Source organism: Lithobates pipiens, unplaced genomic scaffold (genome assembly GCF_037356315.1).
Source record: "Lithobates pipiens isolate NorthernLeopardFrog02 unplaced genomic scaffold, aLitPip1_a1.2 Scaffold_17, whole genome shotgun sequence".
Taxonomy (NCBI): domain Eukaryota; kingdom Metazoa; phylum Chordata; class Amphibia; order Anura; family Ranidae; genus Lithobates; species Lithobates pipiens.
Window position 1 is genome coordinate 9,407,794 of NW_027507755.1, and position 72,089 is coordinate 9,479,882.

At 42.3% G+C, this 72,089-nt stretch overlaps 2 long non-coding RNA genes across 2 annotated transcripts; one reads left to right on the forward strand and one right to left on the reverse strand.

Moving 5' to 3' along the window:
* Positions 1 to 36,573: 36,573 nt before the first annotated feature.
* On the reverse strand, positions 36,574 to 37,950 carry LOC143986615 (uncharacterized). The gene is made up of 4 exons (XR_013276553.1): positions 37,485 to 37,950; positions 37,235 to 37,391; positions 36,803 to 36,936; positions 36,574 to 36,663 (listed from the first exon to the last, which is right to left on the reverse strand). It is a non-coding gene; the product is annotated as an uncharacterized LOC143986615 (long non-coding RNA).
* Positions 37,951 to 38,827: 877 nt separating this feature from the next.
* On the forward strand, positions 38,828 to 40,204 carry LOC143986616 (uncharacterized). The gene is made up of 4 exons (XR_013276554.1): positions 38,828 to 39,293; positions 39,387 to 39,543; positions 39,842 to 39,975; positions 40,115 to 40,204. It is a non-coding gene; the product is annotated as an uncharacterized LOC143986616 (long non-coding RNA).
* The last annotated feature ends 31,885 nt before the right edge of the window (positions 40,205 to 72,089 follow it).

Consider the following 72,089-nt stretch of genomic DNA (forward strand, 5'->3'; position numbering starts at 1 on the left):
AATAGCTGGAACACCAAAACAGTAACAAGGCAACAGCCATGGTAGGAGAACATGAAAGACAAAGAGTTTCTGTGTTGTGACCAACTTGTTTCGGTTGACACTCATATGTTCTGTGGGCATCTGCTCACAGCAGAGACATACAGGTCAGGTGGCCAAAGTGCCAGGACAGGGTTATCTAGAACCCAGGGCAAACATGCCAAACTGCGTCCCCAAAGGTGTAGGAGTATTATGTGTCAGCAAAAATCTCCCCACAAAAACATTGAACACTAATCTGCATGCTTACGCCCAAGCATAAATTCCCCCCATATACAGCCAACAATAACCAATGGTGGGTGTCAGTCCCAATTTGTGTACAACATGGTCCACAAAGGACCAAAATAATTTCTACTACCATTTGCTGAGTCATGTTATTACCACCCCACGTTTCCATGAAGATATACTGTGTATAGATAGCCTTCGCGCTACTAAATAAATGAGAAAGTTCTACGTGTAATAAATAATAAAAGTATAAGAAAAAATGATAAATATTAAATAAATAAGGCCTGATAGCTCTTAATAATGTTATCAGTGCTAATAATATATAAAGCGGTACACTAAAAATAAATCAGTATCATAAGTAATAAAGTGCTAACATCAGTAATAAAGTGCTCAAAGTGATATAAAATATACACATATAAATACACCTAAAAGTGCTATATATATATATATATGCAGCAGGATCTAATAGTATTCACATAATACTACATAAATAAATAAAGTACATAATGATCCTGCACAAACAAACAATAATGTGTATATAGGAAATGAAACTCAAATATATAAATGATTATAGGCAACACGGAAAAAGTCACTAGTAGCGGTGCTGAGTGAAAACAAAAAAAAGGAAAATGGCAATACTAAATACTATAAAATCATCTCATCAATTCGGATATGGAAAGTCTCTAAAATAATAAATAAAAAGATGTCTCAGTAGATATATATGGAAGAAGCTGGTTCCCACACATAGAAGAGAACAAAACAATCAGGGAGATCCAAATCTGGGTGAGGTGAGTCGGGATGAAGTAGAGAGGAGACGTTGCTGGAAGAAGTAGCAGAGGAGGTGACCTGGCATCCAGTATATTTACTGCAGGGATGGATGGCCCCCTGGTGGCTTGATATCTGTGTTCACACCATTGTGCCAGAGAAGTAAAAGAGTGGAAGATCCCCTGGTGGTGGAGAACAAGATAGACAGCAGAATTCCCGTAGTTTGATGCGATTTAACAAAGGAGTGGAGGTGAGAGTTCTGACAGCCCAAATTTGTACAGTATCTTCCTGATTGTTTTGTTCTCTTCTATGTGTGGGAACCAGCTTCTTCCATATATATCTACTGAGACATCTTTTTATTTATTATTTGAGAGACTTTCCATATCTGAATTGATGAGATGATGCATGCGTTTTATAGTATTTAGTATTGCCATATGCCTTTCTCTTTTTTTTCTTTTCACTCAGCACCGTTACTAGTGACTTATTCCGTGTTGCCTATAATCATTTATATATTCGAGTTTAATTTCCTATATACACATTATTGTTAGCGCAGGATCATTATGTACTTTATTCATGAAGATATACTGCTTTTACATTCTGGCTTGTGTCTGGGAAACATGGGCTGCTAATGTTTTCCTGCCATCTTGCGCTTCTCTACCATCTTGCGATCTTCCTATGCTCCACCTCCACTCTGGAAGGTCTTCGGCATCATCAATTAATCTGTAGTGTGTACATTTTATCAGCTATAGAATCCTCCATTGTGCTACTAAAAGGCAATCCCCTGAAGAAGACCACACTGGTCAAAACGTGTCGGAGCCGCTTGGCAAAAAGGCATAATAGAGGACCTATTTGGATTCACTGTATTGTATTACCTTGTACATGTTTAATTCTAATTGTATTTTTAATGTTCAGTGATGCCCTCTACTCTGATAGAGGTGATATTTTAGCTTTTTCAATAAATGTTTGTTTTATATTTTCATTACTGTGTATGACTATTTAAAAAATATCTGGGTGTCACAAAGCCCCGGTGCTCCTCACCATTTCCCCTTTCCTTTTTGGACCATGATGTCTCCTCCTAGTACACATCCCCTCCCCCTTCCCCTACTGAAAATCCTCCCCTCCAGGCACAAATTCCCCTCAAATCCTCAAATTCCCCACCTAGCATAAATCACCACTCTTAGCACCCTCCAAATTTTCCCCTCCTAGAACAATACATACGCCCTGCAGCCCCCATATTCCCCCTGCCAACTCAAACCCCCCCCCCCCATTCCCTTATGACACCCCCCACACCTCAGATGATACCACAGTGCCCAGGGCAACTACCCCTTTTTCCCACTCCTTGTCCTGGCCCTGGATGGCAACATCATTAGGGAGGTGACTAAATTCTCTGGCAGTGAAACCCAGTTTTTCCTTCTATCTTTATGCTACACAGGAGAGAAGAATTGGGAGCGACATCCGGGCAATGATTCACTTGTCCTGTGAGCGAAGAATTCACATGATGACAGCATCTTAAGAGATATTAATCTCTAGAGGTTTTTATTTCTTTTATTCTTGTGTAAAAAATAAAAAATATATTTTTTGATCATTTATTTTTTACTCTGGAAAAATGATATATTAATGGTGAACATACCATATTAAACTGGTGGTGAGGCATTAAAGCAGTGGCAAAGTGACTAATACAACTATGCAGACTGGAGAATTTTATCAAAGCTTATTGCGTCGTACAGTATATGGCCCACTCATATTTAACTAGTTGGGATACACTGAAGCAGTGCTACTGGCTGGAGTAAATCCATCTATTGCGTGGGCATGCTATAATGTAATTCACCCTTTTATGCTTTCTTGGTCAGCGGATCCTCCTACTCCATTTAGAAGTAAACTGTCAGAGAGAAAGAGCTTCTTTTGTCAAGCACGTACTTTTAATATATCATTCCTGCTCACCAATCCCTGCTGTGGCAGAATGAGTATAATACTATATTACAACATTGTATATGTGCATACCAGAACATAGATTACACTAAGCAGTGACTACACTGACTATCTGCCAGTTAGAGTCAGTGTTCGGAGAAAATGGCTAACGCCGGGTTCACATATGGGCGAATTAGATGTGGATTTCCCCGCATCCAATTTGCATGACATGCGAGTGTGACTGGCTCTCAATGCAGCCAGTTCACATATGTCCAAGGCACATTCCAAAAGGGTCCTCTGCTTGTTTAGATTTATTTGGGTACAGCGTTGTATGACTGCACAATTACCAGTTAAAGTAGCACAGTGCTAAATAGCAAAGAGGGTAAAACCTTCTGGAGCTCAAGTGGTTAAATTCTGTCTTCCAGGATGTAATTTATAAATGACAAAAGTCCAATGGGTAAATAAAAGCGGCTAAAAGTGAATAATATTTGGAACCAAGACCCCAAGATATAGAAGAACCAATATAAACATTTAATAAGTGTTGACCAATGTTATATTTCCCTAACTGCAAAATTTATTCTCTGATTTCTTATATTTCTTAATTGGGAAGTCATTAGTATGCAGAAGAAAGGTTCAGAGGGTAAGATCACGTCTATGAATTTTCATAAGATCTCTTTGACTTTAACCCAAAATTCCTGGACCCTAGGGCAGTCCCTGGATATATGCAATATTGTTACGTCTACTCTGTTGCATCTCTAGAAAGTATTGGGGGGGCCCGAGGGGAGAATTTTTTAATATTATTTTGTCAAAATTTTGTAACCTGTTCTCTGGAGTCTACTACTAATGGAGGATCTCTGTAACAAAGGTATGATTTTGTTCTTTGCCCAGGGTAAGTTGGAGCTCAGGGTCAGTTTGAGTTATTCTTTCCATGCTTGCCAGTTGCCAGCAAGACAATACAAAGTCCTCTAGTCCTCTGAATTTTTTATTACAATTGTACTACCATCCTACATTTATCCCTCGGATATTATGAGTGGAACAGAAAATGAGGGGAAAAAAGGATAAGAGAACAATTCCCCATGGGGTTTTTTAGCAGCTAATTGAGAGACACAAAATTTTATAAAAAATTCAAAAGTTTTTTATTGACTCTGAATGATGAAATACATCACAAAAAGATGAACATGGTTAAAATTTGAGCTCTGGTGTGTACAAAAGATCTGCAAGCATTCATACGATAATATATATGCAATCTCTCATAGCAAATATCTCAGTTTTGATCAATGATTTCAACCTGATGGTTCCCATATATATATTTCAAAGAACCATTTGATGTATTGAAATACCCCAATGCATTTCAACCTGGAACTGGTAACAGTCTTGATAACAAGAAAATGAGAGGAAATCTCCCTGTAGGACCAAAGACATCTAATCACATCATCATTACATCATAACATCCTATGATATCCAAAACTGAAAATATTTTTTGGCTGCATTAGGCTTTAATCATCGTCCCCCAGATCAAATTATAATTAATAATGTTGGATTACAGATTTAATTATTGATGTCTTTTCTATCTTCTTAGGAAATTGCTCTGCTGGTTTCTTGATGACAGCAAGTCTTGCTTGGAATAATATATCCCTTGAAAAATTCACTTGTTTCCTGTATTGGCTATCTATATTATAATATTCTAAAAGCCATGCTTTCCCTTAAAGGGTTAGTTCATCTTTACCCAAAAAAATGCCTAATATTAAGCCCTGGAGCTCTGGGTGAAAAGCAGCACTTTAGGCCAATTAATAGTTATGCCTGAAGAAGTACAAAAGGCATAAATTAAATCTAGGGCAGCCTGGATAGAATAACCCTCATCTAGTAGATAGAGGGTGTCATTAGCATAAAGCCTCTCACTCAAAGTTCCTGTAACCAGGGGCATACCTAGAGCATTTGGCACCCAGGGTGGATCCTATATATGGCACTCCCCCCCCCCACTTTAAAATGTAAAAACACCCACAAAGATTTGTAGTGCTTTCAATAATATTTATTGCACAAATTCATCAGTTCAAAATGAGTGCAGCCTCACCAGTTTCCATCAGTGCCGGCTTTCCAGTGCCAATCAGTGCCGGATCACAAGTGCAGGCTCACCAGTGCCAATCAGTACAGGCTCACCAGTACCAATCAGTACAGGCTTACCAGTGCAGGCTCACCAGTGCCAATCAGTGCAGGCTCACCAGTGCAGCCACCAGTGGCAATCACAGCCCATCAGTGTAGGCTCACCAGTGCCAATCAGTGCTCACCAGTGCAGGCTCACCAGTGCAAATCAGTGCCCATCAGCGCAGGCTCACCAGTGCTAATTAGTGCAGGCTCACCAGTGCCAATCAGTGCAGGTTCACCAGTAACAAGCCATGAAGGCTTCAAAACTGCGCCCGGTCGTGGAATGGCGACAAACTTTTTACCCTTAAAAATGTCCATAGGCAACGTTTAAACAATTCTACAGGTTGCATGTTTTGAGTTACAGAGGAGGTCCAGGATTATCGCTCTTGCTCTACCGATCGCGGGTAGACCCTCACATGTGTGGTTTGAACACTATTTTCATATGTGGGTACTATTCATGTATGCGTTCGCTTCTGCACACGATCTCAGAGGGATGGGCGCATTTAAAAAAACATTTTCCTTTCTTTTTTTTTTTCCTTATTTATTTTACCTTTTATATTTTATTTTTACACTGCTCTTTAAAAAAAAATGGTGTCACTTTTATTCCTTATTCCTGTTTCAAGGAATGTAAACATCCCTTGTAATAGTGTAAGGATTGGTAGCCTGATCCCCAATCAGGTTACCAGAAATGGAGGCAGTTTGGACTATTGCGGTACAATAAGAACAATACAATGAATAATATAACAAGGTGATAATAATAAAAGATACAGATGATTTTATTGATGCCAGAAAACAAATCATCATTTACATATTAAAAACATGAACGCAGTACACATGTATATCATCAGTAAGTAGTCACAATACAACTGTTGATCACAGATATCAGTTTCCTCGACTAGTTTCGTGGACTTATACCGCTTCATCGGGAGGTTATCTGTGATTAGATCAAAAAAGCGAAAAAGTAATCAAAAAAAGAAAAAAAAAATAATAATAATGAAATTTTATGCAGCATCCCAATTAAGAAATTTGATTCAAAAAGGTTAAAAACGGGGAAAGAGCGACACAGCTTACCCATGCTCCAAACAGGCGTCAAACTCACAGTGCTACCACCTGATAAATAGTCCCCTGCGGCAACTCGGGGAAGATATATAGTGTGATGATTGGGGTCTAGGTAATGGAATAAAATAAATAAATAAAATAAAATAAATAGTATACTGTCAGCTTATCGGGGTAAGACAAGTGAAGTGAATAGATAATGGATGATAGTGCAAGTAATTGTGAAACCATATAGGTGAAACAAATGGAGGAAGGAACAATTGTGCTTGTGTATTGGAATGTGTGAAAAAAAGAAACCCAACAAGTCAAAAGTGGTGGTGAAACGGTGAGAATTAGTGAAATTGGTGAAAGGTTGGTGAAAGGCTGCGTCCCCTTGCGGCAGCCCGGTGAGCCCCCGGGTGGGAGAGCCGATCCCGTTTGCGGGGCGGTCTCCTCCCCTTGCATTGGCACTGGCAGGGACTATGTCCCTTTGGCCTTAGTGGCCGATGCGCGTGCGTGTGCGCGACTATTTCGCGCATGCGCTATGTGGGAGCTCTGACCTTGTGGCGTTGTGCGCGGGGCTTCGCGGGGCTGGTGCGCATGCGTGCGCGCTATTATGTTGCGCGCGCACTGTGCGTTAGCCTGGCTCTGTGGCGTCATGCACCGGCGCCTCATGGCGCTGTTGAAACGTCACAGGGTTGGGAGCTATATAGAACAGGTGTCTGCCTGTGATGTGCGGATCTAGATTTGAGTTCCCGGGATGGTATGCTCCAGCTAACCCTTAGTAAGTGTTTCTTTCAAACCTTATACATCTCTTTCAAATCCCCAGATAGTACCCTGTATTTTCAGGTATTACTACTGGCGTTGTGAATCGAATTTAAGAGTGTTACCATTTATTTCCTCTACAGGAGACTTAGGCATGGGTGGAAAGGCTTTACTATGCCTCCACTCTGAGCCTGTGGTCCTTATAACTACCTACTGGGGTCATACACCGGCATCATTTCCCCTATTGGGTGTGCCCCTCCCGGGATCCTTCTACCTTTATTAACAACAATTTCAGGTATACCCTGCTTCTCCTTATTCACTTTATTCCATACTTATCCACACTTGCTTTACTCATTTTCTTTTATGCACTTTTATCTTTACCCACGTCCTCACTGTCCCCATTTTCCCTCCCCTCCCTTCCCTTCCCCTCTTTTACTTTCTCTTTTTCTTTTTCTTTTTTCCCACACGTCGCTTTCCCAACCTTTCACCAATTTCACTAATTCTCACCGTTTCACCACCACTTTTGACTTGTTGGGTTTCTTTTTTTCACACATTCCAATACACAAGCGCAATTGTTCCTTCCTCCATTTGTTTCACCTATATGGTTTCACAATTACTTGCACTATCATCCATTATCTATTCACTTCACTTGTCTTACCCCGATAAGCTGACAGTATACTATTTATTTTATTTTATTTATTTATTTTATTCCATTACCTAGACCCCAATCATCACACTATATAGCTTCCCCGAGTTGCCGCAGGGGACTATTTATCAGGTGGTAGCACTGTGAGCTTGACGCCTGTTTGGAGCATGGGTAAGCTGTGACGCTCTTTCCCCGTTTTTTAACCTTTTTGAATCAAATTTCTTAATTGGGATGCTGCATAAAATTTCATTATTATTATTATTTTTTTCTTTTTTTGATTACTTTTTCGCTTTTTTGATCTAATCACAGATAACCTCCCAATGAAGCGGTATAAGTCTGCGAAACTAGTCGAGGAAACTGATATCTGTGATCAACAGTTGTATTGTGACTACTTACTGATGATATACATGTGTACTGCGTTCATGTTTTTAATATGTAAATGATGATTTGTTTTCTGGCATCAATAAAATCATCTGTATCTTTTATTATTATCACCTTGTTATATTATTCATTGTATTGTTCTTATTGTACCGCAATAGTCCAAACTGCCTCCATTTCTGGCAACCTGATTGGGGATCAGGCTACCAATCCTTACACTATTTGATTTCTGGATGATGGTACAAATTCTATACTTTTATTTTTATTTTCTATTATTAGAGGTCACATTTAATGTTTCTCATAATTATTGGGTGGATAACACACCTGGCACGTTGCTAGGCTTGGATTCGTTGGTGAATGATCTAGGTGGGATGGGCCGCCCCTTTGCCCACCACTTTGACGTCATCATCTAACCCCTTCCCTAGCATTACAAAGACCTCTCTCTATATTTAACTACTCTTATCTTATCATCTAATTTATTATTACTGTAAGCCTTCATGCAACTATTCATTCTAGACGTCCATTAGGTCGGGCTTGATACATTTTATGATCCAACCATAGGCTACCCGCCACCCTTGACCATGATGTACCCTATCATGGCCTCTAATCGTTTGCCCTTTTGATACCTTGGACCTCTTTCGAATCTGTAGTTTGCATTGGCTTCATAGGGTGTTTCATCCTAATTATGTATATTATTCATATGTACCTTTTGTTATATAATTAACTACTGTGCTAAACATATTTCTATCAATCCTTATGGCTAATACACCCCTTTCATGTATTATTACAAATGAGCCTCCTGCTTTCCCTCCCCCCCCCCTTGACAGGCGTTCGCTCGGATTGTTCCATCTGCGTCCCCTTGCGGCAGCCCGGTGAGCCCCCGGGTGGGGGAGCCGATCCCGTTTGCGGGGCGGAGCTCTGACCTTGTGGCGTTGTGCGCGGGGCTTCGCGGGGCTGGTGCGCATACGTGCGCGCTATTATCTTGCGTGCGCACTGTGCGTTAGCCTGGCTCTGTGGCGTCATGCACCGGCGCCTCATGGCGCTGTTGAAACGTCACAGGGTTGGGAGCTATATAGAACAGGTGTCTGCCTGTGATGTGCGGATCTAGATTTGAGTTCCCGGAATGGTATGCTCCAGCTAACCCTTAGTAAGTGTTTCTTTCAAACCTTATACATCTCTTTCAAATCCCCAGATAGTACCCTGTATTTTCAGGTATTACTACTGGTGTTGTGAATCGAATTTAAGAGTGTTACCATTTATTTCCTCTACAGGAGACTTAGGCATGGGTGGATAGGCTTTACTATGCCTCCACTCTGAGCCTGTGGTCCTTATAACTACCTACTGGGGTCATACACCGGCATCATTTCCCCTATTGGGTGTGCCCCTCCTGGGATCCTTCTACCTTTATTAACAACAATTTCAGGTATACCCTGCTTCTCCTTATTCACTTTATTCCATACTTATCCACACTTGATTTACTCATTTTCTTTTATGCACTTTTATCTTTACTCACGTCCTCACTGTCCCCATTTTCCCTCCCCTCCCTTCCCTTCCCCTCTTTTACTTTCTCTTTTTCTTTTTTCCCACACGTCGCTTTCCCAACCTTTCACCAATTTCACTAATTCTCACCGTTTCACCACCACTTTTGACTTGTTGGGTTTCTTTTTTTCACACATTCCAATACACAAGCGCAATTGTTCCTTCCTCCATCCAGGGGACTATTTATCAGGTGGTAGCACTGTGAGCTTGACGCCTGTTTGGAGCATGGGTAAGCTGTGTCGCTCTTTCCCCGTTTTTAACCTTTTTGAATAAAATTTCTTAATTGGGATGCTGCATAAAATTTCATTATTATTATTATTTTTTTCTTTTTTTGATAACTTTTTCGCTTTTTTGATCTAATCATAGATAACCTCCCGATGAAGCGGTATAAATCCGCGAAACTAGTCGAGGAAACTGATATCTGTGATCAACAGTTGTATTGTGACTACTTACTGATGATATACATGTGTACTGCGTTCATGTTTTTAATATGTAAATGATGATTTGTTTTCTGGCATCAATAAAATCATCTGTATCTTTTATTATTATCACCTTGTTATATTATTCATTGTATTGTTCTTATTGTACCGCAATAGTCCAAACTGCCTCCATTTCTGGTAACCTGATTGGGGATCAGGCTACCAATCCTTACACTATTTGATTTCTGGATGATGGTACAAATTCTATACTTTTATTCTTATTTTCTATTATTAGAGGTCATATTTAATGTATCCCTTGTAATAGAAAAAAAGCATGGCAGAAACTCTAAATTATGAGATCTAGGGTCAAAAAGACCTCAGATCTCATATTTACACAAAAATGCAATAAAGAAAAAATTGCAATTTAAAAAAAAGAAAGCCCTTTAAGAGCTATGGGCAGACGTATTTTGACGCATCCGTGAGAGTGACGTCATCACAGCTCCGACCAATCACAGCTCTGGAGCCCGCGATACCCGGAAGTAACTCCGGGAACGATGTTGACGGCTGGAGCGGTGAACAAAGACCGTTGCGTGGGCTTCGATCTATTCCTTTGTCTTGCAGAGTTTTTTTTCTAGCTTGGATTTACAACCATTTTAATTCTTGTGATAAAGCCCCAGTCTCTGCTGTTTGTCTCTAGTACATTTGGGCCTTCCCTTGCTATTAAAAATTGTCCAGCTGTTGACCTATTTTACACTGTGGTGTCATTTGTTGTTTGCTAATTCATGTAGTAAAATACCTGCCTGAACGCTAGTACATTTTAGGCAATTCTAATTCTTTAATGAGAGCTTGATAGAAATTGGCCTATGGAAGATCAGCAAGAAGGATGGCCACAGCAAATTACTGGTCAATTTCTATCTGCCAGTAAAAACTGGTCTGGTAAGCTAAAACAAATCTGATTGGGATGCTCTACTGTACGGTATGTAAGCCAAGCTACTCTTAAAGAAAAAATTTAATCCCAGAGCCAAATATTTGCTGACACTGAGACTGTCCATGGAAATCATACTTTTCTGTAACATCACATACAGTCTTAAAGTATAGCTAAAGGAAAACATTTTTTTTTTAAGTTTTGGATAGAGTAGAGAGGGATTAGAACACCTGCCAGTTCTTATTGCCATCTGTGCCCCCGTTAAGGAGATTCACCCTTTCTATTTGTCCTGTTTACCATTAGCATTGAAAGTGAAAGTAAAAGAAAATCACAAATTTGGGGTTTTCCCCAGAAAAATAATAGAGGGGAAATCTTTTAATGGGTACATAAGTTCTGTTGGACTGGGAGTCCCCAAGGATTTACCTTTATTTGCAGAGATTTCCTGTCACTTCCTGTGTGGCTATGGGACAGGAAGTGAAGGGAAATCTCCACAATGGGGCACAGATGGCAAAGGAAAATATTATAGGGGTTATAACCCTCCCTTGCTTTATCCAAAATGAAAAAAAAGTTGTGCCTATACTTCTACTTTAAGGCAAAATCCAAGCATGTTATTTATCTGGTTTGTGTATTTTCAATTTTCTCCTCAAAGCGACATGAAAAGACCTTTTCCCTGCTGTAAGGTTTTTTCTTTTTGCATATGGTGTATGTTTCTCATGGCAATGTCCAACTTCTAATGCTTGGTGTATGTTTCTCATGGCAATGTCCAACTTCTAATGCTTTTTTATTTTATAGGAGTTTACCTATGAGCCCTAACAATGGGCAGAATTTAACAAGATTTGCTCCTGTAGACTTCAATTGGAGTCAGTTTTAAGTTCAGGTTTGCCAAATTATAAAGAAGATTCACTGAACCCTTGAACAATCTAACCTAAGTAGATTCCCTAACACCAGTTAGGAATCACACAGAGATCTAAAAAGCATTCAGCCTAAATTAACCCATTAACAAACGGGTTCTCATTGGCTTGTAATATATTAAGAATAAAGCCTACAAGAGTCCATAAAAAAGTTAAAAAATATAAATTGTTAATTTATAATTCTGTCACTGTGACTTGCCTATAATAAATCTAGCATATATTTTTGCAGTTTGTTAAATAACTATCTCCTCTTCATTAAAAACTTAGCATGAAACATCTGTAGGCTGAAAATAATTGTAACTTTGACCTTTTTTTTCCATTAGAGCTTAAATTAAATCTGCACAGTATTTAAGAATCACAATAGATGTTTTTCTTATGTAGTTGAACAGACATTCCTAGAATAAGATAACAGAAGTGTACCCTATTGGAAAGCCTTAAGCACATTTATACAGTCTGGTAATGTGTTCTGTGCATAATACCAACTTACCAAGCAAGGAGCCTGCAATATTATATCTTGAATCCTGCAATTGTCTCAGATTTTAACCACCTGCAGAGAAACTTATAGGAATAATTTTTAGAACAGCTAGAAATTAAATCAATACCTATTATGTGAATTGACTCACAGCCTGATGCCAATGGGTTCTAAAGGAACAAGTCAATTCTTACCAGTAGGAACGAGGTAACTCAATAAACTAAAGAGAAGTTTTTAGAGAACTTTAATCTCAGTGTGCCTTCGGAATACAAACAATGTTAAGATATATCATTGTCAAAATGGCCTATTTGAACATTAGACAAATATATAACCTTTATTTATGAAATGTTAGATTTCATTTTTTAACAACATTTGATGTTGTTCCTAAGGGACAGCACAGTTTACTATTTTGTCCAATTGCTCTCTGAACTTTTTTTTTAACTACCTTAGCTTTAGGGTCGGCCATTAAGGGTGTACAGGCGGGTACAGCCGGGTGCATGAATTCCAATGCTGGGTGGGTGTTTTTTTGAAGCACCGATTATAGCCAGAGGCTTTAATAGTGTCAGACTTCACGTACCTGACTGATGAGCCCGAGATAGCAGGTTAAGGCTTCCCTTACGTGTCTGGTTTGCAGCCCCTGGTAGTATGGACAGGAGGCACGGGAGCGCAGAGTGGTGTGAGAGCCTGGCGGGTTACTGCAGGAGGAAAGGCCCAGAGGTCTTGATGCAGGTGGGTCGGTGATCACCAGGCAGCTGGACGCTGGCAGCGGATGCAGAGCAGGAGCTGAATAGGCAAGTCCAGTCACAGGCACAGTCGGCAACAGACAGGCAATGCAGTACAAGGGGGCAGGAAAGTTCAAAGTCCGGGTCACAGGCAGGGTTGGCAACAGGTGGGTAGCGCGGCACAGAGGAGCAGACAGGTTCAAGGTCAAAGAAAATCCGGTGTCAGAGGCAGGCAGAAGACAGGATAATCCAAAGGTCAAGCTGAGTAGTCCGGAGATCAGATGCTCAAACAAGGTAACAGGTGCTAGGACACATGGAGCTGCAGATCGGACAGCACCGAGCACAGTGCAGGGACAACCTAAATAGGCTGATTGGCGTAAAAAAAAAAATGACCACCAGCCGCCACTGTTCAGCTTGTACCTTCATACCACTTATGGACCAAAAGCAATATTTCCAATCCACTATGGGTCTGTATTATTGGCAATAACATTAGACAAGAAAGTGATATGTACATTGTTTTTGAGAAGACAAAAATATTTATTTTGGCAATATCGTCTTGCAACAGTGAAAAAAAAACATACAAAATTAATTGAAATGCAAAAACATATAATTATGAAAAGGTAAAAATAAATAAATAAAAAACAGCAGAAAAATAATAGCTAAGGAAGAAGGAGAGAGAGAAATTAAGTAAGGTTGATTGGGCTTAACTCCTCCTGAAGAGGAGAGGCAAAAGAACTGAAGGCGACAGAACCTCCCCCAGACATCAGGGCAGGCCCCGATAACCTGCACCCTCTGTCTCTGTGCAAAAAATAACAATAAAATAAAGGTACCTTTGGACTAGCCACAATGTCTGCTCAAAAGGTGTGTGCAAGAAAAGCAAATAGTGAAGTGCCCTAGTGCCAGTAAAACTCAATAATATGCAACTACCCTAAAGATCGATTTTAGGGACCTCCAAGGTAGTATTCTCAGGAATACTACCGATACATCAAGACACACCAGGAAGGCAAAGGGAGATTAGGGAAGTAAACGAGTGGCTGAAGAGCTGGTGTATAAGGAGGGGTTTGGGTTCCTGGAAGACTGGGCTGACTTCTTAGTCGATAACCGCTACTATAGAAAGGACAGTGTCATGGGAGGGATGCCTAAAACAGCACAGAGTAAACAGATCAATGGGCTGCACTAAAGGAATCAGGCTCAAAGGTAAGTGAAAAAAATATATATATATATATTTATTAAGGATAAAGACACACATGCAAACCAAACACAGCAAACCATGAACAAGCAAGAATGCAAATAATACACAGCAACCCCAAAACCCTAACCTAAATAACTAACTATATATACATAAGGAAAAGGCACACATATATAACAACAAGGCAGGATGAGAGACAGGGGGAACAGGAGGCCAGGTGGAGGAAGCAGAAGCAAGGGGAGCCAAGGCAGGAATCAGGGGACAAGTCTCAGGAACCAGGTACAGGAAACAGAGTCCAGGACAGGGCAGGAAGCAGATCAGGAACAGGTTTCTGGTAACAGATCAGATCAGGCAGGGACAAGGCTTGCAGGAAGGAATTCTGAAGCACTGAGCCTCAGTGAAGGGCGGGTTTATATACTCCCAGCAATTCCACATCAGGTGCAACTTGATCACTAGAATGTCCATTTGCTGGGAGACACCCGCTGGTGGCCACCAGAACTGCACCCTTTGATGCCGAAAGAAACAGTGACACCAGCAGGCGATCCAAGCAATAACACTGTTCCTGACAGATGGACTGCACCTAAATGAGAAGGGCGCAGATCAGTTTAAACTAGGCGATGGGGGGAGGGTCCAGAGGTAGAGATAGTTAGCGCGGAACATATTCCAGAGGGTAGTTTTGGGGCATTAATGGTAGGTTGACCAAAGCACATAAATCCAAGGTAAGTATAGTAGCAAGTCCTAGTTGCAATCTTGGAACACCCAATAAGAGGATAATATGCGACCGGTCTCAACTACGTAGCATGTTCACCAATGCCAGGAGTCTGGCGGACAAGATGGGTGAACTAGAGATACTATTGTATGAGGAGGATTTGGATTTTGTGGGCATTTCAGAGACCTGGATCAACAGCTCTCATGATTGGCTGGTAAACATTCAATGGTATACTCTTTATCGCAAGGATAGAGAGAGCAAAAAAGGGGAAGGTTATTCCTATATATAAAGAATAAAGTACAAGTCAATGTGAGACGTGACATCACTAAGGGAGCTAGGGAGGAGGTGGAATCCTTATGGGTATAGCTCCAAAGGGATGAAGCTAAGGGGAAAATAATACTGAGAGTATGCTATAGGCCCCCTATCCTGAGGGAGGAAGGGGAGACAGATCAGAAAATTCCGATCATGTGTAGATAATTCCGATGCACAAAGTGCCACGCATGCTCAGAATAAATTACGAGACGAAAGCTATTGGCTACTGGCCTCTTTATAGTCCCGTTGTACTTGTTCTACATCACCTTTTCCAACAACTTTGTGCAACCGTGTGTATGCAAGACAAATTTGGGGCAAAATCCTTCAGAAAAAATCAGACGGATTTTGTCGTCGGCATGTCCGGCCGTGTGTACAGGGCATAAGCGCTATAAAAAGGTGGAATAGACTGCCTCAACACCTAGTTTTGGCCAGCTCAGTAGATTGCTTTAAAAAGAGCTGGATGCAATCCGAAATGCAGAAAACTGGAATACTAACATTTATAGGTAAAAACACCAGGGGTTGTTGATCCAGGGAATATTCAATTACCATCTAGGGGATCAGGAGGGAATTTGTTTTTCCCCTGCTCAAGCAAATTGGTTGATGTTTTATTGTTTTTTTTTTTTTTACCTTCCTCTGGATCAACTGTGGGGATAGGATGGAGCATATTGAGGTTTTCTTTTTTTTTTTATATTGGTTGAAGTAGAGGGACTTGCGTCTTTTTTCAATGTGACTATTTGACTATAGTTAGAGAAGTTCTCTCTCCATATTTTAGTTTAAAGTAATACTCCTTCCAATTTTAAATTAAAGTGGTAGTAAAATCTTACCTACAGTTAAAATCAGGGACCCCTGTCACGTTGTTATTATTTTTTTATTCCCATGGGGGACATTTGTTCAATTGGCCATGGTGACCATTGGGACTGAAGGTAAGGGAAAATCAAATATCCTTGAATAGGAATGTAGAGAAGTCCTAACATTTTGTGTTATGTCTACAGGACAGTAATTGAAGTGACATCTCCCCAATGACACAAGGATGACTAAGACTAATGTACCCCTGTTCTCAAATTGCCTGAGACAAATATTGGGTCATTCCCTTATTAAAAAGGTGACTGCCAGATTTCAGAATAAGACCATCCCCATTTTACTATTATCCCATCTTCTTTTTTGGACACATAGGTATTTGAAAGAGTCCCCTATTCCTCAACATTGGGACAAGGTTGCATTACAAGGTGGAAGACTTTGCTGCGAATCCCCCCCCCCCCCCTTACAGGGTACCACCCAAAATTGAAAGGCATGTGGTCTGGTATGATACAGGAGGAGGGGGGCTGCATACCCTCTGCTCTTTCTTTCTTGGGCACCATGCTGCCCTGATAAGGTGATAAGGGTCTGGTTGGAATATTAAGGGTAATCTGTTTTTTTTTTCATAATCCAGCCCTATGATGGTTTATAATTTAGAAATGCAAACAGACTCCCTGGCTTAAAAAAAAGAATGATTTAGTGCACTTGAACATTGCAGACGTTTGGTCCTAGCTTTTCACAACTGATTCTGCAACATTTGGGGTGAATTTAGGTTTTCACAAACACCAACAGCAACCCTATACAATACCACCCTTTGTAAAAGAATTTTAGTATACTAAAATAGAAAACGTATAAAACAGTTTTAACCTTGATGTAAGGTTTTAGAAATGTTTGGAAAATTAGGGTCATTATGTACAATGTAATGTTTCATTACATCAGCGGTTTCATAATTTTCTGACCTTCGCGAGAAACCTTTTACATCTCTTTGTTTGAATACCTTACCTTCACCCTTTCATAATGTAATCATTGTGTCGTGTGTGCATAAGTGCGTTACTTATTCAGCATACACTTAAAATGCATTCTGTTTAAGGAAAGAATGGATCTATCAGAAAAAGAAGAATTCTTGCTTCAGAAAATAGTCCGATGTTATTTGAAAGTTAAATGCTGTTAAAATTGGGGTAGTTAATTCCCAGAGAACAACTTCATTACAGACTAGGCCAATGGCAGTGAGCCCTATCTGATCCCTTGGCATAACAGGACTTTTTAGATAAGCTAGTGTAATAACCACCCTCAATGAGTTAAAGTGGAAGAAAAGCTATGTTTAACTATTCTTAAAAGCGATCCCTCCCCCTGTCCTCCTACTTATCCTGCCATACCTGCATAAAAGGATGCCTGTACTTACCCATTTTTAATTCTTTCTAGTCTGGTGATATGACCCTGTAGCTCCGGCTCCCCATATCAGTGAGTGGCGGCTGCAGGGAAGAGAAGGGAGCATTGACAATGGGTGGAGCATGGAAGCCTATGGGTGATGTCACAGCAGCTGGAATTCCTGGCTCCCTCCCAATGCTCCCTGAGTTGCCTCTCTCTGTTGGGCCCCTCCTATTCTCGCTCTATACCTCTTCCTTGGGCCAGTTGATAACCTCCCATGGCTTCCAATACCACCTCTACGATGACATCCAGATCTATCTTTCCACTCCTCAACTCATTCCCTCGATCTCCTCATGGATCTCAAACTTACTGAATGACATATTGGTATGGATGACACACCACTTTTTAAAACTCAATCTTTCCAAAACTGAGCTTGTTATATTTCCTCCTTCCTGGTTCCCCCCCCCCCCCCCCATGACTTTACCATTAAGATCAACAGCACAACTATTGTTCCCTCCACACATGCCAGGGTGCTGGGTGTAATCCTTGACTCCACAACATCTCCAGAATTCGAACCTTCCTGTGGCACTGACACCACAAAGCAACTTATTCACTCCTTGATTATTTCCCGCCTCGACTATTGCAACTCTCTCCTTAATGGCCTACCCTTATGCAGGCTATTCCCCTTCAGTCAATTATGAATGCTGCTGCTAGACTAATACACCTCGCTAACCAATCCATGACTGCTGACCCTCTTTGCCAATCCCTTCACTGGCTTCCCCTACCCCACCGTATAAAATTAAAAATGCTAACCACAACATACAAGGCCATCCACAACATCGTCCCCAGCTACATCCCCAACCTCATCTGCAGATATTGCCCCAATCGCCCCCTCCGCTCCTCCCAGGACCTCCTGTTCTCTAGCTGCTTTGTTACCTCCTCTCATGCTCGCCTTCAGGACTTCTCCAGAGCCTCTCCCATTTTCTGGAATTCCCTGCCCCAGTATATCTGATCAACCCCTAACCTGTCCACCTTTAGGAGATCTCTGAAAACTCACTTATTCAGGGAAGCCTATCCCACACCCACCTAACAACTGTCCCGAGCCACCCCTATCAAATCATTCCTCACATCTATTACCTTTTGTACCACCACCCCCTCCCATTAGAAAGTAAGCTCTACAAGCAGGGCCCTAATGTCCCTTCTGTATTGAACTGTACTGTAATTGTGCTATCCCCCTCTACATTGTAAAGCGCCGCGTAAACTGCTGGCGCTATATAAATCGATAATAATAATAATAATAAAATATATCTATCTATCTATCTATAGCTATATATATATATATATATATGTATATATATATATATATATATATATATATATATATATATACATTCACAACCTGGTGAAGTAGCTTGACTAACTGGTCACAGTCTTGCTGGGGGTATCCTATCACTGAGTTGTAAATCCCTTGTTTTTATGTGATGAATGTTATTGTGCAAATATTTGAGTGCTTTAGAAGCATATTTCAAGTGTTATGTGCATTTAGGTTTCTGCTGGGGAAATCTGTTATTACAGGCTAAAAAACATGTTTAAAAAAAAAAGTTTGATCTGTGCGTTTTCTAGCATGCCTATGCCCAAAAAATGCCCAATTCTGCTTTAGAAGTAGCTCAAATAGCTTGAATCGATGTAACTATGTATATGCCATGCCTGGCCATTGTTCCTGGAAGCTGGAAATCACAGAAGTAGAAACCACTACTTCATTGATTTCCACTAGCTTCTGGGTCATGCCCTACTGCATTGTGAATACAGGAGGTCGACCGCACGGCACAGGCTGCCTTCAGAGAATGCTTTGCATTTTCTGAATGAATGCAAAGTATCCTCTGATTGGATGAGGCAGAGAGGTAGGCCAAGACGGTGGCGAGTGGCAGACCTTCTGTGTTCACGCAATCTATGAATAGAGGATGGGTGTATGAATGAATGGTCCGCCTCCTCCATTCATAAAGCACTTTTCAGTCATGCAATCTACCTATAGTACAGCTGCTATGAATGTGGGGGGGTGGGGGGTGAAAAGGGCAGGCATAATGGGCACTCTTAGCAAGTGCATATAACGAGTGAACATAGCAGCAATGGGCTGGGAATTGGATGCCAGAATGTTTAGGGCAGCACAGTGGCTTAGTGGTTAACATTTCTACTTGGCAGCACAATGATCATTGATTCAAATACCAAACACGACACTGCCTGCACAGATTTTGCATGTTCTCTTGCATGTGCGTTTCCTCACACACTACAAAGACATGCCCATAGGTAGATTGGCTCTAGTATATGTATGAATTTGAGTTAGGGACCTTGGATTGTAAGTAAGCTTCTTGAGGACAAGGAGTGTGTAGTGTGTTATATCACTACAGAGTGGTGTGAGCATAAAGAACTGCATAAATATTTGGTGCTGTTTAAAATATAAAAATAATTTAACGTAGTTCTAAATGCTGCATTCTATGCATGAAGGTAAAAAAAACCTTCTCTATGCAGCAGCCCCCCCCCCCCCCCCCCAGTCCCCCTAATGCTTACCTGAGCCTGATCTTTCTCCAGCGATGTGCATGGGAGCCCCAGCTATGGGCTCCTGCTGCTATCAAGCACAGCCAATCAGCCAATGAGGAGAGAGAGGGAGTGGGGTTTGTGTGTGAATGGATTCGCAGAGCATTGGCTCGGCAGTGTGCCTGCTTGGGTGCCCCTATTGCAAGCTGCTTGCTCTTGACAATTTCATGGGTCAGATGGTAAGTGCACCAACTAGAAAGGAAGCGTTACTAGACCTACGGATTACCAACAATACAGACCTGATCACGGATGTGGAAATATGGGGCAATTTAAGAAACAGTGATCACAGGTTAATTTGTTTTAGTATAAATCACACAAATAGGAAACATAAGGGGAATACAAAGACACTGAATTTCAAAAGAGCCAACTTTCCTAAACTATGATCCTGGCTAGAAGATAATAATTGGGATAAAATCTTAGGAACAAAGAACACAGAGAAAAATGGGTATGCTTTAAGAGCATATTAAATAAGGGCATTAGCCAGTGCATCCCAGTGGGAAATACTGTAAATTTAAAAGAGCTAATAAAAGGCCTGGGTAGCTTAACGCCAACATAAAAATGAATATAGAAGCAAAGGAGAAGGCCTTCAAAAAATACAAGGCTGCGGGATCATCATCAGCATTCCAACTTTACAAAGAATGCAACAAGAAATGTAAGTGTGCAATCAGGGCGGCTAAACTAGGACATGAAAGGCACATAGTGGAGGAGAGTAAAGAAAGTCCCAAGAGATTCTTTAAGTACATAAATAGTAAGAAAGGGAGTTCAGATCATATTGATCCCATAAAAAATGATGAAGAGAATCTGGTTACTAAGGATGGAGAGATGGCGAAGGTATTGAATTTATTCTTCACCTCAGACTTCACGAGGGAATCGGGGGACTTCAGTAGCCAAAACTGCAATGTTTATCCTCAGGACATGTCACAGGAAGCATCCTCATGACTAACATAGTACTGAATTAGAATTAGACTTGAAAAACTCAACATTAATAACTCCCCGGGACCAGATGGATTGCACCCGAGGGTCCTTAAGGAACTCGGTCAAGTAATTGCCAGACCATTGTTCCGAATTTTTATGAACAGTCTACTGACTGCAATGGTACCAGCTGATTGTAGAAAAGTTAATATAGCACCAATATTTAAAAAAGGGCCAAGTTACATCCCTGGGAATTGCAGACCAGTTAGCCTAACATCAATTGTATGCAAGCTCTTGGAGGAGATGATAAGGGACTATATGCAAGATTTTAGTAATGACAATGGTATCATTAGCAGTAATCAGCATGGATTGATGAAGAATCATTCTTGTCAAACCAATCTGTTAACCTTCTATGAGGAGGTGAGCTGCCATCTAGATAAAGGAAGGCCCATAGACGTGGTGTATCTGGATTTTGCAAAAGCATTTGATACAGTTCCACATAAACATTTACTGTACAAAATAAGGTCCATTGGCATGGACCATAGGGTGAGTACATGGATTGAAAACTGGATACAGAGGGTAGTGATAAATGGGGAGTCTCAGAATGTTCCGGGGTGGAAAGTGGGGTCCCCCAGGGGTCTTTTCTGGGACCAATCCTATTTAATTTATTTATAAATGATCTACAGGATGGGATAAACAGCACAATCTCTGTATTTGCGGACAATACTAAGCTAAGCAGGGCAATAACTTCTCTGCAGGATGTGGAAACCTTGCGAGAAGATCTGAACAAATTAATGGGGCGGGCAACTACATGGCAAATGAGGTTTAATGTAGAAAAATGTAAAACAATGCATTTGGGTGGCAAAAATATGAATGCCATCTACTCACTAGGGGGAGAACCTCTGGGGGAATCTAGGATGGAAAAGGACCTGGGGGTCCTAGTAGATGATAGGCTCAGCAATGGCATGCAATGCCAAGCTGCTGCCAGCAAAGCAAACAGAATATTGACATTCATTAAAAAGGGTATTAACTCCAGAGATACAATTATAATTCTCCCACTCTACAAGACTCTGGTCCGGCCACACCTGGAGTATGCTGTCCAGTTCGGGGCACCAGTCCTCAGGAAGGATGTGCTCGAACTGGAGAGAGTCCAGAGAAGGGCAACAAAACTAATAAAGGGACTGGAGGACCTTAGTTGTGAGGATAGGTTACAAGCACTGAACTTGTTCTCTCTGGAGAGGAGACGCTTGAGAGGGGATATGAATTCAATGTACAAATACTGTACTGGTGACCCCACAATAGGGGTAAAATGTTTCCACAAAAGGGAATTTAATAAGACACGCATCCATTCACTAAAACTAGAAGAAAAGCAGTTTAACCTTAAACTGCGTAGAAGGTTCTTTACTGTAAGAGCGTTAAGGATGTGGAATTCTCTTCCACAGGCAGTGGTTTCAGCGGGGAGCATTGATAATTTAAAAAACTATTAGATAAGCACCTGAGCGACCACAACATACAGGGATATACAATGTAATACTGACATAAAATCAAACACATAGGTTGGACTTGATGGACTTGTGTCTTTTTTCAACCTCACCTACTGTGTAACTGTGTAACATGTCTTTAAGATGAAATTTACAATGTGTCATAAAATTATTTAGTTTGACATTGGCAAGCAAATTACTTCTCTTCCCCAGCAGTTCAGGTGAAGTTTATATCAGCTCTTGCGGATAGTAATTGAATAAATGTTCTGTTCTTTCATTAAAACAAAGCACGATGGACTGTAAATTATAAGGGCTGATCTGAGTTCACGTAGTCATAGAGAGGTCACCCCCATCCGCTAGAGGAGGAAGGAAGAACTAACTGTTATATGACCTTGGCTTCACCTAAAGGAGATAGACCACATAAATTAGTATTATTTCCACTAGAAAATGTGTGAACGTTCATGAAGGGTTTCATTTTTGCTTAATGTTTTTTGGCCTTTGGTATGGTCCTAGTGATTCTACATACATTGATATACATTAATACCCCATTATACAATTTATTTAGCTGGGCACACATTTTTTGGTAAGGTGTGATATATACAGTGCCTTGAAAAAGTATTCATACCCCTTAAAATTGTCCACATTTTGTCATGTTATGACCAAAAACATAAATGTATTTTACTGGGATTTTATTTGATAGACCAACAAAAAGTGGCACAAAATTGTGAAGTGGAAGGAAAATGATAAATTGTTTTCAATTTTTTTTTACAAATAAATATGTGAAAAGTGAGGTGTGCATTTGTATTCAGCCCCCCTGAGTCAATACTTTGTAGAACCACCTTTCGTTGCAATAACAGCTGCAAGTCTTTTTGGGGGTGTCTCTAACAGCTTTCCACATCTATAGAGTGAAATTTTTGCCCACTCTTTTTTGCAAAATAGCTCTAGCTCTGTCAGATTGGATGGAGAGTGTCTGTGAACAGCAATTTTCAAGCCTTGCCATTTATTCTGAATTGGATTTAGGTCTGGACTTTGACTTGATCATTCTAACACATGAATATGTTTTAAACTAAACCATTCCACTGCATCTCTGGCTGTATGTTTAGGGTCGTTGTCCTGCTGGAAGGTGAACCTTTGCCTAAGTCTCAAGTCTTTTGCAGACTCTAACAGGTTTTCTTCTAAGATTGCCCTGTATTTGGCTCCATCCATCTTCCTATCAACTCTGACCAGCTTCCCTGTCCCTGCTGAATAAAAGCATCTCCACAACATGATGCTGCTACCACCATGTCTCACGGTGGGGATGGTGTGTTCAGGGTGATGTGCTGCTGTGTTAGTATTTTGCCACACATAGCGTTTTGCTTTTAGGCCAAAAGGTTTAATTTTGGTATCATCTGAGCAGAGCACCTTCTTCCACATGTTTTCTGTGTCCCCCACATGGCTTCTCGCAAACGGGACTTCTTTTGGCTTTCTTTCAACAATGGCTTTCTTCTTGCCACTCTTCCATAATGTCCAGATTTGTGGAGTGCACGACTAATAGTTGACCTGAGGACAGATTCTTCCACCTGAGCTGTGGATCTCTGCAGCTCCTCCAGAGTTACCATGGGCCTCTTGGCTGCTTCTCCGATTAATGCTCTCCTTGCCCGGCCTATCAGTTTAGGTGGACAGCCATGTCTTGGTAGGTTTACTCTTTACACTTTCGCATGATGGATTGAACAGTGCTCCGTGAGATGTTCAAAGCTTGGGATATTTTTTTATAACCTAACCCTGCTTTAAACATCTCCACAACTTTATCCTGGACCTGTCTGGTGTGTTCCTTGGCCGTCATGATGCTCTTTGTTCACTATGGTTCTCTAACAAACCTCTGAGGGCTTCACAGAACACCCGTATTTATACCAAGATTAAATTACACACAGGTGGACTCTATTTACTAATTAGGTGACTTCTTAAGAAATTATTTTCACTAGATTTTAATTAGGGGTATCATCATAAAGGGGTCTTAATACAAATGCACGCCACATTTTCATATATTTACTTGTAAAACAAATTTAAAACCATTTATAATTTTCTTTCCACTTCACACTTATGTGCAACCGTGTGTTTGTATGTTTTTGGTTGTAACATGACAAAATGTAGACAATTTCAAAGGATACTTTTTTTTTGTTGAATACTTTTTTGAATACTTTTTCAAGGCACTGTAGATATTACTACACCTGTATACTCATTTTGGTAATATTGTTTTCTAAAAATTATTTTAAATTCTACATAATCTAAATACAAGAAATGTAACAAAACCTTAAAGCGGGAGTCCGCCGGGAGTTCCGCCGTTTTTTTTTTTAAAAGCCAGCAGCTACAAATACTGCAGCTGCTGACTTTTAAACTAAGGACACTTACCCGCCCAGCGCGCCTGCGATGTCGGCACCCGAAGCCGATCTCTCGATCGTCTCTCGGGTGCTGCCGCCGCCATCTTGGGTATGGGAATCAGGAAGTGGAGCCTTTCGGCTTCATTTCCCGGTTCCCTACTGGGCATGCGCGAGTCGCGCTGCGCAATAAGGATGGTCCCGCTGCCTCTGGGATCCGTGTGTTTCCCAGCAGGCAGCGGGGGACTTTCGGAAAGGGGCGTAATCTACGCCCCTTTCCGCAGATAGCTATGCCAGAAGTGGGTGCAGATACCTATACTGTACAGGTACCTGCACCCCCCTCCCCCCTGAAAGGTGCCAATTGTGGCGCCGGAGGGGGGAGGATTCCAATGAGCGGAAGGTCCACTTTAGGGTGGACCTCCGCTTTAAAATAAATATGTTCTTTTTCTAGTTTGACCAAGGTTAGTTTTACATTGACTAGTGTTACTGTAGATAAAAAGTGCAAATTCTTTGCCATAATTTTTTTCCAATTATTATAAAACTAACAATATTTTTTTGGTACAAAGAATAATGAAATTAAAAAACAAAGAAAGTTGCAGTTTACACGTTTTTCCTTTAACACGTTTGCTGCTGTTGTTTTTTTTGCACACATTTAAAAAATAATATTGGGCCTGAAGATTAGCTAAAAACCCGAAACAGTATACAGTTTGTAAAAGCAGACACCCTGGAAAATAAAAAAGCTGTAGTTTAAATTTTTTTAGGTCACACAATATTTGTGTAATGGTTCAAAGAGTATGTAAACCTCACCTTTTAAAACAACCTATTCAGTTTAAAACACAAATGAAAGGCAAAATATTTGTGTATAGCTATAAAAAATTATAAATACCTTTTCTTCCCTTTTTTTATAAGTGATCACATTCGCTCTGATCTCAGCTGCATAGAGTGATGGGGAGGAGAAATAGCAGGACACTGGTCTTCTCAGTAAATGGCTATGCGGGGGGGGGGGGGGGGTGGTGGTGTCAAGACAAGTCTGATTATTGGGTGTGCAGGCTTAGTTCCAGCAGAGCTAAAGAACTGACCATGCATTTCTTTCATGCATAGTGTGGCCAGGTTTTCTGGCATAATATTTTTATTGAAAAAATTAGGAGAATATGACAGAATGTGCAACAAATAAGTCCCACGCAATGGATAAAAGCAACAAAGTAATAAAGTGAACACAGGATTATTACATAGGGTTCAGAGGTGCACCAAATGGAAATTTTGGTGCCGAAACTGGAAATGCAGGATGCACTTGACCGTAACTGAAAATGACAGTTTTAAAAATTTTTTTTATATTTTTATATATAATTATATTATATTCGACTTTTTAATTATTATCAAGAATTTAAATGAATATGAATTTATTGTTGGCTATTATTGGCACCTTTAGCACAAGAAAAGCTCAAGAAAAATGCATTTCTTTAAATTCTATGTACATCTTCACACTGATCCCTTGCGCTTCTGTTGTGGTGTTAAAAATTCCAGATTGGTGCATATTTGGTCAGATAAAAAACTGCACCAAAAGCACCTCCGTGTTGAAATGCATTGAAAATGCAGCAAAAACACATCAATAACACACAAGTGTTACGTTTTTTATGCAGTTTTCGAGTCACATGATTGGCGCTTACGCTACTCCGTCCTCCATGCTCACAGATTGTACGTATGACACACGCATGTTACGCTTTATATACACTGTGCATGCGTGAAACTCCACCTGCCCCTGACCTTCTTTCTAGTATATTCCCCCGCCCCTTCTCTTTTGGCGCAGTGGGACAGCACATGGCGGAAAAAGAGCAAGTGCATGCAGACAGCAGCAGCAATGACGAAAGCTGAGATCCATGAATGTCCCGATCCCGGAGGAGATTTAAGGCCTCAGATATGTCCTTTGTAGAGATGGTGGAGATGGTGAACATCTTGTAGAGGGCCGACTATGATGGGAAGTATGGACCTTACCCAAACTCAAATGTGAGAAAGGCCAAGATCATGACTAAAGTTGTGAAAAGTCTGCACAGGAATTTTGGGGTACGAAGAGCCAAGGATCAATTGAGGAAATGCTGGTCAGACCTTAAATTTAGGGAGCACAATCAGTACAGAAGGATCAAGAGAGTGCTGCAAAAAAGTAAGTATTTGTCGTGTGTTCCTATTATTATTATTATTATTAGTTTTGTGCTGGTACATGTGCTTTTCTTTACTGTTGTACAGTTTAAAATGGCAAGTTTCAGGTTCGTGGGCACAGTAATCGTTCATAGTAAACATCATTTGTTCACCCACTAATACAATGATTTTGGCAGATGCAGGTTAACTACATTTGTTCATGCCTATTTGTATTAAAAGAAGTTTGTTGTCTAGATGGGTGTCATGGTTATGCAGTGATCTTCCTGTGTTTGCTTACCTCCCCTCATGTCTTCAGACTGAGAGGCCAGCCACTTCCACCTGGTGGTGTTTATAACCTCTCCTCTAAGCATGGCTCCACCCCAGGCCTTATCAGGGAGCCCTATATTAACCTGTGCACTGCAGGCCATCAGTGCTGATCAACCATTGTGTATTCCTTTGTGTGTTAGCTTCCTGTTACCTGCCGTGTGCTCTGCTACTATTTTCCATTACCGACTTTAGCGTGTCTTGACTATCCCTGTTTGCCTGTGATCCTGACCTTTTGGCGTGTACCCGACTATTCTTGTCTGCTTGTGGCCTCGACCTTGGCTTTGTCCCTCACCATCCCTATCCTTCTGTTGCCTACTGTGGGTGTGAGCTGTGGGACCCTGGGGGTCACGACCTGGAGCCAGTTGCAGCCAAGTCCATCCTCACCACCAGAGGCGCTGGTGAACACCTGCTGGCTCTTAGACTCCGTGCCCCAGGGAATCTTACGCTCTAACCCCAGTGGGATCTGTCCCCCGTCTGTAGCAGTCAGCCGTAGGGTCCACAACCTTGCGGTGCACTCCAGATCCCTACAGTGTGCACCTGTCACCTCGTCTCAAGGTGACCTGACAGTTTGATCAGCCATGGACCCGGCTGACGTGCCGCTTCCTGCAGATGATCCATTACAGAGCTTAGTTCGGCGACTTGAGACCCAAGAATCGCATCAGACCCAGGTGATGCGATTCCTTCAGGATTTGGCATCCCGTTTTGAACAGATTCAGGCCTCATTAGGACCCCCAGTTCAACAACCGCTATCTGCTGCTGCACCTATCGCATCAGTTGCAGCCACACATTCATTACTACTACCAGCTCCGGTCCTTTTCTCTGGGGACTCCAAGGCTTGCAGGGGGTTCCTTAGCCAGTGCACTATTCATTTTGAACTTCAGCCCCAAAACTTCCTGTCCGATCGGGCAAAAGTCGCATATATCATATCCCTCCTGTCCGGCGAGGCGCTAGCTTGGGCCGCCCCTCTGTGGGAACTGAATGATCCAGTGGTTTCTAGCCTGTCTGATTTCTTGAAACATTTTCGGAATATCTTCGAGGAACCGGGTCGTGTCTCCTCAGCGGCTAGCGCTCTTTTATGTCTCCGTCAAGAGTCCGCTTCTGTGGGACAGTATGCTCTTCAGTTCCGTATCCTCACAGCTGAATTGAGCTGGAACAATGAGGCCCTAGTTGCAACCTTTTTACATGGCCTCTCTGATAGAGTGAAGGATGAATTAGCAGGAAGATCCCTTCCTGCTGATCTGGACAGTTTTATCACCTTGTGTAACCAGATTGATATTCGCTTTCAGGAGAGGGCCCTGGAAAAAAGTCGCCAGCACTCACCGTTCTTTAGGCAGCCTGAGCCCCCAGTCCCTTCTCTGCAACCCGAGGAACACCCCCTGCTTACTGAGGAACCTATGCAGTTGGGCTGGACTAAGTTATCTCCTGAAGAACGTGCTAGGCGCAGAACTCTGGGCCTATGCCTCTATTGTGGGGCCAAAGGTCATTTCCGTGACACTTGTTCTCTTCGTCCGGAAAAACGCTCAGGGCTAATACATCTGGAAGGTGGAGTATTAGACCCTGAAATATCACTTTCACCTTCTCGTCTTCTCCTTTCTATGTTGCTTCATGTTGGTGCTTCCTCTCGTTCGGTCTCAGCACATCTGGATTCCGGAGCCGCCGCCAATTTCATGGATTGGGAAACTGCATCCTCCATGAGACTTACCCTTTTGCCCCTTACAACACCATTGGTGGTCTTGGCGATTGATGGCACGGTTCTCCCAGGGGGCCCTATCCGCTTTCAGACTCTTCCTGTTAAGATGTTAGTAGGGACACTCCACCAGGAGTGAATATCCTTCCTTGTCTTACCTAAGGCTATATCTCCTATCATATTAGGTCTTCCTTGGTTACGGCTCCATTCTCCGCACGTTGACTGGTCTGCTGGTCAGATCCTGGCTTGGGGTTCCTCCTGTTCCTCTTCCTGCCTACTCAAGGGTACCCCAAAGGAGAGACTTCCTGTTACTACCATCCCAGTATTTTCTGCTCTTCCCACTGTATATAGCGATTTCTGGGATGCATCCTGCAATAGTCGGACTGTTGCACTCTCTAGGTCATGTGGTACTCTGGATGAGGGGCCCACCTATGAACCTGAGTCGATCATTCACTCCAGTTCGCATAACCATTTACCTTTGCCTGTCCATAATTTCCCTTGGACGCACAGCCAGACTAACTTGTCTGCAAGTTCCACAGTTGCTATGCCTTGTGATGCGATTGAGATGGTTGCTACACCTGACAATACTATTCAGTCGACCTCTGCACCAGTTATGCCAGTCCAGCCCATGCCCAATGAGCTTCCTGCTTCTTGTTCAGCACCTTCGGTGACCTGGCCTCACCCTACTACTACTATGTCCGTTCAAACCCATTTAAGAGGCTCAATCCATCCTTTGGATAGAATACCTCATTCGGCCAGGAGGGGTTTTCAATCTTTTTCTCAGGGTTCTCTGCATTCTATTTGTGTTGCAGCTACCCAGCTTGACTCTTGTGACATGTCACTTTCTAACCAACATGACCTCAGGGATCCACCGACCTCTGCCCAGTCTGGTGGTCCTGTTATGGATGCCCAGCTCATCTTTAAGGGTGTGGGGGTTCCTGCTCAGACTCCTGATCTTCTCATGCCCTTACCCATTCCTAAAAAGCCTTTAGTCCTCGGGTCCTCTCGTCCTCTCCCTACCTCTGTTTTGGTCTCTGAGGATAATCTAGAATACGAGGTTAGTCAAGTTTTGGATTCCCGGCTCCGTAAAGGCATTCTTCAGTACCTCGTACTTTGGAAAGGGTTGGGTCCTGAGGAGAGGTCTTGGATCACTGCATCTGAGGTCTTTGCTCCCTGTCTGTTAAGGAGGTTCCATCTGGAGTTTCCCTTTAAGCCTGGACCCAGGCGGAGGAGGGGGAGGCCTCGTAAGAGGGAGGGTAGTGTCATGGTTATGCAGTGATCTTCCTGTGTTTGCTTACCTCCCCTCATGTCTTCAGACTAAGAGGCCAGCCATTTCCACCTCGTGGTTTTTATAACCTCTCCTCTAAGCATGGCTCTACCCCAGGCGCTATCAGGGAGCCCTATATTAACCTGTGCACTGCAGGCCATCAGTGCCGATCAACCATTGTGTATTCCTTTGTGTGTTAGCTTCCTGTTACCTGCCGTGTGCTCTGCTACTATTTTCCGTTACCGACTTTGGTGTGTCTTGACTATCCCTGTTTGCCTGTGATCCTGACCTTTTGGCGTGTACCCGACTATTCTTGTCTGCTTGTGGCCTCGACCTTGGCTTTGTCCCTCACCATCCCTATCCTCCTGTTGCCTACTGTGGGTGTGAGCTGGGGGACCCTGGGGGTTGCGACCTGGAGTCAGTTGCAGCCAAGTCCATCAGAGGTGCAGGTGACCACCTGCTGGCTCTTAGACTCCGCACCCCAGGGAATCTTACGCTCTAACCCCAGTGGGATCTGTCCCCCGTCTGCAGCAGTCAGCCGTAGGGTCCACAACCTTGCGGTGCACTCCAGATCCCTACGGTGTGCACCTGTCACCTCGCCTCAAGGTGACCTGACAATGGGTTTGTAACTAAAATGAAATGCAAACTTGATTCAGTGTAAGGAGAGGACACTCAGCAGCTGTTTATACATCTGGACGCAGGAGCACTAGTGTGGGACACCAGAACAAACTTTTTAGGGTGTCCCACACAGGTGCTCCAGTGGATACTAGGGGTGTCTCCATGTGTGAAACTTGCACAAAACAGTTAAATATTCTAGCTTTAGAAAGGGAAAAAAATGTTCAGGTTGGAACTCTGCCAAAACAGATAGTTGTATGACACTTCCAAGCAATTTTTCATATTCCTATTTCTGGCCTCAAATATTTGTGTTTTAGGTATACCTTTTTTTAAATCACATAGGGGAGAAAAGACTCAGGACATCAGAGGACACCAGGAACCCACACCTCCTAAAGAAGGGGAACTCAGCACACCACAATCTGAGGATGTGGAGGAAGGAAAGGTTTATGAAGTGGGCGAAATAGTGACCACAACAGGTCAGTGTCTGAGACCACAGCTTCAGGTAATAGATGGATGCCTGCATATTTATAATACATGGTGTGGTTTTTTTATTTTAGGTGATGTAGATGCTGTGGAAGAAGAATCTAATTTCACAAGTGCAAGTGCACAAGTCCTCATTGGGGAGATAATGGTGTACAATCGTGAATTACAGATCGTGAATTACAGAAGATCAAGGAAGACATCAATGATGTTGAAAAAAGACTCAAAAACATCATTGATGTTTTAGGCAGAATCTAAAACACCCCAAAATTATTCAAGTTTGATGTTATATTTGTTATTTTTAAAAACATTTTTAAGTAATTTGAAAGCCAAATTTTGAAGCTGCACACAGTGTGTCAACATGTGCTATCTGCCATCATGGGATATCAATGTACATGTATTGTGGGTGCAACACTTTCCTCGAGACTAAAGTAGATGAGAGGAAGGGATTGCACCCCCAAAGCACGTCCATTGATTCCCCATGATGGGAGGTAGTACATGTTGACATTAGGCATGGGATCAGGATTGAAATCCGCATTTTGGCTCGCAATTTGTGTGCAGCTTCAAAATTTGGCAACACTGTTTGGACATACTAATGTCTGATATTGCCTTCACTTTGTCAAAGTTGAACTTTGTAAGTTCCTAAGTTGTGTATGTTTTATGGTTTTAAACATGCCTGTTGAACCCCAAAAAAGGCTATTTGTACTGTCAAACATAAAAATGTTATAAAACAAATATGTTGGTTTGTTCAAAAACCCTTTTCTAACGCACATGTGAATATGCACAGTATGCAGTAAATTTATATGCAGTAAAAAATGTTCTACTCAACAATGTGTGGCTTCTTCTTTCAATGCTCAAATACCAGTTTTTGGAGTAAGTTGGTGTTTACAGTGACAATGGGGATTAGTGCACTTTCAAGTGCACTGAAAGTGCACTTGTAGTGCCAAGTGCATTTTCCTTTAGTAAATAACCCCCACCAGTGCTCTAAAATTTGCCCCAATCAGGCCATTTTTGGGACTCAAAACAATTCAAGGTGCTGAAAAGGATGTTTTTTTATCATTAATGCATTACATACATTAACAACAAAAACAAGCTATGTGTGTAGCAGACCCACAACATAACAGTTTGCTGAAGAAGAGATTGTCCCCTGATGTATCAAATAAATTATGTTTGCACTATTGAAGAAAATGCCCAAAAAGAAAAGCTTGTTGGAGAACCTAGGAGACAGCTAAAAGAAACACAATGTCAGGGCTGGCTTAGCCCTTCCTTCTCTGGGCTGTCTGCTCAGCTGTCGGCTAATTGCAAGCTCTCATCTCTCTCCACAGTTACCCAGCTGTTCCTGATCCTGCTCGTCTGACCTGCCTACTTAAAGCTGTCCAGCTCACTTCATCTCTGCCTTCGCCTTGGTCACATCACAAGAAACCATCTCCTGCGTTCCTGTTTCCTGGCTTGCTGACATCCCTTCTGGCTCCTTATCCTGCTTGCTGTTCTTCCACTTGGATCCCTGACTTCTAGACTGGCTGATTACCCGATCTGGTTATTGAACTCTGGCCTGGCTGACTACTCGATCCGGTTACTGGACTCTGGCTATGCTCTGACTACGCTTGCTCTATTTACCTTTTTATTTATTAATAAACAAGTGTGATTTAATTGTACTTCTGTCTCGGTCTGGTTCATGGTTTCTGACACACAAGCAGTCAATCAAATGAAATATTATTTCAGTTTAAAATAAAAATGTATTTTAAAAATGTTTCTCAAACATTTGCTGGCATATCAATGGCCCCCCTACGCGCAAAGTATTCCATATATATTTGATGACCTTGCGGGCGATTAAGGGGGGCAAGCCAGGACGGCCAGCTTCAAGTGCCCTCAGGGTTGTTTGCTCTGGAAATCCGGCCTCAGGCCCAACTGAGGCCACATAGTTTGTAGCATTTCTCCTGAGAAAGTTGTGCATAATGCAGCCTGCAAGTATTATATGGTTTAGTTTATATTCTGAAATGTTGATTGGCATCTGGAATAAGCGGAACCGGCTGGCCATTATGCCTGAAAGCATTCTCCACCACTCTTCTGGCTCTGGCCAGCCGGTAGTTAAAAACCCTCTGCTCCGGGGTGAGGGTCCTCATAGGGAATGGCCAAATCAGGTGTTCAACAAGTCTAAATGCTTCATCAGCAACAAAGACGAATGTTAGACCAGCCACGTTGTCTTCCGAAGATGGCAATCCCAAGCCACCACTCTGGAGCAGTCCATAGAACTCGGTCTGGGCGATGACTCCACCATCTGACATCTGACATTCTTCCCCACTTCAACATACAAAAACTTGTATGTCGCCGACACCACCGCCAATATCACTATACTATTAAACTCCTTATAGTTGTAATAGTATGACCCCTAGTTGGGGGGTGGCACGATATGGACGTGTTTCCCTTCAATTTCCCCTCCGCAGTTGGGAAAGTCCCACCACTGGGAACATTGGGAAGCCACAGTCTGCCATTCCTGTGGCATTGAAGGAAACTGTGGAGTGAAACAAGAAAAAAATACATTAGTACTTTTGCACATAACATTGCAAGCAGATTAAACAAACATTCTTGGCCAACATCAGTAAAACATTTATTTTAAGGAGTATTTAAAGACAAAAATATAAGGTACACTTATCAGATTCCTCACCCCCCTCTGATGGCCCATTGTATAAAATTTTGGGTGGGGGGAAGATGTTTTGGACAGGTAACCCTCTCCACTTCATTGAGAGCTGAATGCATAAATAATGTGTTTTACTTTGGCCAGCTCCTCCTTACTTACACTATTGGCAGCCCACTGGATAGGCAAGACATGTCATAATACAAAAATATAAATACACACTGCAATTACCTATCAAGATAATAGGAGAGCAAAACTTTAAACAGTACCATCTGAAAGTATTCAGGCAGGCACTTTCACTACATGCTTTGGTGAATTCATCCATAAATTTGAACACAAAAGAGGTAGGTATAGTGTGTATGGGTTTGGCAAAGTCAGCAGATAGAGGATTGGTATCGGTTGACTAAGCGGAGGGTGGACCTGTATGATGGCAGAACAGGTCTCTGGAATAATGATCTCCAGAGCCTGGGGGGAGATGTCTGTCGAGAACTTGATGTGCTGCAGACTTCTCCCCATCGCCAAGTACCGCAACATGGCGACTAGCCTCTGTTCAGGAGCGATAGCTTGCCACATGCAGATGTCCTGTTTCGTAATATAAGGGGACAGCAAAGCCAACAAACGGAGAAAAATGGGGTCCGTCATCCGGAGATAATTCCTGAAATCATCAGGATTATTCTCACAGATCTCCAAAGAGAATATGAGAGAATTGGTCACGCTGGAGCAACCAATTCTTTGTCCATGGACTCCTCCCCACCCTGTTCATGGACTGGGCTTGGGTCAAAGTAAGAACCCCAACACCAAGTCCCCGCATAGCATGAACTCTACGATGAGTACGTACCAGCAACATGGCTTCAAAATGGTCGGCTGGTCAGAACAAACTAATAGAATGCACTGAAAATCAGAAAGGTCTGTGAAGAGTGAGTTGAAAAAGAGCGGACAAGTACGCACTGAAAATCAAATATGTACTAGAAATAGCACGCACTGAAAACCAGATACGAACTGACTACACGCACTGAAAACCAGATACAAACCCACAAACACAAACTGAAGAGCAGTAACGAACTGAAAAGCAGAAGGATGAAAAGCACAAATCATCTCTCATCAAACTTCTACTAACATGAGATGAGCACGAGATTAGCAGAAGTAGCCAAAAGGGTGGTACACTTGGTATTGAACTTCCTTTTTATAGTGCCGTCTTACGTGTTGTATGTCAGCGCGTTCATGTAGATCGGAATTTCTAACAGCATTTATGCGACTGTGTGTATGCAAGACAAGTTTGAGACAACATCCATTGGAAATAACTCCAGGATTTTGTTGTCGGAATGTCCGATCGTGTGTACGCGGTATTAGTCTGACTATAGCGCATTGGGCGGCTAAAAAAAGGTATGTGGCCAATTTCTGTTGATTGGAAAAAGAGGCCCGGGATTGGGCAGTGGAGGAGCATGTATCTAGCATCCTTATGAAAAGTGTGGTCAGTTTTTAATAGAAAAGCAGAGGAACACCAGGGATTTCACACAAATGAAGCAATAGAAAGAACAGGATGCTTTTACATACAAGTAAATGGTACAACAGGCACATATCAGGAATATGAAGTGGCAGCAAACTTTAGTACCCTAACTGTTCCATAGACAATGTTTTACTATAGGTCATCACCTGTTACTAAAGGTTTTCAAGTCCCTACAGGTCATCACCAATTTAGAGTTAACCAAGAATAATGGTCCTAGAATTATTGCTGTCACTTCAGCATGCAGATGTGGCAATAAATAACGTGTAATTTTTGTACAAAAAACCCCAACACGTGTTTACATTTGTAAGTCAGTGTATATAGGAGTATAGCAGGCTCAGTTTGGGGGGGGGGGGGGGGGGAGTTAAGTGCTTTGGTGTAATTTTACTTTTTACATTGCTTTTACTAAAACATAACACACATTGAAACATCGGGGGTCTATTGCACCGTGGCTATGGAATCTGCCCTACACTGTCAATCACAGGAGAGGCAGACCTAATAGGGAACTATTTCCTCATCAGGCTCCACCCACCCAACAGACAACCTGGCAAGTAAACGAAAAAACATTTTTTGTTTTCTAAATAAAATTTGTTCTGATTGCACCGCTTATTACTTTACCCTAATTAACTATTTTTCCCCTTCTCCCATAAGAAATTATTAATATCTAAGCTTTCTTTTTTAAGATTTCTTTGTTCCTAATCCCTCCAAGCTCTTTCCAAAACAAGAAAATAAAAAGTTTTGGACATGCACGTCAATATAAATTCACAAGAAAACAAATTGCAGGCCCAGGAACCCAAATTGTAATTGTCACAATTGCCCCTAACACAGTCGGTCAGACACTATAGCTGGCTACTGTGTTCTACACCTATAGCATGCCCCTTTCCCATAAGGCAAGCAGGCCTAGCGGTATTCAGTTGCCCCCAGGACTTATACACACTGCTACAGTGCCAGGGCAGGTGTGAAATGAGCAAAGCAAACAGGTACTTGAGGTTGGCATACAGGCAGAGTGTTTCAATCACAGTCCAGGTAAAAGGCAGGCAGAGCTCAGAAAATATTTGAAATAAGTTGGTCCACACTATCCCAGAGACACATTACTGTTAAAGGTACCTCATCCCCTAATAATTCTATAAATATTGTATCCAAGAATAGGAAAAAGGGGGGGGCAGGGGATTTTTTTACGGTACACTATATAAAGAGACAGAGATTTCTTAAAAAAGAATTCATAGCTTTAATGTTGGAAATATGGTAAAATTATTTTGGAAAAACCAAAATAGCAAAAATATAATAGCAAATACACTTTTTATACAAAAAATTACATGACACAAAGAATAGGGGATCCTGAAAATGTTAGTTGCTGAGAATGATCATGTATCCTCCCGACATGTTTCGCGTTTTTGCTTCTTCAGGGGAGTATGCAACTAACATGAACATAAACACAAAAAAAGGTTTAAGAATACAGAAAATACATTTATGCCATACAATTAGATACACAAATTTCAGAACATTAAGTATGAAATTGGTCTCAATTTGCTCAGTCCAAGGAGGTACAATGCTTACCCAGGTATAATCATTCCCGGCATCGCAACCCACAAGCCAATAGATGGTGAAATAGATGGCAAGAATTAGGTGACAGGATCAAATGCTAAAAACAACCCAGCCCCATGCAGGGCATAGATGGAGGTAGACAAGCGCTACAAAGATCAAAAACAAAATCCAGAGATAAGTACCAAGTTTACAAATCCAGCACAGGTATTAAAAAATGTTAGTTTGTAACAAAAAGGGTAAATGATATCAATCCCTAAATTATAAAAGGGAATTGGGGCTGAAAAACATGCCTCCATAGTAGAACATGAGATACTCATTATCAAAGGAATGAAACAATTGATTTTGATTACGCCTAATTAGTATAAGGGTTGTAAGAAGTGGCTACTGGGGGTATACTACCAATATACTGTTAAAGAGAGTAAAAGGAATAAAAATTATTTTTACCTGCAGTTAGAATCAAAGATGAAAGAATTAATTCCATATGATAATATTGGTGCAATACAAATGCAACAGATTACAGAGAAAGAATCAATTGATTCATTGTGGTGTTTTATAAATTACAGAGTGCAGCGGTATGCTGCCACTGCCAGGCTTGCTGAACCTAAAATAAAAAGAAGGATGAATAGATATAGATATAGAGAGATGGGAAACGGTGTTGTAACAGTATAAAGTTCAACTAAAAAAGTGTATTTACCAAAAGGAAGAGTCAGCGTGGCGGTAGTATCTGTGCTGAACCTGCACTACAGATGAAGTGACAGCGCTGCCTATTTGTATCCCCCATCCATCGAGCCGGCGTCTGACGTCACCGGCTCGATGCGGACAGCCATAGGTGGAAGCAGTGAGCATGTGCAAAGCCTTCCGAGTCGGCATTTGAACTACCAACCCCATAATGCCTCAGTGCTGACACGAGGTTCATTTGGATAAATGCTGATGGAGATAGGGCTATGCTAGCTCTCCGCCCTTAAAGGGGCGGGAAAACACAAGCCTGCATAGAGGGCAGATGAAACGACGATTGTCATGGCTTTTAACCCTAGAGGGGATTACATGCTCCCTTCCACCTCAAATCGGGAGCCGCCTGGGGATATGACCCAGCGGCGCCCTTGGGTGTCCATATGCCCTTGCATACTTGGAGCAAGGGAAGATAAAAAACAGAGGATCCAGTCCCAAATCACAAAATAGTATGGCTCAGAAATGCGGTGTAGGGAAGGGGGGAAAAAGCAAAGCTCCTCAATGTGGGTGGGACTCATAGAGAGCAACAGAGATCCCCAAGTGTGCAAACCATGAAACCCACCTTGGGCCAAGCAAAGCGAGACATTAAACGGTATATATTACCTGTACAACGTTAATAGTAATTAGAAATGACATTTTTTGATGTGCAGAGATATTTTTAAATATAACATAATCATATAAAAAAAGAAAATAAAAATAAAAATACAATAAAAAAATAGAAAACAAAAAGAAAACCAAATAGATTGGGGAGGGGGTAGGAGGAAAAAAGGGACGGGGAAAGGATAAACAAAAAGGGGAAAAAAGGGGAAAAAGGAATATCACTTCTCTCTCTTCATGCCAGGCTCCACGGGGGCTCACAGCTGAGGTAGGAGGGTTCATGAAACAAACAAACAGAGATTAGCTATAGAAAGGATCTGTAGCTTATATTTTCATTGAAACCAGGGTATTTTGTGGCTTTTAGAATAAAGATCCACTTTCCTCCTACCCCCTCCCCAATCTATTTGGTTTTCTTTTTGTTTTCTATTTTTTTATTGTATTTTTATTTTTATTTTCTTTTTTTATATGATTATGTTATATTTAAAAATATCTCTGCACATCAAAAAATGTCATTTCTAATTACTATTAACGTTGTACAGGTAATATATACCGTTTAATGTCTCGCTTTGCTTGGCCCAAGGTGGGTTTCATGGTTTGCACACTTGGGGATCTCTGTTGCTCTCTATGAGTCCCACCCACATTGAGGAGCTTTGCTTTTTCCCCCCTTCCCTACACCGCATTTCTGAGCCATACTATTTTGTGATTTGGGACTGGATCCTCTGTTTTTTATCTTCCCTTGCTCCAAGTATGCAAGGGCATATGGACACCCAAGGGCGCCGCTGGGTCATATCCCCAGGCGGCTCCCGATTTGAGGTGGAAGGGAGCATGTAATCCCCTCTAGGGTTAAAAGCCATGACAATCGTCGTTTCATCTGCCCTCTATGCAGGCTTGTGTTTTCCCGCCCCTTTAAGGGCGGAGAGCTAGCATAGCCCTATCTCCATCAGCATTTATCCAAATGAACCTCGTGTCAGCACTGAGGCATTATGGGGTTGGTAGTTCAAATGCCGACTCGGAAGGCTTTGCACATGCTCACTGCTTCCACCTATGGCTGTCCGCATCGAGCCGGTGACGTCAGACGCCGGCTCGATGGATGGGGGATACAAATAGGCAGCGCTGTCACTTCATCTGTAGTGCAGGTTCAGCACAGATACTACCGCCACGCTGACTCTTCCTTTTGGTAAATACACTTTTTTAGTTGAACTTTATACTGTTACAACACCGTTTCCCATCTCTCTATATCTATATCTATTCATCCTTCTTTTTATTTTAGGTTCAGCAAGCCTGGCAGTGGCAGCATACCGCTGCACTCTGTAATTTATAAAACACCACAATGAATCAATTGATTCTTTCTCTGTAATCTGTTGCATTTGTATTGCACCAATATTATCATATGGAATTAATTCTTTCATCTTTGATTCTAACTGCAGGTAAAAATAATTTTTATTCCTTTTACTCTCTTTAACAGTATATTGGTAGTATACCCCCAGTAGCCACTTCTTACAACCCTTATACTAATTAGGCGTAATCAAAATCAATTGTTTCATTCCTTTGATAATGAGTATCTCATGTTCTACTATGGAGGCATGTTTTTCAGCCCCAATTCCCTTTTATAATTTAGGGATTGATATCATTTACCCTTTTTGTTACAAACTAACATTTTTTAATACCTGTGCTGGATTTGTAAACTTGGTACTTATCTCTGGATTTTGTTTTTGATCTTTGTAGCGCTTGTCTACCTCCATCTATGCCCTGCATGGGGCTGGGTTGTTTTTAGCATTTGATCCTGTCACCTAATTCTTGCCATCTATTTCACCATCTATTGGCTTGTGGGTTGCGATGCCGGGAATGATTATACCTGGGTAAGCATTGTACCTCCTTGGACTGAGCAAATTGAGACCAATTTCATACTTAATGTTCTGAAATTTGTGTATCTAATTGTATGGCATAAATGTATTTTCTGTATTCTTAAACCTTTTTTTGTGTTTATGTTCATGTTAGTTGCATACTCCCCTGAAGAAGCAAAAACGCGAAACATGTCGGGAGGATACATGATCATTCTCAGCAACTAACATTTTCAGGATCCCCTATTCTTTGTGTCATGTAATTTTTTGTATAAAAAGTGTATTTGCTATTATATTTTTGCTATTTTGGTTTTTCCAAAATAATTTTACCATATTTCCAACATTAAAGCTATGAATTCTTTTTTAAGAAATCTCTGTCTCTTTATATAGTGTACCGTAAAAAAATCCCCTGCCCCCCCCTTTTTCCTATTCTTGGATACAATATTTTCAGAAAATATTTGTTATCTGGTCCCAGGTCATATACAGGTAAATGCAATCTAGCAGAAGAAGACAGACAGACAGGGAGTTTAATCAGATATTACCCAAGTTATCACTCTCAGGCTGGGTTCACACTGGTACGACAAATGCTCCGTCATTGGGAGCTCGTGTGTGGTGTGTGAAAATCAATGTTTCCCTATGGAAGCCGTCTTAACTGATCTGACACAAGTCGGTCCGACTTTGAAAATGCGTCCTGTACTACTTTGGTCCAACTTTGATCCTACTTCAGCCCATTGACTATCATTGAAGAAGGATCAAAGTCGGATCCTTGTCCTAACCATCCGACTTTGGCATACAACATTGTGTTGTTTCCTGCCCCCTGCTATAGCCCCTTCCATTGTGTGTTAGTTTTGATTGGTCAAAGGACAAGTTGTACTATCTGAAAAGTCGGATCAAAGTAGTATCCTGTTCATGAAAGTTGGATGGATGTAGGACCAATGTAGGACTGATGTCGCAGAGCAAAGTAGGATGAAAGTCGTACTATTGTTGTGTAGTATAGTGTGAAACCGGCCTCAACCACCAGCATGATACTGAATGTTTGGCTGGCTTAAATCAGGTCTGGTCTCCACCCAGAGACTGGCCACAATAATCACCTTTCAGGTGGACAGAAAGACAAGGAGAATGCAACAGCCAAAACCAAGATACTGGAATTAGGAGCAGGAATGCTAGACACTCCTGACAATAATGCATTTTTAGGAACCGACCAACTAATAATACATTTTCTATGTCCATGTATTTTATCTACAGTAAAATGACTGACAACACCCTTGGGGTGAACAAAATTGAAATTCATTATTACTAATAGATAACGGAAAAGGAATTTCACTCGTATTAATAAAAAAAATCAAAAAATATTACTAAAAAATATATAATTTTAGGCAGTGCTTTGAAAAATTGATCTCTTATACTGTGTGGAAATTATATTGTGCTTAATGCCAAATATCCTGATTTATAAAAACTGGGGTAAAGCACATCAGAAAAAGATGTTGGCACTTCTAAAAAAACAAATTAACAAAATTTTAGACTCTTTAGTCTCTTGTTTCCCACTGTGCTACTGCAGGCAACTACGTATTTAGGACTTTTCTAACAAAAGGTTTATGATGGGTATAAGAAATGTGACAGATGGCGATCTATAATTCCACTCATATGGGGATCAGTGATTCATACCGAACGGTTAACTAAACAATTCAATAGTTAAATTCAATTACCCACCTCTTCAAGTGTGAAAGCTTTGTCATGCATCTGCTCTAAAAATAGGTTGTTACAAGAAGTTCATGTGCGCTCTCAGGATAATTCAATAATAAGGCAAAACAGATGGTAATTTATATTGATGGGTTCCAGCGCTGCACCCTGAGTGATCGTACATTGTGTAACAGCAGTGAACAAGAAAAGGGCACCATTCTAAGGCGCAGAAGGTAAGTTGTTTTATGTGGATATATTAAACCCTTCAGGGCGAAAGTAAAACAAATCTTAGTGGATGAACCTAGGTTTGCAATGTTGCATGTGTCAGTAGAACTGTATCATCGCAACTACTTGGTGTACTACTTAGGTGAATTGTGCCTTGGTTTCTTTCCTTTGGTGGTACAGTATAATAACGATCTTCTTAGATACATATATAGTTTTTTTTTTAATCAAAGTGTAGTGATCCAATACCCTCTACTGTCTGAATTTGTAAATGCCTGTGTAGCACTGACTCCCGAAGGAGCGACTGATTTAATTGGGCTTACCGTTACCTTCTTCACCTCGTGTGTGTCTAGGGGTTTCCCGAGGTAGATGGCCCAAGAACTGTAGAGACTGACTCCAGAGCCACTTAAAGGTATTTTTATTTGCAAAAATAGTTAACAAACACAGTCTCTCAACATAGGGTTAGAGGGTTTAGGTAGGAAAGTTCAGGTACTTTTTAGTGCTGATTCAAATAGGAAAAAGTCTCTCACATCAGGAAATCCAGAGACTAGCCATTCACAGCTGAATCCTCACCCCTATCGGATAGTCCTTCTCTCACCGGGCCTAGCAGCCAACAGGGTGTTTCAATCAGACCAAGTCTCTGCCACAGAACACTTGATAAAACTGAAAGTTTGTAGAACAATTGGAGAACCCTCGTATGGTACCAGTATCTTGCAGCCGGTCCAGCGATATCACACGAGTCCAGATTCACTTGGGGTCTTTCAACTTGTCCAGGCTCTTGCTGAGAAGCCAACCTTTGCGTGGCCTTCTCCCGAAGAGTCCTCCCCTGGATACCTTCACAGTTGCTGGGCCTCTCCACAAACCGAGACGGCACCAGACCACCTTTGAATCCTTCTTTCAGTTTCTTTGCCTCGGGCTAGCCAGCCCCGAGACCTGTAGTCGGGTGGATCCGCACCCCAGGCCATGAGAGTCCTGGGGGCTGGTCAGGAGAACTAGGACCATCAGCCAGAAAACACTTCTGGACCGGAACCCCCGAAGCATGTGACGTCAGCACCTTAAGTACCCTCTCCCAGAATGCACAGCAAGAGTGACACTGGTTCAGAGAGAGAGTAAACCCTTAATGCACCCAACTGGACTGCGTTCTTGACCCTGCCAGGGATGGCAGCACCACCTATGGTCAGGCAGAACACCATGCAGTCCAGCCAGACTGGTACTGAGGTCAAAATTTAGAGTAATTAAACCCAAAACCAAACTGCGGTTCCAGGAAAAGTTAAATGACAAAACACATAGCGCATGCTCTTCAGGAACCGGCACTACACCTGTAAATGTATTATATCCCTGGGTTGTTGGCTTTGAAACCCCTAAAGGAGGAAATGCTGTCCATGCTGCTAAATCCCAAGCCAGAAGGGAATATTATTCAAGTATTCCTACAATCTAACCTAACCCCGATCTCGATCCAGAGATGTACACGACACCTGCGGCTCTCACAGGTCTCTCCCTCCCAGCCCTGACTGGCTGAGATGCAGCAGCAAGAGACATTGGCTCCCGTTGCTGTCAATCACAACCAGTGAGGTGGGAATTGGGGGGGGGGGCTGAGCCCCACTCCCTGTGCATGAGTGCTCACACAGCAAGTGGCTTGCTATGGGGGCACTTGGCAAGTGACAGGGGCCCAGAGTGGCATGGGACCCGAGAAGATCGGGGGTTGCTCTGTGCACAGAGCAGGTAGGTATAACATTTTTTTTTAACCACTTCTGCCCTGGAAATATTTACCCCCTTAATGACCAGGCCATTTTTTGCAATCCGGCACTGCATCCATTTAATTGAAAATTGCATGATTTTGCGACGTTGTACCCAAACCAAAATTGATTTCCCTTTTTTCCCACAAATAGGGCTTTCTTTTGGTGGTATTTGATCACCATTGCATTTTTTATTTTTTGCACTATAAACAAAAAAAGACTGACGATTTTGAAAAAAAATATATACCGTATATACTCGAGTATAGGTCGATCCGAATATAAGCCGAGGCCCCTAATTTACCACAAAAAAAATGGGAAAACTTATTGACTCGTGTATAAGCCGAGGGTGAGACATGCCTGTCCATCCCTGTGTGTCCGTCCATCCCTGTGTGTCCATCCATCCCTGTGTGTCCGTCCATCCCTGTGTGTGCAGCCTTGTGTGTCCAGCCTACCTATGTCCTGAGCCTGCGTCCCGAGCCTGTGTGCTTCTGCAAATACGGCGGCCATGCCAGGATCGCCGCACCTCTTCTCGTCTGACAGACGGCGGCCATTCCACTGTTCAAAAGCCGCGCCTCCGTCTGTGATAGGCGGAACACTCAATTTCCCAGCAGTCTGTGTTCCGCCTATCACGGACATCCTCTCATCCTCGCATATAATTAGTGACCATAAATTAAAGTCCATGCAAAAAAAGCTTTTGAAGTGATTTCCAGTATGTGACAATCCACTGCAAACTTCAGTGCCCGACTTGTGCACCACCAGTTTCCCCCAGCCTCTCACCTCAAGTATATGGCAAAAAAGCGCTGTATATACCCAGATGTTACTCCATCCTTATCCATCCAGCCTCAGTTATATACCGCTGTATATATACAGTTATTGTTTTCCCAATTTCTCCAGATATATCCAGTTACAATTGGTGGTACATATGGGATGGAAGAAAAACAAGGGGGGCTCTCATGTGTAGTATTTAAAACACAGCTTTAATAGAACAATAATCCTCACTTACATGTAAAAAAATGACAGCAAACTCGTAGCAGACACGAACTTCCGGTCTCGGCCGCGACCGGAAGTGATATGTGCAACACCTAGCTCCTTTCCCTCAAGGAAAGGAGCTAGGTGTTGCACATATCACTTCCGGTCGCGGCCGAGACCGGAAGTTCGTGTCTGCTACGAGTTTGCTGTCATTTTTTTACATGTAAGTGAGGATTATTGTTCTATTAAAGCTGTGTTTTAAATACTACACATGAGAGCCCCCCTTGTTTTTCTTCCATCCCATATGTACCACCAATTGTAACTGGATATATCTGGAGAAATTGGGAAAACAATAACTGTATATATACAGCGGTATATAACTGAGGCTGGATGGATAAGGATGGAGTAACATCTGGGTATATACAGCGCTTTTTTGCCATATACTTGAGGTGAGAGGCTGGGGGAAACTGGTGGTGCACAAGTCGGGCACTGAAGTTTGCAGTGGATTGTCACATACTGGAAATCACTTCAAAAGCTTTTTTTGCATGGACTTTAATTTATGGTCACTAATTATATGCATGGACTTTTTTTGATGATCACTGTTTATTATTGCATTTTGCACATTATTATCTATTTGGCATTTTATATTTTGTAATTTTACACCTTGGAATTAATTTCACTTATTAATTTTGATTATTTATGCACGTATATGATTACTTATTATATTGCATATTAGATGCACTTTACTCATTGTTTCATTGTTGCATATTCTATTACTGTAGTGAGACAGATTCACTCTTGCACTTGTAGTTTTTTAGTTATTGCACTTTATATATTTTTTAGGCAGCGCCGCATTTATTTATTCATTTTTTATATTCTATGCTGGTGTAGAGATCACCATTTCGTGCTGGCTGCTTCCTTAGTATATATCAATTTTTAGATATTTATTAATTAGTTAGGTGGAGCGCATTAGTATTTTCAGTCATCCTCTCATCCTCGTCCGTAGTATGAGGATGAGCGGATGTCCGTGATAGGCGGACCACTGACTGCTGGGAAATTGAGTGTTCCGCCTATCACAGACAGGGAGGCGCGGCTTTTGAATAGTTGAATGGCCGCCGTCTGTCTGCTCGACACGCTGATCGGGTAGACAGACGGCGGTGACTCGAGTATAAGCCGAGGGGGGCACTTTCAGCCTCAAAAAAGAGGCTGAAAATCTCGGCTTATACTCGAGTATATACGGTATATATTTTTTACTTTCTGCTATAATACATATCCCCCCAAAAAATATAAAAAAACTAATTTATTCATCAGTTTAGGCCAATATGTATTCTTCTACATATTTTTGGTAATCAAAAAAAATCGCAATAAGCCTATATTGATTGGCTTGTGCAAAAGATATAGCGACTACAAAATAGGCGATAGATTTATGGACTTTTATTTATTTTTTATTGTTTTTACAGGTAATGGCAGCAATCTGCGTTTTAAGGGACTGCGACATTGTGGCAGACAAATCTTTTTGGGGACCAGTGACATTATTACAGTGATCAGTGCTAAAAAAGATGCACTGATCAATGCATAAATTATACTGGCAGTGAAGGGGTTAACACTAGGGAGCGATCAGGGGGTTACCTGTGTTCCCTGGGTGTGTTCTAACTGTGTGGGGGATGACCTTACTAGGACAACACAGAGATCGCTTTTTCTGATCACTAGGAACAGCAGATCTCAATGGACCCGTGGGCGCACTCCTGCGGCACATACGCGTGCCCACTGTATCTCACTGTATGTACAGGTATGTCGATTTGCACAGTATATATGCGGAAGGTGGTTGACAAGAGGTTAAATACAATTTTTTCCTTTACAATCGCAAAGTATCTCTTCCCTACCCTTGCTATTATTTCACATGCACAGTGCCAGATATCTAGGTCTGTGCTGCTATATGTGTAGGTGTCACCTTCTAATATATTGGTAGGTGAACCTGTTTATTGCAATAGAGATTATATGCAGCTCCTCTTATTCTAGTTAACCTTATGCTTTCCACTCTGGGATTTTTTAGCTAGTTTTGGATTAGGGCTCAATAACCATCATAGGCTAGAGCTTCTGGTGGCCACCTCAGGATCATAGGCTTAGCGGTCCAATTGCATGTCAGATTAGAAACTCTTAGGGAAGGACTAAAATGCAGAGTAGGCTGGCTCTGAGTTCAAGTGCCACACCACAGTTTCTGCAGGTGAGAAGCTCCGTTCCAGACTGGTTGACAGCAGTTGGTGGGTTTCGCCAAAGCTGCTGATCTTGTCTTCAGTTCTCCAACACAAAGACAAATGCAACATCATCCTCAGAGACCCCTACAACTGGATTTTGCTGCAACATTCTTCTTTTCTTTATTAATACCTACAGTATATATTCCCAGGTAAAAAATGGACACACCTGATCCAAGGTGCTAATCCCGACTCATCACCACAGGTAACATCAAGAAGATTAATCGCACACTTGCATCCAAAAGATGCTGTAGAAATGTCTTTATTATCATGAGCCAGACAAAATTGCATCAAACATCAGGCAAATGATGATAAGTTGACGTGTTTCACAGGAAAAGAATCGTGCTTGTTGACAATTGAAATGCTTACAATACAAGCTATTTAAAGGCGTATATCATATCAAACACCTAACACAAAACATCTTTAGCTAAAGAGCAATCAACACAAAACTTCACCGACATAAAAACATTTCTTAAATGCTAAAACATCTGATCACAAAATAGTAAAAATAGATAATGTAAACATGTAAGCAAGAAATGTATTAAAAACAAAATAGAAAAAATTTGCGAAAAAAAACATATGATTTATATATATGTGGACATATGTGGTTAATTTTCATGTGTATGTGCATCCTTTCCATCATGTATATGGCTTAGTATCTCATTATTTCCTCTTATCCTTGAACAGTTTTTAAAAGGCCTTTAATAATAAGCATTAAATCACATAATTAGACTCTGTTACACGGTGATATATGTGATTTATATTGGTATATATACATGTTTTTTCGCAATTTTTTTCTATTTTTGTTTTTAATACATCTCTTGCTTACATGTTTACATTATCTATTTTTGTTTTGACTATTTTGTGATCAGATGTTTTAGCATTTAAGAAATGTTTTTATGTCGGTGAAGTTTTGTGTCGATTGCTCTTTAACTACAGGTGTTTTGTGTTAGTTGTTTGATTTGATATTTGCCTTTAAATAGCTTGTATTTTGAGCATTTCAGTTGTTGTGAACAAGCACAGTTCTTTTCATGTGAAACGCGTCAACTGATCATCATTGCAATTTTGTCTGGCTCATGACAACAAAGACATTTCTACAGCATCTTTTGGATTCAAGTGTGCGATCAATATTTTCTTATCTTCTTGATATTACTATAACCTGCCACCAAAGAACAACCCACAATAAATTCTCCTTCTCCTGAAGATCGCAGTGATACAGTGTATGTTATTTGTTTTTTCTATCCATAGTAGGGCCCCAAAACACTGTATCCTACCTAAAATGGACCGTGAACCTGACTTTTGACTATATCCTTGACCCTAACTCTAATCCTGACACTGACCTAGATCAAACCCTGATCTAGCTATTTTATCTTTTTTAGTTTTTTTTTTTTTTTTAAACACATACTCTTCTTTGTATACATTTCTTTTAGGAATTAGAAAAAAGATACAATGTATAATTTTTCCATTCAAGAGGAGAAAAACTCCCACAGATCTCTGTGCGAGTGCTCTGAGCAGCTCTCTCTCAGCACAAACACAGTGGTGCCTATATATGGACCCATGGAAAAAGACTCATTTCCAGGAGGCCACATATATGGATATGTTCATCATGAAGGGGTTAATGAATAAATTGTGGTTTTATAGCTAGGGTTGAATAGCTTTCATTTTCTTTAGAGGATGAATTTTTATCCATAAGTGGGTTACATAGTTGGTAAGATTGAATAAAGACACCAATCCATCCAGTTCAACCTGAGTGAATGTCTACAATTGTCTCTATCCCTGTACATTGTACATCACACACTCACATTGGTCCCTACCCTCAAGGAGCCAACAATCCAAGGTCCCCATTTATATACTAGGGCCAATTTTGGACAGAAGCTAATTAACCTACCAGCATGTCTTTGGAGTGTGGGAGGAAACCAGAGTACCTGGAGGAAACCCACGTAGGCACAGGGAGAACATGCAAACTCCAGGCAGGTAGTGTCGTGGTTGGGATGACAGGAATCCTGTTATATGTACATTTTGTATACCTGCTAGATTTCAGATGACATTGTTTCATGATATCTTTTGCACACACACACTTATTTTTTGCACTAGTTGCTATTTGTTTTTCACCAGAGGAAGGGAAGTCCTTCTGGCCTGTTTGCATTAATAAACCCACTTCAAATGCCAAAATTGTAGAGCATTGCCACACTTTCTTCATGAAAAAATCAATATAAAAAGGTAGGGTAGGAGAAATGTCCCACTATTTGTGGGTGGTGGGAAATCCAAAATTTTACAGTTGTCATTGGAAGAGGAACAAAAGGAATATTTCTTTTACACTAAGTGGTTAGCACATCCGCCTGGCAGCACTAAGATCATCAGTTCAAATCCCAAACATGGCACTACCTGCTTGGAGTTTGCATGTTCTCCCTGTGCCTACATCGATTTCCCCTGGATACTTTAGTTTCCTCCCACACTCCAAAGACATGCTGATACGTTACTTAATAAACACACTGGATATATTCCGAGGCTAAATAGCGCTTGCTAATTTTTGAATTGCAATCCTGTAACTCTGTGATCATTTGAAAAAATTTGAAATGATTAATATTGAAAATGTGTCAATGTGAAAAATAAATATAAAAAATATAAATATATATGGTGTAAATAATATACCCCGTGAAAGACAATGTGTAAAGTAATACAACAAAAATTGTTCTAGTTCATATATCAAACAATCTCTGTGAAAAGATGTTAAAAACAACACTGATGGGATCTAATATATTATAATAACAATGAAACAATATTGGATAGGGGATTAGTCGATCAATCTGTCTTTATTCCCGTGTGGATGATTCTGACAGATGTAACAGGAATCTTGATTGCATACACCCCTGCTATTCACACATTTAATTCTGCATGACTTACAAAAGACAAACAAAATATTGGGATTTGGGTCCCTACCCACCAGATCCTATTGACCCTCTCTGTCTTACGACAAATCGGGCTTGTATGGTTACCGTGACCAACTGCAGATCTTCAGCCAGGATATCTCATCCTCTCAAGACACCGGATAGTTCAGGCATGGGCTTCCATCAACACTCCTCCTCCCTCCTGCACAGCAGGGAACCAAGCTAGTTCCGGCTGTGGGGTCACCGTGACCAGATGCTGATCTTCATCCAGAGAACCATGTTGTTTTTAACCAACCAAATTTTAATGCCACAAGCGATGACTCACATGTGACACAATGGACTATGTAAAAATGGGAAAAAACTCGTCATATCGTAAAAATGTTTTTTTATTATATAAAAACTGACATCAATAAAAACTGATTTGCAGGAGCCCAATGGCTGCAAGAAAATTGCAAAAAAGTTCCCAATACAATTTTAAAATATATATGAAGAATATGGAAGCAACAAATAGTCCTCCTGGTTCAGCTAACTCACACCGTGCATCTAGGCTTGACGCGTTTGGTCATTAGCTTCTGATGACATCATTCTCACGACGAAACCAGTCAAGACTAGACACATGGTGCGAGTTAGCTGAACCAGGAGGACTATTTGTTGGTTCCAGATTCTTCATATATATTTTAAAATTGCATTGGGATCTTTCTATGGAATGCTGTAAATAGAGATGGTATTGAATTTCAGCATTTCCTCCGGGAGGAGGCGTTGGACTGAAAGTTAGAAATTCATTGGTCATTAACCACTTCAGTTCCGGACCAATAAACACCTTAAGGACCAGAGGTCTTTTTGCAATTTCGCACTGCGCTGCTTTAACTGTTAATTGCGCGGTCATGCAATATTGCACCCAAACGAAATTTGCGTCCTTTTCTTCCCACAAATAGAGCTTTCTTTTGATGGTATTTGATTGCCTCTGCGATTTTTTTTTTTTGCGATATAAATGAAAAAAGAGCGAAAATTTTGAAAAAAAAAGATATTTTCTTCTTTTTGTTATAAGAAAAATCGAATAAACTAAATTTTAGTCATACATTGAGGGCAAAATTTATTCAGCCACATGTCTTTAGTAAAAAAAATGTCAATAAGCGTATATTTTTTGGTTTGCGCAAAAGTTATAGCGTCTACAAACTAGAGTACATTTTCTGAAATTTACACAGCTTTTAATTTATGACTGCCGATCTCATTTCTTGAGGTGCTAAAATGGCAGGGCAGTACAAATCCCCCCCAAATGACCCCATTTTGGAAAGTAGACACCCCAAGGAAATTGCTGATGGGTATGTTGAGCCCATTGAATATTTATTTTTTTTGTCCTAAGGGATTGAATAATGACAAAAAAAAAAAAAAAAAATTTTTTTTACAAAAAGTTGTCACTAAATGATATATTGCTCACACATGCCATGGTTATATGTGAAATGACACCCCAAAATACATTCTGCTGCTTCTCCCGAGTACGGGGATACCACATGTGTGGGACTTTTTGGGAGTCTAGTCGCGCACGGCACCCCGAAAACCAATCACCACCTTCAGGATTTCTAAGGGTGCAAATTTTTGATTTAACTCCTCACTACCTATCACAGTTTCGAAGGCCATAAAATGCCAAAATAGCACAAAACCCCCCCAAATGACCCCATTTTGGAAAGTAGACAACCCAAGCTATTTACTGAGAGGCATGTTGAGTCCATGGAATATTTTATATTTTGCCAAAAGTTGCGGGAATATTACAAACTTTTTTTTTTTTGCACAAAGTTGTCACTAAATGATATATTGCTCACACATGCTATGGGCAGAAGTCAAATTACACCCCAAAATAAATTCTGCTGCTTCTCCCGAGTACGGGGATACCACATGTGGGGGACTTTTTGGGAGCCTAGTTAACTAGCTACCTAGCGACACTAGCGACACTGATGCAGCGTTCAGAAAAATTATCGCTTAGTGACACTGGCAAAAGGGGGTGAAAGGGTTAACTAGCGGAAATCAGGGGGTTAAAACCATTATTGGTTAGTATATCGGGGTACCTAGCGCTATAAAAACCTGGCGGTGAACCTAAAAAAATAACTAGCTACCTAGCGACTGTAGCGACACTAATGCAGCGATCAGAAAAACGATCGCTTAGTGACACTGGCAAAAGGGGGTGAAAGGGTTAACTAGCGGCAATCAGGGGGTTAAAAACATTATTGGGTAGTATATCGGGGTACCTAGCGATATAAAAACCTGGCGGTGAACCTAAAAAAATAACTAGCTACCTAGCGACACATGCAGCGATCAGAAAAATGATCGCTTAGTGACACTGGCAAAAGGGGGTGAAAGGGTTAACTAGCGGCAATCAGGGGGTTAAAAACATTATTGGGTAGTATATCGGGGTACCTAGCGCTATAAAAACCTGGCGGTGAACCTAAAAAAATAACTAGCTACCTAGCGACTGTAGCGACACTAATGCAGCGATCAGAAAAACGATCGCTTAGTGACACTGGCAAAAGGGGGTGAAAGGGTTAACTAGCGGCAATCAGGGGGTTAAAAACATTATTGGGTAGTATATCGGGGTACCTAGCGATATAAAAACCTGGCGGTGAACCTAAAAAAATAACTAGCTACCTAGCGACACTAGCGACACATGCAGCGATCAGAAAAATGATCGCTTAGTGACACTGGCAAAAGGGGGTGAAAGGGTTAACTCTAGGGGCAATCAGGGGGTTAAATCTTTATTGGGGGGTGATAGGGGGCTACCCTGGACCTAACACTAACTGTCCTGACAGTTTTTACTGTCACAACTGACACTGAATGCATTGATCAGTAAAGAAATGATCAATGCAATCAGTGACACTGTGACTGGGGGGGGAGGGGGGGCGGGGGGGGATCGGGGGGCGATCGGGGGGGGGATCGGGGGGGGTTTGTGTGCCTGTGTGTACCTACATGTCAGTGTAGTGTTCGTGCAGACTTACTTTTACTCTTCTCCTCGTAGTCCGGTCAAAAAGACCGCCCCGAGGAGAATGACATCACTTCCTCCTTCCTGTGTAAACAATACACAGGGGAGGAAGCTTCTCATTGGCCAGGAGCGATCCAGAGGGGGTGGCCGAAAACGAACGGCCATCCCCTCATCACGGAGCGCTCCTGGACCGAATCGGACCGCCGTATCCAGCGGGAGGGGGTCCGATGGGACCCCCCACCCGCTGGAAGGCAATCACGTAGATGTACGTGATTCTGCCTGCCTGTGCCATTGTGCTGACGTACAATGGCAATACGGCGGTCCTGAAGTGGTTAAAGTTTGCGGAACTGCAAGAACAAACCAACCCTCTTTAGGAAGGAGAGGGGTGGAACTGTGGAGTTTTAACCACTAGCCAACCGCGCGCCGTCAGCAGAATGGCTCCCCGGTGCGAAACGCCGTAGGGGGCACGCAACGCATCACTGAGAAACCGATGTGCGTGCCCGGTGGCCGCTATGTCCTCTGGGCACCCACGATCACTCCTGACAGAGCCAGAATGGTGATGTCAGGATCAGCGGCTAGGGAGACCAGACACGTAGCTACACAAAGGAACTGAGACCAAACAAAGGATATATATATATATATATATATATATATATATATATATATTTTTTTTTTTTTTAAAGTGATATTTATTTATAATGAAACACAGCAAACCATTAACACAGCACACACAGCAAACAGTAAATGTGAACATAAACAAACCCCAAAGACAAATAACAAAGGAACCTAACTACTAACTATATACAAAACCCTCAAAAGAACAAGGATAAGGGGATGCAAGGAATGGGGGATCTCAACAGGGTACTCGAATAGAAACAAGGCAGGAACAAGGTAGAGCGGTACAGGCTGGATCAGGCTAGGCACAGCTGGCAAGGAAGGGACCAGAATCGTGACGCACCGGGGGAAGGGAGGAAAAGCCTTAAGTAGCCCCCAGGCAGCTGAACATTAATTATCCTGATTACACCAGTCTGCTGGCTCCTGGGTGACACCTGCTGGTGGACACTAGAACTGCAACAAACAGCCCAGAGCAGGATAGTGCCACCAGCAGGCGAACTTAATCCTAACAGGTGATGTGTGTGTGTGTAAACACACATATCCACATTCTGGCAGAGGAGAGGAGACAGATCGTGTGTTCCTGGTATATAGGAACAAAGATCGGTCTCCTCCCCCAGGCAGTTTCAACCCCCCTCAGTTAGAACACGCTGGGGGAACATGTTTAACCCCTTGATCGCTGCCTAATGTTAACCCCTTTCATGCCAGTGACATTTATACAGTAATCAGTGGCTATTTTTAGCTCTGATCGCTGTATAAATGTCTATGATCCCACAAAATTGAAAAAGAATTCAATAATAAAAATGCCATAAATCTATCCCCTATTTTTTAGACGCTATAACTTTTGCGCAAACCAATCAATATACGCTTATTGCTAATTTTTTTACCAAAAATATGTAGAAGAATATATATTGGCCTAAACTGAGGAAGAAATTTGTATTTATTTTTTTAAATTGGGATATTTATTATAGCAAAAAGTAAAAATGATTGTGTGTTTTTAAAAATTAACGGCATTTTTTTTGCTTATAGCGCAAAAAATAAAAACTGCAGAGGTGATCAAATACCACCAAAAGAAAGCTCTATTTGTGGGGAAAAAAGGACATCAATTTTGTTTGGGTACAGCGTTGCAGGACCGCGCAGTTTTCAGTTAAAGCGATGCAGTGCCGTATCACAAAACATGGCCCAGGCAGGAAGGAGGTAAATTCTTCTGGGGCTGAAGTGGTTAAGCTTTGGATAAAAGAACATTGGGGGCAGACTTAGACAATGCAAGGAAGCTGCTTTAGATTCAGACACATAGAGACAAACATTTTATTATATACACATTCTTAATTTCAAGAGTATAGCTTTTTCAAGAATATAAGTACATTATTGATAATTTTTACATTTTGTATTTTAATATCGTTCTTCTAATCTTATGCAATTTTTTTTATTAAATTCATTTTTGAGTTTTCACTAAACTGACTCACTATTTTGGGACTTTTCTCATCAATATACATTTACAGAATATTGAGTGAATATTATTATAATTAACAGTATTCCGCAGTGGCGTGCCTCAGCCAGTTTTGCTTTGTCCGAATATCAAACATTTTTTAATTATTTCTCCTTACGCTTGAAGAAAGGAAAGACGTGCATTGACTATGAAGTCAAGCTTCCAGGAGAAAAAAAAGCAGCAAATGAACTTTCGCCATTATCGAATGAACCTAGAATCAAAGAATGACAATTGGTGAGACGTTTGCGCATGAGCAAGAAAACTCTTTTTCTTAATGACATCATTTTCCGTCAAGAGAGGGAACACGTGTTACATGAAGAAAGTCTGTCCTAAATTGGTAAGTGATGAATTTTATTGATGAATTATCTAATGAGAATAAATTAGAATTCAAAAATCTGTCAAAATTTGTTAAAGTTCATGAATTATGGTGTTACATGTTCAATGAATGCTTACAGGCGAATATTAAGATACAAAAATCGACATGTTCTCTTAAGAGATTCAGCAAACAGGTTAGAAATGTAATGCAGTTAGTTAAAAATTTTAACGCAGTGATATTAGAAGTTCCTGCTTCATCCTTGAAAATAGTTGCTCAGAAATATAGCTACTGCCAAAACCTGATGACATGAATAAAGAGTGATTGTGAAGAGTGGGATATTTTGCTTTGAGAAGATAAAACTTATAAAAGTTCAGTAAAGAGACACTGTCAAATTTTTGTTTGGCCACATGCATTCACCAAGTGTAAACACATTTTTACCAAAAATGGCAAAAGAAAAAAAAACATACTTAAGTGAAGCCTCGTACACACGATCGGATTTTCTGCAGACAAAGCATCACGCTTTTGTCCAAAGGGCGTATGCTGTGAACTTGTCTTGTATACACAGTTGTCAGCCAACAAACACGAACGTAGTGACATACTATGAGCAGATAAAGAGGAAATTTAATTGCCAGACGCCACCCTTTGGGCTCCTTCTGCTAATTTCGTGTTAGTAGAAGTTTGGTGACTGTTGATTCGTGCTTTTCATTTCACGCTTTTCATCTTGCGCTTTTCATTTTGTGCTTTTCAGTTAGTTCCTGAACGGCCATCAACCAGATATGTTGCGGAATCAGAGGAGATGTTATTAATTAACGTGTTATTAATTATTGGCCTTGGAGTTATTGCTTTGACCCAAGTGCAGTTCAGGAACAGGAGGAGGAGGATTTCTTGGACCAAAAATTGGTTGCTTTATTAATCATGACCAATTATATCATATGCCTTTGCATATTTGAACTCCAGGAGAATAATCCAGATGATTTTCGGAAATTATCTCCGGATGACGGACCCCTGCATTCACCAACTCTTGGCATTGTTGACCCCCTATATTAAGAAGCAGGACACTTCCATATATTCTTGACATGCAAATGCCTATGTAATATCTGGAACGGAATATTCTCCCTAATCTCAAAGGTTATGGGTTTCTTAATTTCCCCACAAGCGGAGATGGCCCTCCTTCACCAAAAAATAGGGAATGTTCCTAAACAATTTCGCCCTTTAATTATTCAAATTCTTAGCCCTTGTACACACGGTCGGAGATTCCGACAATCAAATCCGTCGGGTTTTGTCCGTCGTATTTTGTCCGACGGATCTTGTCCGAAACTGTTGCATACACACGGTCGGACAAAGTTGTCGGAAAATCCGATCGTTCAGAACGTGATGACATAATTTCGTTACGATGGGACTACGTTCAGGCTAGTAGCCAATAGCTTTGATGTAGGAATTTGATCTGAGCATGCGGGCACTTTGTCCAATCGGAATTCTCTACACATGATCGGAGTATGTCCGATCGGAGCATTTTGTCGGAAAATATTTCCGGCAAGTTGGAAAATTTGGTCCGACGGATATTCCGATGGAAACAGTCCGATGCAGACCACACACAGTCGGAATATCCGACAAAACGCTCCGATCGGACACATTCCGTCGGAATCTCCGATTGTGTGTACAAGAGCTTACTGCAGCTCGTATGACCATAGCATCCTTTTGGAAATCCAACAAAGCTCCTAATGTGTCGGATACAATAAAAAGAGTACAGAACTCTGCTCAATACAAAACAATTCTGGCTTTTAGTCAGGAGTCTATCCAAAAATTGAATGATAACTGGAACTGTTGGTTAGGTGAATTCCCCTTAATGGATGTTTAGATTAGAAGACACATGAGAATGTAACTCTTGTCACAAGCAGCCTTCAGAATTGAGTGGTGGCGTTGCATGGTAATCAGCGTATGTTTAGTTTATTTTTCAATCTTCTATGTTACTCTTCTTTAATCCTTACCCTTTTACTACCTTACATTTTAAAAATAACTCAGCAATTGTGAATTGAACAATCATTAGATTAGACATGTGCACACTGAAATATTTCATTTTTGGAATTTGGTTTTCGTCCGAAAAATACATTTATTTAGTTACTCCCAGAATTCGTTTTTATTTATTTCGTTTTTCGTAAAAAAATGCATTAGTCCGAAAATCCAAATTAATTAAGGTCGAATCTGTCATTGAAGGCTTATGGTGTCTGTCGAATGTTCAAAGAAGATTTGACGGAGCAGCTAAACTGTATGACTCCGTATAGTTTAGCTGCTCCGTCAAATCTTCTTAGAACTTTTGACAGACACCATAAACCAAAGATTCGACGTTGTATGTTTTTCGCTGCTTTGTCGAATCTTTGTCGTTCATGTTGAATGTATATAGTTCAAACAGAAAATGGGCTGGTGATAGGCCCCTTTCACAAGGGACAGATCCGTAATGATCCACCCTGTGATAATCCGCTTGCTCAGCGGGTATCGCTCCATTTATCCCTGCTGAGCCGGCGGATGGCAGGACGGTCCCTGCACACAGTGCAGGGACCACCCTGTTAGCTCTCCGCTCTCCTTTATGGGGGATCGGATGAACACGGACCGTCTGTCCATGTTCATCCAATCTGCTCTGCAGGCGGTTAGAAAAATAGGATTTTCCTCCGTCTGCAGAATCGGACAATAGCGGAGACGGACGATATCGGGTGTCTGCGGATGTTCATCCGCAGACACCTGCTATCCCATAGGAATGCATGTATGTCCGTATTTCATCCACAAACGGATGGATGAAATACGGACATACGGTCCGCATGTGTGAAAGTGGCCACAGTGATCACTGATCAGACAGGTAACACAATAGGGTATATAGAATCTATATAGAATCTCAATCTACAATATAGAATCTATAATAATAAATCCCCTCCCCCACAACACGGGCAGCCTCTGAGGCTATCACAACACTAGAAACACTAGTATCACTATCAAGTTCAAAACACTAACACAATAGCAGCAGATTATTATGAAAAAGTTAAGTTGAGCTGTAGCTTGCTTCACTATTGTTGCGCTGCTGTGCTTATGCTTAATTGCTAAATAATTTAGTGTTGAAAATATTTTTATTGAACATTGAACATTTCAAATGAAAACAATAAGACAGTAACCATCATGAGGCAAAAACAATTGCTAAATAATTTAGGTTCTCTGACAAACGGGCCAGCTAAGACTGACTGTCTTCTGAAATGATTCAGTGTGTGTCTCTCTCTGCTAGCAATTGTAAGTGAAAGTAAGTTGGCTGTACGAGTGTACTTAGTTCTAGCTATTTTACTGCTCCTCCTCTTTGGTTACAATCAACCAATAACATTAATCAGCATCATTATTTTTATTTTCCTTTCCCCACCCAATTCCAGCAGCAATCTTTTCTCTCTCTGTCAAATCTTTTCTCTCTCTGTCAAATCTTTTCTCTCTCTGTCAAATCTTTTCTCTCTCTGTCGAATCTTTTCTCTCTATGTAGAATAATCGTGGACTAATAGAGTTAAGCTTAGGCACATTCGACCACAGGTTCGATAGACACAGATTGTTATTGTCAGCGTCATGCCGAATCTCCTATGTATATCAAACTGTTGTCACAAAGAAAACGAAAATAAAGCATTTATTTATGTTGGATCTTTCGTTTTTTGGATTCTGTACTTTCGTTATCGTTTGTTAAAACGATAATGAAAATACCTGAAATTCAGGCGAAAATGCATTCGGACGAAAACGAATGCACATGTCTAACAATCATAGAGTTCTAACTCTGGGTATTTGGTTGGTCTGAACATTATGGATAATTTGTATTAATAATGACCTACATTACATTTATAACTGTTAAAGGACAAATGTAACACCATAACTGGAACTATGCTTAACTAGTCCTAGGGGTGGCGCTATGCTGCACACCATGGCACAGCTAGTTCTCCATAGGGGTGCCAGGGGCGCAGAGGCGGCGCCATCTCCGAATAAGTGCCAAAGCCACAAATGGTAACATGATTTACGTTATGGATGTACCCATTAAGCCACATATTTGCTTACTTGTATTATTACATTCTGTAACAACTTTCAGATACCTATTATATAAATGTTATACAACTTTCTGTGTACACTTGAAATCTTAATAAAAACTAATTGAAAAAAAAGAAGCAGGATGCATGCATGATGTTTTTATTTTATTTTTTGGTTGAATAATGATTTGATTTGGTATATTTTCTATTTTTTTGGATACATAGAATGCACGTTTTGGTTAAGTTCTATTGGTAGATCGCATGTCTAATTTTATTTGTTTTCTTTTTATAATGCACAATAAAAAAAATGTGGAAAATAATACTTGGCTATGTGTTTTAATTCAAATGACAGTCTGAACCCATACACTAGACATACACTACTGAGCAACAGTTGTAGGCAGATGTGAAACAGTGCTGTGATCAAGGCCTGTAAGCAAGAACGTGTGAGCCCCTGTATATTTTTTTCTTCACCCCAGTTCCTGTGTTTTCATGCATAGTTGGGTTGATTAGCCTTGTTTCCATATCTAAGGTATGACTTTTTGACTGCAATTCTTCCACGAAGACCACTTTTGGCCGGACTTCCCCAGACAGTAGATGGTTGTTCCTGGGCTCAGTAAAAGCTTCCTACATTGCTGAAGATGTAGCACATCAAGAGGTTGAAAGCAGCACACTGAGGTGACATAGCCAATCTATAAATGCTGTAATGCTGTTATAGAAGAGATTTTTTGCAGTGCTTTTCACGTGCTAGCGCTTTTAACCCCCGCTAGCGGCCGGATAAAGGGTCAAAAGCGCCCGCAAAGAGCCGTTGCTGAGGAGCTTGATTTCAATGGGCAGGGGCGCTTTAGGAGCAGGGAATTCACTGCTCCTAAAGCGCTGCAATGAAGCCGCTGCAGGACTTTTTTTGACGTCTTGTGAGCGCAGCGCCCCAGTGTGAAAGCACTCAGGTTTTCACACTGGGATTGCAAATGAGGCTTTTTTTCAGGCACTTTACAGGCACTTTTTTAGCGCTAAAGCACCTGAAAAACGGCTCCAATCTCAAAGGGGTCTTAACCAGTGATTTATCAAAGAAAAGAATACCTATATATGTATATATATACACACACACACACATTTTTACAGGGACCACCGAGACAACATATACTGTATATATGGCAGTATACACAGCATCATCCAGTCTCCAGGTGGATTTAATGTCCATGTGCAGATTTCTTCAGGGACCACCGGAATCTTATATACATGGTTCAAATTTGTAACCCATCTGCATGGATTATATAGTTGGTGCATCATCATTTAGTCTCCAGGTGGATTTAACCTGTAGTTAATGATACTCTTCAGAGACTGGATGCATTACAGTCTGATTTAGGTCTAATAAAATATTGCCCTGCAGTCAAAATTTGAGAAGAAACTGCTTCAAGTAACATATCACGTACCAGGTGCTGGATGGAGGCCAATGGAGAGAGGGCTTCCTTTGTAGCTAAGTTCCAAACTCCCCTAAAGGTGAGACAGGAGGAGTCGGCACAAAGTAGCACAAGTTGCCTGTGGAGTTGCTTGCAGAAAACTCAGGAATACTGCTGTTGTGATGAACAGAGTCTGCAGACAGGTGGCACCTGTGAGGTGAGACAGGTCTGTAAAGTCACTGAGATAATAGAGTAGTCAACACAAGCCGAGATCAGAACCAGGTTTAAAGCAGAGCAGACGAAGTCAGGTGGAAGCCAGGTCAAACAAGAGAAGCAGGCAGAGGGTATCCGTGAGACGAGCCGGGGTCAGGAACTGGAGATAGGCAGACAAGTCGAGAACAAGCTGGGTCAGAAACTAGGGATCACAGGAACAAGGAATCACAGGAACACAGGTAACAAGCTGAGATCAGTCAGCAACTTCAAGCACTGATATACTTCCTTATAAAGGCCCATGTGATGCGCTGCTGGGATTCTGGGTCCTAGAGCCCTTCTCGTTTTGTTGGTGCCCTGACAGATGCTGGGTCCTAAAGACCTTCTCCTGCTGTCAGCGCCCTGACAGTGCCCCCCCTCCCAACGGGCTGCCTCTGGATGCCCGTTTGGGCAATTTTCTCTGGGTATTTAGCCTCAAACTCTTGGGGGAATCTGGGGGGCATGTACATTGGCTTCGGGTTCCCAAGAACTTTCTTCAGGTGGATATCCTTTCCACTTGATTAAGTATTTGATCTGCCTACCTCGTTTTATGCAATCTAGAACAGATCCACCTCATATTCTATTTCCCGTTCAACAGTTATTGATGATGGAGGTGGTTCCACTCTACATGGAAAAGGATCCGGAACGGCTTGCTTGAGGAGAGAGTATATGCTGATTTGGGTATAGTCTCTGGTATAGCCAGGAGCAGGCTACAGATCTAGTTTTTCTGTAAGTTTACATTTCCTAAGGCTGCTTGGTATAACCTTGCAAGCCTTAGTATACACAATATTAAACACTAGTGGGCTAATAATAGCCCACTTGTGTTTTTTTTTAGATTTTAATAACACAACTACTTTTGTTTCCCAATATCATTACATTAATTTTCACCACACTGTAAATAGACAAAACAAATCTAGTATATAATAAAATGATTGAACAGACAACATAAGATATACAGGATCAAGGCTGGGAGGCAGAACTACAAAACTCTTTATTCTATGGAGAAAAGGGGAATTCTACATCCATCTATTCCTTAATTGTTCATAAAAAAGGCCTATAAGATAACACCTCATTGATACCTGGGGGACTGGTTGCTTCCAACCTCTCTATCCAGAAAGTCTCTTTCGGTAAGATTTTTTTATCCCAATTACCCCCTCTTGGGTCTTCTGGAATTACTTCAAGAACTAGAAATTGAACCATGCTTGTATCAAATTTATGATCTAGTCCCAAATGCCGACTGACTGGTGTGAGCATTTTTGCCCATTGGGAGTAGTATACATGGTTGTATATGCATTTCTTAAAGGGGCGGATCGTTTTGCCCACGTAGTAAGCTCCACAATTACACGTCATTAAATATATTACCCCCGGTGTTTCACAATTTGCATGGAAACGGGTGCGAAACTTTTCCCCATTCAACCACTTCAATACAGGGCATTTATACACCCTTCCTTCCCAGACCAATTTTTAGCTTTCAGCGCTCTCACACTTTGAATGCCAATTACTCATTCATGCAACACTGTTCCCAAACAAAATTTTTATCATTTTTTCATACAAATAGAGCATTTCTTTTGGTGGTATTTAATCACCACTGGGTTTATTTTTTGCGACATAAGTGAAAAAAGAGCGAAAATATTGAAAAAAAAAATTTGGCCCAAAATTTATACTGCTACATCTCTTTGGTAAAAATAACCCAAATTAGTGGATATTATTTAGTCTCTTTGAAAGTTATAGAGTCTACAAGCTATGGTGCAAATCATTGAAAATTGATCACATCTGATCACACATGATGCACTGACGATCTCATTTCTTGAGGCTCTGAAATGTCAGGAAAGTACAAATACCCCCCAAATGACCCCTTTTTGAAAAGTAGACAGTCCAAGGTATTTAGTAAGAGGCATGGTGAGTTTTTTGAAGTTGTAAATTTTTCCTACAATTCTTGGGAAAAAGAAGAATGTTTTTTGTTTTTTTTACAAAATTGTCATAATAACAAGTTATTTTTCATACACAGCATATGCATACTTCCAATTACACCCCGAAATACATTCTGCAACTCTTCCCGAGTATGGCGATACCACATCTGTGGGACTTTTACACAGGCTGGCCACACAGAGAGGTCCAACATGCAGGGAGCACTGTCAGGGGTTCTAGGAGCATAACTCACACCTCTAATTACATTTGTGAAGGCCCTGGAGCACTAGGACAATGGAATTACCCACAAAATGACCCCATTTTGGAAAGCAAACACCCCAACGTATATTCTATGAGGCATAATGAGTCTTTCGAACAGTTCATTTTTTTCCACAAGTCTTCGGAAAACGTGGAAAGAAAACGAAAACATTTTTTTTTTACACAAAGTAATCAGTTTATAAGATATTTCTAACTCAAAGCATGTACATAGCAAAAATGACACCCCAAAATACATTCTGCTACTCCTCCTGAGTATGGCGATACCACAGGTGTGTGACTTTTACACAGCCTGGCCATATACAAAGGTCCAACATGCAGGGAGTGCCGTCAGGCGTTCTAGGAGCATAAATGACACCTCTAATTTCCTAACGACCTATTACATTTGTGAAGGCCTTGGAGCACCAGGACAATGGAATTACCCACAAAATGACCCCATTTTGGAAAACAAACACCCCAAAGTATATTCTATGAAGCATTATGAGTCTTTTTAACGGTTAATTTTTTTACACAAGTCTTCAAAAAACGTGGAAAAAAAATTAAAAAATTTTTTTTTACACAAAGTTGTCCATTTATAAGATATTTCTAACACATAGCATGTATATAGCAAAAATTACACCCCAAAACACATTCTGCTACTTCTCCTTAATATGGCGATACCACATGTGTGAGACTTTTACACAGCTTGGCCAGATACAGAGGTCCAACATTGAAGTAGTACCTTCAGGCGTAATAGGAGCATAAATTACACATCTCATTTCGTTCCTACCTATCCCACTTTTGAAGGTCCTGGAGCACCAAGACAATGGAATTACCCCCAAAATGACCCCATTTTGGAAAGCAAACACCTCGACATATTCTATGAGGCATGGTCTGCAAATAGGTACTTGGGTACTCTGACAGACTGGTGATAGGTACTCTGTTACTCCAACGGGCTGGTGACAGGTACTCCATTACTCCAATGGGCTGGTGACAGGTACTCCGTTACTCCAGCGGGCTGGTGACAGGTACTCCATTACTCCGACAGGCTGATGACAGGTACTCGGGTACTCCGACGGGCTGGTGACAGGTACTTGGGTACTCCGATGGACTATGACAGGTATTCGGGTACTCAGATGAACTGTGACAGGTACTCAGATAGACTGTGACAGGTACTCAGGTACTCAGATGGGCTATGTCAGGTACTCGGGTAGTCAGATGGACTGTGACAGGTACTCAGATGGGCGGTGACAGGTACTCGGGTAATCAGATGGGTTGTGACAAGTATTCAGGTACTCAGATGGGCTGTGACAGGTACTCAGGTACTCGGGTACTCAGATGGGCTGGGACAGGTACTTGGGTACTCAGGTGGGCTGGGACAGATACTCAGGTACTCAGATGAGCTGACAGGTACTCAGGTACTCGGATACTCAGATGGACTGTGACAGGTACTCAGGTACTCGGGTACTCAGATGGGCTGTGACAGGTACTCGGGTACTCAGATGGGCTGACAGGTACTCAGGTACTCGGGTACTCAGATGGGCTGGGACAGGTACTTGGGTACTCAGATGGGCTGGGACAGGTACTCGGGTACTCAGATGGGCTGTGATGGGTGATGACAGGTACTTTGATGGGTGATGACAGGTCCTCTTTATTGGGGGGGGTAATCAGTGTGTGTTGGTGTACACTAGGCGGTAACGAGATGTTACCGAAATCTCCTCCTCACACACGATCGGTGTGTGAGGAGGAGAACCTGGTAACATCTCGTTACCGCGGTTTGTTTACATTCTGTGACCGGCTGTGATTGGACACAGCCGGTCACGTGGTAAAGAGCCAACTTCATTGGCTCTTTACTGCGATCAGGGTTGGGCTGTGTCAGGGTGACAAGCCACATCCCGATGGACGCTCTGCACGCGCCCTGGGCGCATGCACGAGCAACATGAATGTGCACAGTACGTGACCGGCTGTAATTGGACACGGCCGGTCATGTGTATCGGGGGTGGATGGGGCTGGCAACCACACAGATTGGGGATGGGCTGTGTCCGAGGGACACACCTCATCCATGATCGCCGCGCTGCGGGCCCGCAGGAGCGGCAAAATACCGAGGCCGTCATATGACGTCCACCCAGGATGGGAGATCCCATCTGTGGGCGTCATTTGACTATGGCCTGCTATTGAAGTGGTTAAATGATGTACCTACTCTTATCCATGGGCAGTACGTACATTGCCCACATATGTGAATTCCATTAAGAAGTCTATTCTCTTGACTATTGGGGCGATAATGGCTGGCTGTCAATCTGTCACCTAAAGAGGGACTTTTATGGAATACAATTTCGGGAGTGTCACGCACATATCGGCTTAATACTGGGTCATTACTCAAAAAATGACAATATTTAGCCATACTGGAATGAAGTTGATGATGTTGACTAGAAAACCTAGTTATAAACTTGGTTGTTTGTTGTTCCGGCGTTAATTTGGGTTTTGAATACATCAGAGCTGATCTCTCTTACTTGAAAGCTTTATTGTAAGCTTTTCTCAATATACTTTTGCAATAACCTCGTTCACGCAGACGTGTACGCAATTCCGCCGCCTGCATGACAAAATCTGACTAATGTGTACAATTACATCTTAACCGCACGTATTGTGCATATGGGATGCTATGCACTAAGAAACACGGGTGCCGCTTTCCGCCTGTAATAACGTGTTCCCTGCCGCTTTCTTCCAGTACAATTTAGTGACCAGATTGTTGTCCTCATCCCTAAAAATTGTCAAGGAAGGATATACTGTTGTGCTGACAGTCAAAAGTAAATTTGAGGTTGTAGTTGTTGGAATTTAGATGTTGCATAAAAGACTCCAATTCCAATACTGTGCCGGTCCAGATCACCAAAATGTCATAAATATACCTGAACCAACCCATGGTTCGGTCCAGGTACTGACTCATAGCCTCATCAGCAAAAATCTCCCGCTCCCACCCCCCCAGGTACAGGTTAGTGTATGGTATAGCGGAAGGGTGGATTTCATAGTTGGTCCAGAATGGGGACTGGTTGGGAGCAGAGTGTACCGAGTTGCTATAGGCGAACTCCGCCAGCGTAAGCAGGGAAGCCAAATTGTCTTGGGAAAAGGCTGAGAAGCAACATAAGTACTGCTCCAAGGTTTGATTTGTATGCTCGGTTTGCCCGTTACTCTTTGGGTGGTAGGCTGGAGAAAGGCAGAGTTCCACACTCAGGGCTTAAAAAAGAGCTCTCTAAAATCTGGAAGTAAACTGTATCCCTCAATCTGAGACAATGTTGTTGGGCAGACCATGGAGTCTCAGGCCGCGTACACACGGGCGGACTGTTCGCCCAACCTTGTCCGCTGAACAGTGTTTGGGCGGACAGTCCGCTCGTGTGTGGGCTTTCAGCGGACAGTTTCAGCGGACAGTTGGACGGACAAAGTCTTTCGGAAATTCCGAAAAACTGTCCGCTGAAACCGTGTTTGAGCGAACAGTCCGCCCGTGTGTGGGCCTGTCCGCTGTACTTTCGAAATGAGCGGACTGTTCCCGCTCGGAAAGTCCGCCCATTTCGAGCGCGTGTACAGGTAGGCGGGGCCCGCGAAGGAGACGTCGCGGGCTCCGCCGCCTGGAATGGGCTTAAAGGGGAACCCCAACGCCGAAAAAAATCGGCGTGGGGGTTCCCCCAAAGTCCACACCAGACCCTTGTCTGAGCACGCTACCCGGCCGGCCAGGAAAGGGGGGCGAGCGAGCGCGCCCCCCCTCCTGAGCCGTACCAGGCCGCGTGCCCTCAACATGGGGGGGTGCCTTGGGGAAGGGGGGGCCGCGCGGCCCCCCCACCCCAAAGCACCTTGTCCCCATGTTGATGAGGACAAGGGCCTCTTCCCGACAACCCTGGCCGTTGGTTGTCGGGGTCTGCGGGCGGGGGGCTTATCGGAATCCGGGAGCCCCCTTTAAGAAGGGGGCCCCCGGATACCGGCCCCCCACCCTATGTGAATGAGTATGGGGTACAATGTACCCCTACCCATTCACCTGTGAAATAAAGTACAAAAAAAAACACAACACAGGGAAAAAATATTTTATTGCACAGCTCCGGGGGTCTTCCGTCTTCGGGGGTCTTCTCGCCGGACTCCTCCGCTATCTGTGTGTAGCTCTTTTACTAGCGGAGGAGTCCGGCTTTCTTCCTCCCCGCCGCCGGCCTCTTCTCCCGACTTCGGGGGTCTTGTCCCCCTCTTCGGTTCTTCTGCCGGGCCACCGCGCCTTCTTGTAGCTCTTTTGCAGGCGGTGGCCCGGTCTTCTGTCGCCGCTGCCTTCCGTTCTTCTGTCGCCGCCTTCGGTTCTTCTGCCGGGCCACCGCGCCTTCTTGTAGCTCTTTTACAGGCGGTGGCCCGGTCTTCTGTCGCCGCTGTCGTCGCCGCCGCCGCCGCCGCCTTCCGTTCTTGTTCTTCTTGTTCTTCTTCTTCTTCCCCAGGAGATGTTGACTCGACGAGCTCTCCGGCCGGAATGCCAGAGCCGCGCTGTGCGGTCACTTATATAGTGACAATGGGGCGGTGTCACATGGTATATGTCACATGGGTTGGTCACATGGGTTGATGTCACATGGGGACTATGACATCGTAAGGGGGCGGGGTCACCATGTGACCAACCCATGTGACATATACCATGTGACACCGCCCCATTGTCACTATATAAGTGACCGCACAGCGCGGCTCTGGCATTCCGGCCGGAGAGCTCGTCGAGTCAACATCTCCTGGGGAAGAAGAAGAAGAACAAGAAGAAGAACAAGAACGGAAGGCGGCGGCGGCGGCGACGACAGCGGCGACAGAAGACCGGGCCACCGCCTGTAAAAGAGCTACAAGAAGGCGCGGTGGCCCGGCAGAAGAACCGAAGGCGGCGACAGAAGAACGGAAGGCAGCGGCGACAGAAGACCGGGCCACCGCCTGCAAAAGAGCTACAAGAAGGCGCGGTGGCCCGGCAGAAGAACCGAAGAGGGGGACAAGACCCCCGAAGTCGGGAGAAGAGGCCGGCGGCGGGGAGGAAGAAAGCCGGACTCCTCCGCTAGTAAAAGAGCTACACACAGATAGCGGAGGAGTCCGGCGAGAAGACCCCCGAAGACGGAAGACCCCCGGAGCTGTGCAATAAAATATTTTTTCCCTGTGTTGTGTTTTTTTTTGTACTTTATTTCACAGGTGAATGGGTAGGGGTACATTGTACCCCATACTCATTCACATAGGGTGGGGGGCCGGTATCCGGGGGCCCCCTTCTTAAAGGGGGCTCCCGGATTCCGATAAGCCCCCCGCCCGCAGACCCCGACAACCAACGGCCAGGGTTGTCGGGAAGAGGCCCTTGTCCTCATCAACATGGGGACAAGGTGCTTTGGGGTGGGGGGGCCGCGCGGCCCCCCCTTCCCCAAGGCACCTCCCCATGTTGAGGGCACGCGGCCTGGTACGGCTCAGGAGGGGGGGCGCGCTCGCTCGCCCCCCTTTCCTGGCTGGCCGGGTAGCGTGCTCGGACAAGGGTCTGGTGTGGACTTTGGGGGGACCCCCACGCCGATTTTTTTCGGCGTTGGGGTTCCCCTTTAAGCCCATTCCAGGCGGCGGAGCCCGCGACGTCTCCTTCGCGGGCCCCGCCTACCTGTACACGCGCTCGAAATGGGCGGATTTGCCTCCGCCTTACGTGGGCGAGTCCGTTCATTTCAAAAGTTGAGCGGACTGTTTGGCAAACAGTTCGTTGAAACAGTCCGCTCGTGTGTGGGCAAGTCCGCTCATGCAAATTTTGAGCGGACTGTTTGCCGAAACTGTTTGACGAACAAGGTTGGGCAAACAGTCCGCGTGTGTGTACGCGGCCTCACTGTCTCTCTGAGGAACATGTGAGCTGTCTCTGTAGCTGAAGGTGTGCATACCATGGGCAAGAAATGGGCAATGTTTGACAGGTGATCCACCACCACCAGGATGGTAGAGAATTTTTCAGAGGGCGGAAGACCAACAATGAAGTCCATGAAGATTATCTCCCATGGACGGTTAGGGACATTTAAGGATCTCAATAATCCCCAGGGCTCAGTCTTGTTACCTTTGCTGAGCAGGCACACTGTGCAGGTTCTAACATAGGCTCTGCAGTCTCGACCAAGGTTGGCCACCATAAGGACTGTTGCATGAGCTCACTAGTTTTACAAGCTCCAAAGAGGCCAGCTAATTGGTGGTCATGGAATGTTTTGAGAACTGGAAGCTTTGCCTCCTGGGATAGGAAGACCTTATCTTAATGCCAGAGTAATGCATCCTGTCTCCTTAGAGAAAGAAGCATGCTCTGTTTCAGGGCAGGATGCAGAGTCCTGTTCAATAGTCAATCTCAAGCTAGGCAAAATAAACAAAAAGTTCTGAGCAGAGAGAATGGTGCTCGAGGGAGCAGGTTCAGCAGATTCAGGGAACATTTGGAATAGGGCGTCTGCCTTCCCATTCTTAGAAGGGTCTATATGGCAAATGGAAGTTAAAGTGGCTGTAAACCCTTACAACACACTTTGACCTACAGGTAAGCCTAGATAAAGAAAAAAGGAAGAGGAAATCTGCGCTACAGTGTATACTTAACGAAAATGTGTGATGCAGCAATTCTAATATATACCCAAAGTGAAATATACATATAAAAACAAAGAAAAAGAAGAGAACTGCGCAATCCCTAATACTTCTATTAGGATGTAAACCACTCTACCTTAAAGAAGTGTATCTTGTGATCTATTATTCTAACACACCAAACTAATGACTAAATAAACCATAAGGCATTACTTATAACTAAATACAGTAAACATATATATTGCCCCTCATAGGTTATGAACCAAAAGGAAAAAATGTACAATTCTAAGTCAGCGATTCAAAAACAAGAAACATATAAAGTAGAATCAAACAGTACTGAAAATGTATGCGATAACATAAAGTCCATTAAAAGTCCAACTGGAGAAACACCCTGTGTAGAAGGGATCTATTCAATCGTAAAACTTTTCAATCAACGTGAAGTAAAACCAGGTGCACCTCCACCAGACAAGTAATAATAGCCCCTTACCAGACGTCCCGGTAGGGAGCGCTTAATCACAAAATGGGTCTGAAGATGGATCAAACTTGAGCCCTCCAAATGGAACACTTTTACGTAGGGCAGGTTAGGAGATACGCCAGTCATAAACCATCCAGCAGGGGAAAACGCTGTTTGAAGCGGGACTAGTCCCGCTTCAAACAGCGTTTTCCCCTGCTGGATGGTTTATGACTGGCGTATCTCCTAACCTGCCCTACGTAAAAGTGTTCCATTTGGAGGGCTCAAGTTTGATCCATCTTCAGACCCATTTTGTGATTAAGCGCTCCCTACCGGGACGTCTGGTAAGGGGCTATTATTACTTGTCTGGTGGAGGTGCACCTGGTTTTACTTCACGTTGATTGAAAAGTTTTATGATTGAATAGATCCCTTCTACACAGGGTGTTTCTCCAGTTGGACTTTTAATGGACTTTATGTTATCGCATACATTTTCAGTACTGTTTGATTCTACTTTATATGTTTCTTGTTTTTGAATCGCTGACTTAGAATTGTACATTTTTTCCTTTTGGTTCATAACCTATGAGGGGCAATATATATGTTTACTGTATTTAGTTATAAGTAATGCCTTATGGTTTATTTAGTCATTAGTTTGGTGTGTTAGAATAATAGATCACAAGATACACTTCTTTAAGGTAGAGTGGTTTACATCCTAATAGAAGTATTAGGGATTGCGCAGTTCTCTTCTTTTTCTAAGCCTAGATAAAGGCTTATCTGTAGGTCCAAGAAATATCTCCTAAACCTACACGGTTTAGGAGATATTTGCCGAAAGACAGGAACTGCTGTCTACGGCGCATATGCCTGCAGACAGCGGTGCGCAGGCGCACTGAGCGCGCCGCGGTCAACGGCAATATGCCGTGAGTGGCGGCTACCGTGCACATGCGTGGGAGTGACGTCATCGCGGCTTCGCCGAATGACAGCGGCGGAACGGCGAGACCCACCGGGAAGATGGATGCGGCGGACTACAGGGGACAGCGGTGACTTCGCTGGCTCCTTTGTCAGGTAAGTGACACATAATGGACTACTATGCGATCTACCTTTGCAGGGAATGAAAGAGGAAGTAAACTCATCAGGGTTTACTTCCTCTTTAAATCTGGGAAAAAAATAAGGCCCATCTGGCCTTCCAGGCGCTTAGCAGATCTCAAATATTCTAAGTTCTTATGGTCAGTAAAGATAATGACTAGGTGAGTAGCCCGCTCTAACAGATACCTCCACTCTTCAAATGCTACTTTAAAGCGGTTGTATACAAATTTTTTTAACTTTTACCTACAGGAAAGCCTATAGTAAGGCTTACCTGTAGGTAAAAAAAATATCTCCTAAACCTGTACGGTTTAGGAGATATTCCCCTCGGTATGCGCCGCTGACTGCAGCGGCGCATGCGCACAAGGGGATTCTCGGCTGAAAGTCCGGCAGTGGCCGGACCCGGCCGGAATGAAATCTCCCACGAGCATGACAATATCGCGGCTCCGGCCACTCACAGCGCCGGAGCCGCGATACCCGGAAGAAATGCAGAGGGAGCATGTCAGCTCCCTCGGCGTGGATCGGGCCAGATGTCGGGGCCTCGTTCTAAGGTAAGTATTTCATAATGAGCTAGTATGCGGTGCATACTAGCTCATTATGCCTTTTGCTTTGCAGGTGGTAAAAAAAAAAAAAAAAAAATAGCGGGTTTACTACCGCTTTAATTGCCAGGAGTTCTCTGTCGCCTACGTCATAATTCTTTTCTGCTTGGCTTAGTTTTTTGGAGCAGAAGGCTACTGGGTGCAACAAGGCCTTTGGTCCCAGATGCTGAGAGAGGACAGCTCCTGTAGCTATTTCGGAAGCATCAATTTCAAGAACAAAAGGAAATGCTGGGTCCGGGTGCTGCAATACTGGAGTGGCGGTAAACAAGATCTTCATACATTCAAAAGCTGCCTGAGCCTCCTGGTTCTAGAGGAAATGGGTATGAAGGTGAATAAGCTGAGTTATTGGGGAGAAAATTAAAACCTTAGTTAACAAACAGCATCATGAAGGCCAAGGAACACACCAGACAAGTCAGGGATAAAGTTGTGGAGAAGCTTAAAGCAGGGTTAGGGTGTAAAAAAATATCCCAAG